The following is a 72,089-nucleotide window of genomic DNA, read 5'->3' on the forward strand; positions in this document are numbered from 1 at the left end:
AAAAGACAGAATGGTATGGACCTAACAGAAACAGAAGATATTAAGAAGAGGTGGCAAGAATACATGGAAGAACTGTACAAAAAAAAAAAAAAAAAGCATGACCTGGATAATCACGATGGTGTGATCACTCATCTAGAGCCAGACATCCTGCAATGTGAAGTCAAGTGGGCCTTAGAAAGCATCACTACAAACAACGCTAGTGGAGGTGATGGAATTCCAGTGGAGCTATTTCAAATCCTGAAAGATAATGCTGTCAAAGTGCTGCACTCAATATGCCAGCAAGTTTGGAAAACTCAGCAGTGGCCACAGGACTGGAAAAGGTCAGTTTTCATTCCAATCCCAAAGAAAGGCAATGCCAAACAATTATCAATTACACTCATCTCACACGCTAGTAAAGTAATGCTCAAAATTCTCCAAGGCAGGCTTCAGCAATACATGGACTGTGAAATCCCTGATGTTCAAGTTGGTTTTAGAAAAGGCAGAGGAACCAGAGATCAAATTGCCAACATACCCTGGATCATGGAAAAAGCTAGAGAGTTCCAGAAAAACATCATCTATTTCTGCTTTATTGACTATGCCAAAGCCTTTGACTGTGTGGATCACAATTAACTGTGGAAGATTCTGAGAGAGATGGGAATACCAGACCACCTGACCTGCCTCTTAAGAAATCTGTATGCAGGTCAGGAAGCAACAGTTAGAACTGGACATGGAACAACAGACTCGTTCCAAATAGGAAAAGGAGTATGTCAAGGCTGTATATTGTCACCCTGCTTATTTAACTTCTATGCAGAGTACATCATGAGAAACGCTGGACTGGAAGAAACACAAGCTGGAATCAAGATTGCCGGGAGAAATATCAATAACCTCAGATATGCAGATGACACCACCCTTAAGGCAGAAAGTGAAGAGGAACTCAAGAGCCTCTTGATGAAAGTGAAAGAGGAAAGTGAAAAAGTTGGCTTAAAGCTCAACATTCAGAAAATGAAGATCATGGCATCCGGTCCCATCACTTCATGGGAAATAGATGGGGAAACAGTGGAAACAGTGGCTGACTTTATTTTGGGGGGCTCCAAAATCACTGCAGATGGTGACTGCAGCCATGAAATTAAAAGACGCTTGCTCCTTGGAAGAAAAGTTATGACCAACCTAGATAGCATATTCAAAAGCAGAGACATTACTTTGCCGACTAAGGTCCATCTAGTCAAGGCTATGGTTTTTCCAGTGGTCATGTATGGATGTGAGAGTTGGACTGTGAAAAAGGCTGAGCACCCATGAATTGATGCTTTTGAACTGTGGTGTGGGAGAAGACTCTTGAGAGTCCCTTGGACTGCAAGGAGATCCAACCAGTCCATTCTGAAGGAGATCAACCCTGGGATTTCTTTAGAAGGAATGATGCTAAAGCTGAAACTCCAGTACTTTGGCCACCTCATGCGAAGAGTTGACTCATTGGAAAAGACTCTGATGCCTGGAGGGACTGGGGGCAGGAGGAGAAGGGGACGAACGAGGATGAGATGGCTGGATGGCATCACTGACTTGATGGAAGTGAGTCTGAGTGAACTCTGAATTGTAGTGATGGACAGGGAGGCCTGGCGTGCTGCGATTCATGGGGTCACAAAGAGTCGGACACGACTGAGCGACTGAACTGAAATGAACTGACATTTTAATTAATGACCTCCAACTTAAAACTTTCAAGAGTTGTCTCACATTTCTGTTTTTTTTTTTATTTTATTGAAATACAGTTGATTTACAGTGTGTTAATTTCATCTACACAGCAGATATATACACACACAAGGTAAGTCCCCTACATATGAACCTTCAAGCTGCAAACTTTCAAACATAGGAACATTCTACTACCCAGATATCACTGGATCTTTTTTTTCTTACTTTTATTTTGTATTAATGTATAGCCAATTAACAGTTTGTGATAGGTAAAAAGCAAAGGGACTCAGCCATATATGTACATGTATCCTTTCTTCCCCAAATTTCCCTCCCATCCAGGCTGCCTCGTGACATTGAGTAGAGTTCCATGTTTTGTACAGTAGGCCCTTGTTGATTATCCATTTAAATATGGCAGTGTATCACACATTTCTTAATTTGAAATTTGACATATTTGGTAGGTACATAAATGTTTCTTTCTCTAAGCACTTTTTAGTGCCATGCACAACAGTAGGACTTTTTTGGTGTTGTGCCCATATAATAATTCTGTCAGTTAGTATGTCTACCCTTTCCTGGTTTATCTCCTGTGTTTCATTTGGTTTATGCATAAATATATTTTGAACAGTCTCCTTTTTACCTAAGAATCATGTTTGTTGTTGTTGTTGTTTTAATAAATCTAATTTTCCTATGTTTCTGGTACCTGTGAAAACTGAAAAGTAAGTGTTAGTTGTTCAGTCATGTCTGACTCTGCAACCCCATGGACTGTATCTCACCAGGCTCCTCTGTCCATGGAATTCTCTAGACAAGAATACTGGAGTGGATAGTCATTCCCTTCTCCAGGGGATCTTCCCAACCAAGGGAGATCCTGCAATGCAGACAGGTCTCCTGCATTGCAGGCAGATTCTTTACTGTCTGAGCCACCTCTAAATACCGGGAATCATGTCATTCTGTCTTCTGTGGGTGCAGCTTTTAGGATGACCTTTATAACTTTTTCTGTTGCTTCCAGATATAGCAGTGAAGGCATCTCTCCCCTGTTATAAATCATAGTCAATAGTCTTAATTTCATTATTATATTAAGAGTTTCCCCTGCTATTTCTCATTAAGATGTTTTAAGAAACAACATATTATTTATAGGTCTTGTAAATCTCCAGGCTACTAAGCACAAAGATTTTTGTAAATTAGTACAGTGTTTTCCAAATATTCTAAGGTGTTGACTAAATTTTGAGTCGGTGGTGACTAGTTTGAGTTGTAGAATCTCTGCCAGGTAACCTGCTTCATGAGACTGCTGACTGCACGGTCACCTCACCCAGGCAGGAGCCCCAAAATCTGCAGAAAGCTATTTAGATCAACAAAGGGTGGCCTTGCCCAGAACCAACACTCTGAGCCAACACTCTGAGCAAGCCCTCACCAACTCGTTATCTAAAGCCTAAATTGAAGAAAGTGGGGAAAACCACTAGACCATTCAGGTATGACCTAAATCAAATTCCTTATGACTATACAGTGGAAGTGAGAAAGAGATTTAAGGAACTATATCCGATAGAGTGCCTCATGAACTATGGATGGAAGTTCATGACATAGTACAGGAGACAGGGATCAAGACCATCTCCAAGGAAAAGAAATGCAAAAAAGCAAAATGGTTGTCTAAGGAGGCCTTACAGATAGCTGTGAAAAGAAGAGAAGTGAAAAGCAAAGGAGAAAAGGGAAGATATACCCATTTGAATACAGAATTTCAAAGAATAGCAAGAAGAGATAAGAAAGCCTTCCTCAATGATCAATGCAAAGAAATAGAGGAAAACAACAGAATTGGAAAGACTAGAGCTCTATTCAAGAAAATTAGAGATACCAAGGGAACATTTCATGCAAAGATGGGCTCAATAAAGGACAGAAATGGTATGGACCTAACAAAAGCAAAAGATACTAAGAAGAGGTGGCAAAAATACACTTAAGAACTGTACAAAAATTATCTTCATGACCCAGATAATCAAGATGGTGTGATCACTCACCTAGAGCCAGACATCCTGGAATGTGAAGTCAAGTGGGCATTAGGAGGCATCACTACAAACAAAGCTAGTGGTGGTGATGGAATTCCAGTGGAGCTATTTCCAATCTTAAAAGATGATGCTGTGAAAGTGCTGCACTCAACATGTCAGTAAATTTGGAAAATTCAACCATGGCCACAGGACTGGAAAAGGTCAGTTTTCATTCCAATCCCAACGAAAGGCAATGCCAAAGAATTCTCCATTACACTTATCTCACACACTAGTAAAGTAATGCTCAAAATTCTCCTAGCCAGGCTTCAGCAATACATGAACCGTGAACAGCCAGATATTCAAGCTGGTTTTGGAAAAGGCAGAGGAACCAGAGATCAAATTACCAACATCTGCTGGATCATGGAAAAAGCAACAGAGTTCCAGAAAAACATCTATTTCTGCTTTATTGACTATGCCAAAGCCTTTGACTGTGTGGATCACAATAAACTGTGGAAAATTCTGAAAGAGGTAGGAATATCAGACCACCTGATCTGCCCCTTGAGAAACCTATATGCAGGTCAGGAAGCAACATCTAGAACTGGACATGGAACAACAGACTGGTTCCAAATAGGAAAAGGAGTACGTCAAGGCTGCATGTTGTTACCCTGCTTATTTAACTTATATGCAGAGTACATCATGAGAAATGCTGGGCTGGAGGAAGCACAAGCTGGAATCAAGATTGCTGCAAGAAATATCAATAATCTCAGATATGCAGATGATACTACCCTTGTGGCAGAAAGTGAAGAAGAACTAAAGAGCCTCTTGATGCAAGTGAAAGTGGAGAGTGAAAAAGTTGGCTTAAAGCTCAACATTCAGAAAACGAAGATCATGGCATCTGGTCCCATCACTTCATGGGAAATAGATGGGGAAACAGTGGAAACAGTGGCTGACTTTATTTTTATGGGCTCCAAAATCACTGCAGATGGTTTCTGCAGCCATGAAATTAAAAGACACTTACTCCTTAGAAGGGAAGTTATGCCCAACCTAGACAGCATATTAAAAAGCAGAGACATTATTTTGCCAACAAAGGTCTATCTAGTCAAGGCTATGGTTTTTCTAGTAGTCATGTATGGATATGAGAGTTGGACTATAAAGGAAGCTGAGCACTGAAGAATTGATGCTTTTGCATTGTGGTGTTGGAGAAGATTCTTGAGAGTCCCTTGGACTGCAAGGAAATCCAAGCAGGCCATCCTAAAGGAGATCAGTCCTGAATATTCATTGGTAGGACTGAGTTGAAGCTGAAACTCCAATACTTTGGCCACCTGATGTGAAGAGCTGACTCATTTGAAAAGACTCTGATGCTGGGAAAGACCGAGGGCAGGAGGAGAGGGGACGACAGAGGATGAGATGGCTGGATGGCATCACCAACTCGATGGACATGGATTTGAGTGAACTCCAGGAGTTGGTGATGGACAGGGAGGCCTGGAGTGCTGCAGTTCATGGGGTCACAAAGAGTCAGACACTACTGAGTGACTGAACTGAACTGAAACCTCTATAGCACAGTTGCCCTTCTGCAGGTTCTCATCACAAGCCCCCAACAGTACATGTGGACAGCTGAACTGAGTACTTACTGAGTAAAAAATCCTGGCACAGCTTCCACCATGTAAACAACTTCATTCTTAGATCAAGATAAGTGGATTGGAAATCATAACAAGCCACCACAGAACATGGGGCGACTGGAGTTCACAGGGAGTGATCCTCTGGCTCACTATATACATAAGATATATATATATATATATAAATAGATAACTATACATATATATATACACACACACACACACACACATATATATATATATATATATATATATATATATATAATAGATAGCTATGCATATAAAGTGGAAAAGTGGAAGTGTGCTCAGTTGTGTCCGACTCTTTGCGACCCCATGGAATTTTAGCCTACCAGGCTCCTCTGTCCATAGGATTTTCCAGGCAACAGTACTGGAGTGGTTTGCCATTTCCTTCTCCATATAAAGTAGATGACTAATAAGGACCCACTGTATAGCACAGGGAACTCTATTCAATACTTCTTAATGGCCTATATGGGAAAAGAATCTGAAAAGAATGGAGATGCATATATATGTAGCTGATTCACTTTGCTGTAGAGAAGAAACTGATAGTACATTTTAAATCAACTACACTCCAATAAAAATTAATTTAAAAAATAAATAAATAAAGGCAAAGGGTGACCCTGGTCTGGTGCCAGGGTGACAACAACCATCAGCAACCAGAGTTCCCAGGTAGAGTCCCATTCAGACTGTCTCCATCAAAACAGTTCCTTGACTCCTGAGTTTGGAAAGTAAGGTGAGGCTCTTGTGTCTGCTGAGGTCTGGGACCCTGGCAGGCCCAGATCTGTGAGTCCAGCCTGTATATTGCCCACAGGTGGCCCAGGAGGGCACCCAGTCCTGTGCACCTGCCCCGAGCTCTCTGGAACCTGCCTGGCCTGTCCAGTCCAGCTATGGTCTGTGGGGTCAGAAACCATGTGGTCACATCTGGGAGTCATCCTGAGGTGAGACCACCCACTGCTGTTGCACCCATCTCATCCTTATCTTGGGAGGCTAGACACAGGCAGAATCAAGCTCCCCATTGTCCTATACAATTTGGGGTCATGGTCTCCAGTAGGCAAGTCCTCAGATGAGCTCTTTAACATTCTTGTTTGGTTCCCTTAGTTGCTTCTGGTTCCCGTGACATCAGGAAGGTCCTGGAATGTGTGGTCAAGTCTTAGTTGTCACCATTTCTACTTTCTCCTGAGATTCCCTCTGTTGGTCTCTCTTCCCACCTCCTTGCTGGTGTCCAGCTGCATCCCCACTCTAGTACAATGAGTAGGAGGTTCAACAAGCCTCTTCTAGGGCACTGAGGTATAGTCCAGCCAAGCTCTTGTGAATGCATTTCCTTCCAGTGTGTGAATGCTAACTCGATTCAGTCACATCTGACTCTTTGAGACCCCATGGTCTATAGCCTGCCAGGTTTCTCTGTCCATGGGATTCTGCAGTGGGTTGCCATTTCCATCTCCATAATTCTAATCCCTACGTGACATTAATTCTTCTAGAATACTTTCTTTTGGTTGGGTGTTCTGCTTATGAAATATGTATTTTAAAACAGAATGATTGGAAGAAATCCAATTTTATTGCATAGAGTCATACAGTTTACTTTTTGAGTGGAATTTTTTTTTTTTCCTGCCTTCACTTTTATCTAATTTCTTCTAGAAAATCAGTATCATACAGTGGCCTTTAACACAGTATAAGGAAGAGTGTATTTTTATTTTTTTAATGAAAGTACTGAGGCTGAAAGTGTTTGTATAACAAATGGGGTTGACCATCACCCAGCAGAACAGATCTCTCTTTTTGTAAGAGATTTTATTTGATTACTCTAGTTTATTCATGGAGATAATGCAGAAGTGAGAGAAATTCTAGAATGTTGTGCTTTAGAGTGTCATCTACTTTCACTAGGAAGAATGCAAAATGTTTCCCACTATGTGCCCTGGAAGCTTCTGGGCTTCTCTGCTTCAGGACAGCCATGCCAGGGTAACACAGCACCGATGGTGAGTCCTGGAGCATGAAATGTCGCTGCAGTGGTCTCAGCAACTATGGATGTTCAACATTAGATGTTCTGAAACACCTGCCTCTGCAGTGTGCTTGGAATTTCTGGTGTTCTAGAACTATTTTCACATTCTTAAATGAAATTAATTTATCACACACATATTTAACAATCTTATTTTTAAAAGAGAGATGGAAACTGGGACCTCACTGTTTTAGTTTAAATTTTCCTAGTGACTAGAGAGGGTGAGAATTTTCATAGGATTATTAACCATGTGTTAGTCCTGCTGGAAACACTTGTCCATTTTTCAAATGCATTTATTGACTTTTTCTTGTCATTTTAAGAACTTTGAGGGAACTGGGTCCCAGCACAACAGGAAGTCTTCTTATAAGTAGAAGATATATTAGATAGAATAACAGCCCCACAGATGTCCAGGCCCTACACCCTGGAACCAGTGATAAGTTACGTGGTGACCCGGTGGACTGCAGCCTACCAGGCTCCTCTGTCCATGTGATTTCCAAAGCAAGAATATTGGAGTGGGTTGCCATTTTCTTCTCCACGGGATCTTCCTGACCCAGGGATCAAGCCTGTGTATCCTGCATTGCAGGGGAACTCTTTACCACTGAGCCACCTAGGAAGCCCCTGTAAGAGTTAGACTTGGGCAAATATTTCTATCTTTGAAGACGGATCAAGGAATGCAAGAGCCCTCTAAAAGCTGGGAAGGGCAAGAAAACTGATTCTCCCCTACACCTGCCCAAAGAGAAGCAGCCCAGTGAGACCCATGACATACTTCTGACTGCCAGAACTGTGAGATAATAAACTTATGTTGTTTTAAACCACTAAATTTATGTAATTTGTTACAACAGAGAAATGAAGCTAATATGGAGGATCTGGGTGTGCATGTGTGTGTGTGTTAAGTCACTTCAGTCATGTCTGACTCTTTACGACTCCATGAACTGTACCCCACCAAGCTCCTCTGTGGAATTCTCTGGGTAAGAATACTAGAGGGGATTGCCATGCCCTCCTCCAGGGGGTCTTCCTGACCCAGGGATCAGACTGAAGGAGAAGTTGGGCTCTGATGTGGTAATGACAAAGGCCTCAGCCAGTCCTACAGGGAACTCTGCTGCTAAGACAGCTGTGTGGAGCCTGACAAGCAGGGAAAGCCTTGACAGCCCTGTACAATTATTGGGAGCAGACACCCCTTGGGAGGTGCTACAGAAAAGTGTCACCCTGAACCATTCCCAGCTGCAGGGAGAATAAAGCTTCTGTCCTGAAGAGGAATCTCCTGCAACACCCACTGCACCATAACTAGGAAAATTTGACAGAAATGTCCCATTGCAAATTTTATGTCACCTTTGGGACTCAGAAGTCAATTACACTTCATAAAAGAAATATTAAACCACAAGTACTTAGCAGCTAGTCTGGCTTCCCTGGTGGCTCAGACAGTAAAGAACACACCCACAATGTAGGACACCTGGGTTCAGTCCCTGGGTTGGGAAGATCTCTTGGAGAAGGGCATGGTAACCCACTCCAATATTCTTGCCTGAAGAATCCCATGGACAGAGGAGCCTGGTGTGCTACAGTCCATGGAGTTGCAAAGAGTCAGACATGACTGAGGGACTAAGCACAGCACACAGCACATTTAGCAGCTGTGTCAGCTTGGACATGTTATTTTTCCTCTCTGTGCCTCCATTTCCTCCCATCTAAAATGAGGATAATAATACTACCTGCCTCTTAAAATTGCTTTGAGGAATAAAAAATATATTAATACCTTTAAGGCATTTAAAAAAAAATCTTGTCAGTTGGTAAATCCTCTTTACTATTTTCCTGGGCTACTTGGGCCTTTCAAAACAATGCTTCTAAACTTTCAAATGCTTATTCTTGTCAAATGTGTACATTGTGTTATGAGCACATGGGATTTTCCAGGCAAGAGTACTGGAGTGGGTTGCCATTGCCTTCTCCAAACACTACTTACTGCAAACTAACTCTCATATCTGGAGGTGAACCATACTTGTATGAGAGTTAGTAAACACTACTTACTGCAAACTAACTCTCATACAAGTATGGTTCACCTCCAGATATATAGAGGTTGAGATGAATGAAATAAGGAATTCCCCGGCACATCGTGATGCTAAAAAGGTCCCTTAGCAATGACCACCATTGATATTTACACAACTTCTGAAGCTAATTGTTAATCTCTGTATTCCACTATGCTGTCTTTGGAATTTCTGCCCAAAATGACAGTACCAATGGAAAGTAACCAGCTCCCAGTTCAGAACCTCAGTCTCTGCAGCTCCTGCTAACCGGCTCCTCACTCAGCCTCTCAGCATGCTCGTCTTGCAGTGAAATGCTCACCCGCCATTTTGAAAGAGAAATTTCAGATTGTTGTCCTTCTTTTGGTCCTGATGCTTCCCACCCATAGTGAGATGAAGAATTTATTGATAAAGTGAATCCAAACATTTTTTTCTTCCTCTAAGTTTTCCTTTTAGCTGAATGGAAGAAGAGAGAGAGAAAGTGGGCAGGTTATATTTAAGTAGCGATCGATCAAGTTTCAGAGAAGTACTTTTCATTGCTTAAAAGCTGCTCCAGGCAAGGGCTGAGAGCAAGTCAATTTCCTGGGATTTATGATGCCGTATAAAACCTATAGTTGCACATCATGGTTTAATAACTTAATTTTATTTCAGGAAGATATTGTGCATGGTTGGGGAGCTGAAGGCTCACCCCCATGATGAAACAGAAGGGTGGCCCTTCCTGGGAACCTGCCCCCTACAGCTGTATCATCTATCTCTGCCTAGCTGGAAATGAAAGCTGCCCTAGAAGAAATGAAACAAAATAGACTGATGATTATTTTTATCCCCCCCCCCACCATGTTTCACTCTCAACAACACTTGAATTAAAACATTTTCTATGCCTTCCATATCTTAATAAAAAGTTGATTCATTGATTATGTTGATATAGTCTCTTGATATACAGAATCTCTAAATTTGGGGGTCCAGCATCAATACTGGAGAAGGCAATGGCAACCCATTCCAGTACTCTTGCATGGAAGATCCCATGGATGGAGGAACCTGGTGGGCTGCAGTCCATGGGGTCGCAAAGAGTCGAACACGACTGAGCGACTTCACTTTCACTTTTCACTTTCATGTATTGGAGCAGAAAATGGCAACCCACTCCAGTGTTCTTGCCTGGAGAATCCCAGGGATGGGGGAGCCTGGTGGGCTGCCGTCTATGGGGTCCCACAGAGTCGAACACGACTGAAGCGACTTAGCAGCAGCAGCAGCAGTGCCAATATTCGTGTTTCAGTGGGTTGCTGAAGCTACATGACCATGAAGAATTCACTTGAACTTTCTGAGCTTTAGTTTCCTCCTCTGTGTCATCTGAGGAATAATCTCCTACCGGTCTTCCTCCCTGAGTTTGTTAGCGCAGTAATTCCCACAAATATTTCGTAGGTATAACTGAGCAGCACATACAAAAGACATCAACACCACCTCTAGTGGGCAGCTGCTGCAATGGCCCTTATGATACCTGCCTCGTTATATTCATGTTCTTATGTAATAGCCTCCCCTTGAGTGTAGACTGGACCTAGTGACCCACTTCTAACAAACAGAATAAGGTGGCTGTATTAGTTTCCTAGGGCTGCTGTAACAAAATGCCACAAATAATTGAGTTAAAACTATAGAAATTTATTCTTTCATATTTCTGGAGGCTGGGAGTTCTAAATCTAGGTGTCAGCAGGGCCACACTCTAAAGGCCTAGGGAAGGATGCTTCTTTGTCCCTCCCTATCTTCTAGTGGTTGCCAATAATCTTTGGCATTTCTAGGCTTTTATATGCTTCAGTCCAATCTCTGTCTCCATTGTAATAAAGGGCATAAAGAGCTTTTGTTGTTGTTATTCTGTGCTTTTCCCTTCTCTGCTTTTGTTTTCCTTATTTTTTTTATGAGCTATTTGAACTACACTTTGAACTTTATTTTCATTTATCTCCAGTATCATATAGTATATCTCTTTGTGTAGCTCTTTTCATAGTTGTTCTAGATGTTTCATTCTTTGTGTATAACTTACCAAAGTCTGTTGGTGTTAACAGTACTTTACTAGTTTTAGTGGAGGGTAGAAACTTTATCTCTCCTTCTGTCCCATCACTTTCCCCATTTATGATACAATTGTCTTAGACAATTTATCTGTATACAGTGATAATCACATTAACAGTGATACACTTTTGGCATTCATTATCAGTAATAATTTAGGAAACTAAAACAAAATAGGAAATCTATTGCATTTACCCAGTTTTGCTCTTGCCACATATCTGATGCTCTAGATTCCTTCTTTTATTGTTTCCTTTCTGTTTGCAGTACTTCCTTTATCCAATCTGTAAGGTTCAGTCTGTTAATGGCAATTTATTTTAGCTCTTTTCAGTTGTAAATGTCTTTATTTCCCCCTCATTCTTGCAGGGTAGTTTTATTGGATCTTAGAAATCACACTTGAGATATTGTGTCTCTTCCTTTGTCCTTGCTGGTTTCAGATGAGAAGTCCTCTGCAGTTCAATTTGTTTCTCTATGGATTCTTTCAAGATTTGTTTCATTGTCTTTAGTTTTAAGAAACTAAACTATGATTTGTTTGGTATAGATTTATTTTGATTTATCTTATTTGGGTTTTTCTCAGTTTTATGAATCTATAGGTTTATGGGTTTTGCCAGACTGGGACGTTACAGTCTTTATTTCTTTGAATATCTTTTCAGCTTCACTCTCTTTCTCTTCTTCTTCTGGAACTTCAGCAAAACAGACATTACATCTTCAGTAATAGTCTCATAGTTTTCTGAGGTTCTGTGCATTTTTTAAAAGTAGATAGCCCCAATAGAAATAATCTCTGTTGTTCTGTTTGGGCAATTTCTACTGTTTTACCTCCAAATTCACTGATTCATTCTTTCTGTCCAATTCATTTTGCTTTTGCTGTTATAAACATCCAGTGAAATTTTTTTTTTTTAATTTCTGCCATTGTAAATATTTTTTGTTGTTGTTTAGTCACTAAGTCATGTCCAACTCTTAGCAGTCCCATGGACAACAGCAGGCCAGGCTTCCCTGTCCTTCCCCATTTCCTAGAGTTTGCTCAAACTCATGTCCATTGAGTCAGTGACACCATCCAACTATCTCATCCTCTGTCACTCTCTTCTCCTCCTGCCCTCAGTCTTTCACAGCATCAAGATCTTTCCCAATGAGTCAACTCTTTGCATCCAGTAGCCAAGCTATTATACTATTATGCCATTCTAAATTTCCATTGGTTCTTTTTATATCTTCTATTTCTTTGCTGGGATTTTTCTATTTCTTAGCTGAGATTGTCTGCTTTTTCACTTGTTTCAAAATTGTTTAAATAGCTGGTTGAAGCATTTTTATGATGGCTTTGCAGTATTTCTTATGTCACTTGCGTGTTAAGTTTCTTGGTTATCTTTTTTTCATTCAGTTTGAGATCCTTTGACTGTGTGGATTACAACAAACTGTGGAAAATTCATCGAGAGATAGGAATACCAGACCACCTGACCTTCCTCTTGAGAAATCTGTATGCAGGTCAGGAAGCAACTAACTGGACATGGAACAATAGGCTGGTTCCAAGTTGGGAAAGGAGTATGTCAAGGCTATATATTGTCACCCTACTTATTTAACTTACATGCAGAGTACAATCATGTGAAATGCTGGGCTGAATGAAGCACAAGGTGTAATCAAGATTGCCAGGAGAAATATCAATAGCCTCAGATATGAACATGACATTACCCTTATGGCAGAAAGTAAAGAAGAAATAAAGAACTTCTTGAGGAGAGTGAAAGAGGAGAGTGAAAAAGTTGGCTTAAAATTCAACATTCAGAAAACTAAGATTGTGGCATCCAGTCCCATCACTTCATGACAAATGGATGGGGAAACAATGAGAAACTTTATTTTGTTGGGCTCCAAAGTAACCAGACAGTGACTGCAGCCATGAAATTAAAAGACACTTGCTCCTAGAAAGAAAAGCTATGACAAACATAGACAGTATATTAAAAAGCAGAGATATTCCTTTGCCAACAAAAGTCTATCTAGTCAAAGCTATGGTTTTTCCAGTAGTCATGTATGGATGTGAGAGTTGGACTATAAAGAAAGCTGAAAGCCAAAGAATTGATGCTTTTGAACTGTGGTGTTGGAGAAGACTCTTGAGAGTCCCTTGGACTGCAAGGAGATCCAACTAGTCCATCCTAAAGGAGATTATTCCTGGGTGTTCATTGGAAGGACTGATGCTGAAGCTCAAACTCCAATACTCTGGCCACCTGATGCGAAGAGCTGACATTTGAAAAGACTCTGATGCTGGGAAAGATTGGAGGCAGGAGGAGAGGGGATGACAGAGGATGAGATGGTTGGATGGCATTACTGACTCAATGGACATGAGTTTGAGCAAGCTCCAGGAGTTGGTGATGGACAGGGAAGCCTGGTATGCTGCAGTCCATGGGGCCACAAAGAGTCAGACACCACTGAGTGACTGACGTCTAACTCTTGAGTTTTTTTTTTTAATTTTAGGGATGGCAAGAGATTAAAATACAGACATTTTGGAGCATATATTATTTATAAATTAATTAATTTATTAATTGATTTAATAATATTTAATTTTATTAAAATAAAATTATTTTAAATTTTGTTTAAATCATGTTTCAGGCATTCTCCTTTTGAGTTGAGTCTGGTGGTAGGACTTCCCCACTAGTGCCAGGTGGGGGTTTATGTCTAGGTCCTCAATTTGACCTCCACTGACAGCTGGGGGATGAAGGATCACGTGATTCTGTTGATAATGTTGTGAGTTCAGGCACCCCACTTGGCCTCTACTGTACCACACATTCTCAAGGTGGGAGAGGTGCCTTGTTTCTCCCTGAAACCAAAAAGGTAGGGGTTGGCCTTGTTGCCACCGGGTGATTGTGAAAATCCTGACTGTCCACTAGGCCTCCCCTGATAACATCTCAACATGGGTTTATTGCAGCCTGGCAAGAGAGGAAGTCCAGGATTCCCACTTGGCTTTTTCTGGTACTCGGGAGTGGGGGAAAGTTTTCTCTGTAGTATTTGGCTAGAGTGGATCAGTTATTATATAAAAGTTTTCCATCTTGCTAGACTGTAACTTTCCTGGTTTCTTGGGTGATGAAAGCAAGACTTTCTTGGGGCCATTTTATCTGTGTTCATTGGTGTTTCTGAGATGCCAGCTACTTCAGTTACAAGTCTGGGATGTATGGGGCAAAGTAAAATTCAGGTAATTTGAGAGTGTCAGTTCCTAGGCAGGTTGATAAGAAGTCTGTGGGTCCCTGAGGAGAGAGGGGACTGGTGTTCTGGAGGAGGAGATAGGGGTCTGGAATTCTCAAGGCGGAGGAAAGGACAAACATTTTGTTTGTTTGTTTGTTCTACATTCCTTAGTCTTAGTCACATAAAACGGTTTTTTCTTTAAGCCCAGAACTGATGATTACACAACAAACAACTCAGTTTAAACTCTGTACTAGGGTTTATATAACAACAATGTATCCTGCCTGGGGACATTTTCTCCTTCCTGAAAACCTTCTGACTAATCCTGATATCTTAGCATGTATATTATGGGAGTGGGTCTGGTAGGATTTTCTATTGTTAAGTTCTAATCCTATTATCCTAAAATGTAAATTGTGGGAACTGGGTTTGGTAAAATTTTTACAACCTTGAGAAGTTATTTTGATTTATTGTAATAACTAATTTTAAAAGTATATAATTCCCTTTCTAAAGACTAGCAAGTGGGGCACTTTCTGCCCCCCTTCTGATGTCTATGTCAGAAGACTTCTCTCTATCCCTTTTCACTGTAATAAAACTTCTGCCACACAAGAGCTCTGAGTGGTCAAGCCTGGTCTCTGGTCCTGAAGCTAAATCTTCTTTGGAGATCATGAATCTGACATCATTCACTGTAAGCTATCAAATTCATCTTTATATTTTTCATGGGTCATGAGGTCCCTATCTGATATTCAATTTTCTCTCCACCTTTCAGAGTCTCCTTCTATTTTTTAAATATATAATATTCTGAGATTTTCATTGAACTCAGAATAAGGAAACAGGAAATTTACATATACTCAATCTTCTAGGAAACCAAAGTCCCTCCTTCCAAAATGTTTTTGTGCAAAACTAGTCCTGTTCAAATATAAAGATTTGTTCTTTACTATAAAGTATTTGAGATGATTTCAAATTTTTCAGCAAAATAGCACTCTCCCTCCATATATATATATTTATCTATATATATATATATATATATATAAATGTGAAAGTGAAATTTGCTCAGTCGTGCCTGACGTTTTGCAACCCCATGGACAGTAGGAAGTCAAGAAACACCTGGAGTAACATGCAAATTTGGCCTTGGAATACAGAATGAAGCAGGACAAAGGCTAATAGAGTTTTGCCAAGAGAACACACTGGTCATAACAAACACCCTCTTCCAACAACACAAGAGGAGACTCTACACATGGACATCATCAGAAGGTCAACACTGAAATCACATTGATTATATTCTTTGCAGCCAAAGACGGAGGAGCTCTATACAGTCAGCAAAAGCAAGACTGGGAGCTGACTGTGGCTCAGATCATGAACTCTTTATTACCAAATTCAGACTCAAATTGAAGAAAGTAGGGAAAACCGCTAGACCATTCAGGTATGACCTAAATCAAATCCCTTATGATTATACAGTGGAAGTGAGAAATAGATTTAAGGGCCTAGATCTGATAGGTAGAGTGCCTGATGAACTATGGAATGAGGTTCGTGACATTGTACAGGAGACAGGGATCAAGACCATCCCCATGGAAAAGAAATGCAAAAAAGCAAAATGGCTGTCTGCAGAGGCCTTAAAAATAGCTGTGAAAAGAAGAGAAATGAAAAGCAAAGAAGAAAAGGAAAGATATAAGCATCTGAATGCAGAGTTCCAAAGAATAGCAAGAAGAGATAAGAAAGTCTTCCTCAGCTATCAGTGCAAAGAAATAGAGAAAAACAACAGAATGGGAAAGACTAGAGATCTCTTCCAGAAAATTAGAGATACCAATGGAACATTTCATGCAAAGATGGGCTCGATATGGGCAGAAATGGTATGGACCTAAAAGAAACAGAAGATATAAGAAGAGGTGGCAAGAATGCACAGAAGAACTGTACAAAAGAGATCTTCACGACCCAGATAATCACGATGGCGTGATCACTCATCTAGAGCCAGACATCCTGGAATGTGAAGTCAAGCGGGCTTTAGAAAGCATCACTATGAACAAAGCTAGTGGAGGTGATGGAATTCCAGTGGAGCTATTTGAAATCCTGAAAGATGATGCTGTGAAAATGCTGCACTCAATATGCCAGCAAATTTGGAAAACTCAGCAGTGGCCACAGGACTGGGAAAGGTCAGTTTTCATTCCAATCCCACATCTCACACACTAGTAAAGTAGTGCTCAGAATTCTCCAAGCCAGGCTTCAGCAATATGTGAACCGTGAAATTCCAGATGTTCAAGCTGGTTTTAGAAAAGGCAGAGGAACCAGAGATTAAATTGCCAACATCAGCTGGATCATCAAAAAGCAAGAAAGTTCCAGAAAAACATATTTCTGCTTTATTGATATGCCAAAGCCTTTGAATCTGTGCATCACAATAAACTGTGGAAAATTTTGAAAGAGATGGAAAGACCAGACCACCTGACCTGCCTCTTGAGAAACCTATATTCAGGTCAGGAAGCAACAGTTAGAACTGGACATGGAACAACAGACTGGTTGCAAATAGGAAAAGGAGTACGTCAATGCTGCATACTGTCAGCCAGCTTATTTAACTTATATGCAGAGTACATCATGAGAAATGCTGTGCTGGAAGAAGCAGAATCTGGAATCAAGATTGCCGGGAGAAATATCAATAACCTTAGATATGTGGATGACAGCACCCTTATGGCAGAAAGTGAAGAGGAACTAAAAACCCTCTTGATGAAAGTGAAAGAGGAGAGTGAAAAAGTTGCATTAAAGCTTAACATTCAGAAAACTAAGATCATGGCATCTGGTCCCATCACTTTATGGCAAATAGATGGGGAAACAGTGTCAGACTTTAAAAATCACTGCAGATGGTGATTGCAGCCATGAAATTAAAAGACGCTTACTCCTTGGAAGGAAAGTTATGACCAACCTAGATAGCATCTGTAACAGTAAAATAATTAGCTTAATCAAAACTGAATATTTTACATTGAATTGGGGTACTTTACAAGCCCAAAATATGTGACCTTGGCTTGGTGGCAGAGAAAATAGAAGACCCATATATTGCAGCGGCAGAAAATTTGATCAAACCTCTGGCTCTCCACAACTCAGAAGGCAGGTCGAATTGTTGGTGAGCCCATGGCAATTCATGCCTGCTGGGTCACTTCAGTTGTGTCAACTCTTTATGACCCTATCAATTGTAGCCCATCAGGCTCCCTGTCCAGGAGATTTTCCAGGCAAGAATACTTGAGTGGGTTGCCATGCTCTCCTCCCGGTGATCTTCCTGACCCAGGGATTGAACCCACATCTCTTATGTCTCCTGCATTGGCAGATGGGTTCTTTAGCATTAGCATCACCCACCTGGGAAGCTCTGCTCTAAGTAAGGGTGTAGGAAATAAACTGTGCTGCTTTTACTTTCTGCTTTTAGCAAAATGCTATAAAGAAGGTATAAGCTCTGGGTAGAATTGGTATGTTTGCAAACAAAAATGAGAGGGAATAAAGAAGATTCAGAAATTTGGGGATTCAAACTTTTAGAATATGGGTTCTATGCCACCAAAAATTAAAGATAAGATTGAGAGAAGTTTGCTAAGGAATGTACTCCTTCAACTTATTTCTAAGGCAAAGATCAGATGTGTGCAGCTTACATCCATGCCCTGTGTTTCTGACAAACTCAAGGTTAAGAGAGAAGGACAGGGGGTGAGGAAGTAAAACAAAAAACCAAATCTGGGTTGGAACTATGCCTAGGAAAGAATTTTGTTCATGTTTTGAGGCACATAGAACTGACTAGAGACAAATAGATGAGAGATCCTCTAAGTTGTAAGATTTATGTTGCCAAAGAGATCATGAACCCAGCCCAAAGAGCAACCTTTCAATGTTGGAGCCTTAGAAGACCTCTTATTATGGTATTATTATGTCCCTTTTCCATCACTGGGTATCTAAAGGGCCTGAAAGGGAAGCAGATAGATTGTATTGTTAATCTACAGGTGGCTGGGATGCCGGGATCCCACACTCCAGATCTGATAGAGGGCACTGGGCATCCTTTCCTCCAGGGAGTTGGATATAGCAATGGCATAGCCCAGAGAAATTCTTTTTCCTAAAAGAAAATCACATTCACTTTGTCTTCAAAGGTGGAATGCTACCAGAGGGTAAACTGCCGCAGACTTCTGGCTATTCATCCAATTCATGCCTTTGTTTTCATGAGCCTGGATTAGACCAAATGCCCCATTTTCCCTTGAAGGGAGGACAGCCATGTGACCAAGTTCTAGCCAGTGGGATGCAAGCAACCACGATCTGCTAAAAAAAAAAAAAAAATTACCCATACTTGATGCCCCAAATTTGCATATTGATGGGAAGGAGCACAGTGGCCTTGGAAATTGTATATTGATGAAGAAAATGTAGGGAAGAAGCTTTGCTGTTGGGGGAAAGCTGCATGTTTATTGTGAGCACCTGTGTGGGGTTTCATATTGGCTACACATGAACTTCCATTGAGTTCAGCCACTAAGATCAGTGGTCTGCATGTTATAGCAGCTCATGCTACCTGATACCAACATAGATGTGCTGATAAGGAGAGTATGGAATAGTGTACACAGTAGGAACCTATTTTATAATTTTAGAAAGCACAGGTATGGAGATTCCTTTAAAAACTAGGAATAAATCTACCATGTGACCCAGCAATTCCACTGCTGGGCATATACCCTTGAGAAGACCACAACTCTAAAATATACACATATGCCTATATTCATTGCATCACTATTTACAATAGCCAGGACCTGGAAGCAACCTAAGTGTTCATCAGCAGATGAATGGATAAAGAAGATGCAGTACATTTATACCATGGAATATTACTCAACCATACAAAAGAACAAATTTAAGTCAGTTTTAGTGAGGTGGATGAACCTAGAGCATGTTATACAGAGTGAAGTAATTCAGAAAGAGAAAAACAAATATTATATATTAATGCATGTATATGGAATCTAGAAAAAAGTATTGATGAACCTATTTTCAGGGAAGGAAGCAGATGTAGAAAACAGATTTGTGGACACAATGGGGTAAAGAGAAAGTGGTATGAATGGAGAAAGTAGTATCTACATATATACACTAAAATGTGGAAAATAGCTGGTGAGAAGTAGCTATATAATACAGTGAGCCCAGCCTGGAGCTCTGTGATGACCTAGAGGGGAGGGATGGGAGGAAGGGAGGGAGACTCAAGAATGGTAGAATAGATGTATAATCATGGTTGATTCGCATTGTTGTATGGCAGAAACTGATGTAACATTGTAAAGCAATTTTCCTCCAATTAAAAAATAAACTTCTAAAAAAGCACAAGTGAAACAGGTCCAGCATTGCTGGGCTGGCTACTTCTGCACTTTTGCTTTCCTGCCCAGCCAGCGTCTACGATGACTGCCACTCTCCAGCCCTACCTGAGTGTGGAGCAGGCCATGCTGCAGGCTGCCCTCTACTTGGAGGATTTCTCCTCTCAGATAGTGGAACAACACAAGCCAGAAGTGGAAGTCAGAAGTAGCGAAGAGCTCATTCTACAACCCATGGCCATCAGCAGGGCTGAGAAGGAAAAGATTCTGATGGAATGCTCCATCAACTCTGTCAGGGTCAGCATTGCTGTGAAACAGGCTGATGAAACAGAGATGATTCTATGTCACAAGTTCATGCACCTCATCATGATGCGAACAGAGAACTTCTTTATCCTCTGAAGGAAACCAGTGGAGGGGTATGACATCAGCTTTCTGTTCACCAACTTCCACACAGAGCAGACATATAAACACAACTTTGTGGACTTTGTGATCCCCTTCATGGAAGAAATTGACAAGGAGATCAGTGAGTTGAAGCCGTTGGTCAATGCTTGTGAGCGCTTTGTGGCGGAGGAGTTCCTCAAGAATGTTTAAACTATCTGGCTGGATCTCATGGCCTTACCCCTCAGACTCCCCCATGTCTCTGCAAAGGCATCCTGGAGTTAACTTCCCAGAGTGCAGAGATGGCGGTAGCAGAGCAGAGCTGGGTTGGGGTGGGCATTAGATGCAGGAGGTGGGTGTTGTGCTTGCTCGCTGGGCCACAAAACAGCAGTGGACCTACTCTGAGGCCACATGTGCCTGGTCAGGCTTGCTTCTGATGGGCTGGGCCAGGACAGATCATTCTTCTTAACATCTTGAAACATAAAACTGTGCTTGTAGGAGACTGCAACCTTTTTGTCTTTTTTTTTTTTTTTTTTTTAAGAAACAAATGATCTCCATCTCCAGTGACTGTGACAGGTTGGTCCCAGTGATTGTACCTTATTGTTTGCTGTGGGTCTGCGAGGGCCTGGGGCCAGAAGGCGACTACTGTTCCTCCCCAGAGCCACCCCAGGTGGGAATGGAGGGAGGTTTCAGACTTGCGTTCCTCTCCCTCATCCTCCTGTCTCCTTGGGCCCAGTAGAAGTGGTAGGGACCCTCTGCCAGCTTCCTGAGCTTTGCCTGCAGTTGGCCACCCAGCACTGGCTGGGGACAAAGGCTGAACTGGTGACCTCCAGACATGCCTAGGAGCTGGGACCTAAAAGCTAGGCTGTCTTTGGCCCCAGGGGTTGCTTCTTGCCCTCCCAGCTGAGAGGGGGTGCTGATTCACCTTGTCTGTCAGAGCAGTGCCTGTGCTAGACGTGGAGAGGAGATTCCTCCAGAGCATCCCTACCAGGGCCTCCTGCCTGCTCTGGTTCCTCTGCTCCCATGGTCGCTGTATCTCTTCTTATTCTGGTGGATCCTCCCTCCCCTTATTAAAGTCTCTTTTTGCCCCTCCAGGGCTGCATGAATAATAATAACTTTTTAAAAAGCACAAGTATGTGAAAGATGTTTTCTGGAAGAAACTATGGACAGTGGGGACAGAGACTTCCTGTTATAAGTAGACAGGAGATCTTTATTTTTCCTTTTGTGATCTACATCAATTTGACATTTTAAATATGTACCTATACAGATTCCATAAAAGTTATAAAAATATGCTTCTTTCTGAGACATAATCTTTTGCATGTTTGAAACTTTTATAAGATAACATAAAAATTTAATTAAAAAAAATTTTTTAAGAAATATTGGGTATTATTTGTGCTGTTTCCAGAGAAATAAGGATTAATGGAAAAGATGCAAAGAGAAACTTGTGAACTCAGTGTGAATTTATTTCTTGGGAACAATATGTCTTGGGAACAAAAGTATTTTGCCCCACAAAAAGCTGTGTGCTGTCAGCCAAAGGGGAGGGATGCATATCAAGGAGCCTAAGAGGATTTCTCACACTGAGGAGGACATTAGACAAAGCGGTGGCTGGCAGCTTGTTTCATTGAATGGTAATAGTTACTGACAGCCTATTTCATAAACTGAGGAAGCTTTTCAAGATCTGAAGCAGAGTCCTGGGTGCCCCCGGCACCTGTGGTACCTCCCAATGGCCCCAAGAATAAAGGAATCTGTATTTGTGGCACCAGTAACCCTTAACCGTGCCCTGTCACTGTTCACAGACAAGCAGTTCTGTCATCCAAGTTCACAGCCTTCACCAGTTGGCAGCACGTGATGGTCTGTAAAGGGCCCAACTCGTGATTCTCATCAATGGTCATGACTGCAGGCTCTTCACTCTCAGCCACAGGTTCCCTAGCACCCTCCTCTTCTGCAGCCTTCAGGGGCATGGTACAGAGCAGGACACAAGAGCTGGCCTGGGAGGTTAGCACAGGAGGGCAGCCGGCACTGGATGGAGGGTGGCAGGGATGAGCTGTCCACATGGAAGCAGAATAAAGAGGACAGATTTGGATTCCCTTGACAGCATAGGCCACTTTAAGACAGTGATGGGGCAGAAAAACATTTAACCCTGGAATTGGGATAATAAAAGAAGAAATTCTGGATTGCCCTATAACTGGAACACTAATCGGTCACTAATTCCCAGGAAATGGGATTTACACACAGCCCTCAACTGTATAGCCTGCTTAATTTTTTGCATATAAGAATGATTTAATAGCCAGGACATGGAAGCAACCTAGATGTCCATCAGCAGATGAATGGATAAGAAAGCTGTGGTACATATACACAATGGAGTATTACTCAGCCATTAAAAAGAATACATTTGAATCAGTTCTAATGAGGTGGATGAAACTGGAGCCAATTATACAGTGTGAAGTAAGCCAGAAAGAAAAACACCAATATGGTATACTAACACATATATATGGAATTTAGAAAGATGGTAATGATAACCCTATATGTGAGACAGCAAAAGAGACACAGATGTATAGAACAGACTTTTGGACTCTGTGGGAGAGAGAGAGGATGGGATGGTTTGGAAGAATGGCATTGAAACATGTATAATATCTTGTAAGAAATGAATCGCCAGTCTATGTTTGATGCAGGATACAGGATGCTTGGGGCTGTTGCACTGGGATGACCCAAAGAGATGGTATAGGGAGGGAGGTGCGAGGAGGGTTCAGGATTGGGAACTCATGTACACCTGTGGTGGATTCATGTTGATGTATGGCAAAACCAATACAGTATTGTAAACTAAAATAAAGTAAAAGAAAAGAAAAAAGAAAAAAATAACGTATTGGGATAGTTTTCAATTTTTTTAAATAATAGCTGCAGATAATACAATATACTATATCAAAGTTAATTTCCTGATTTTGATCATTGTATTATGGTTACATAAGAGACTACTCTTGTTTTTATTAAATAAACACCAAAGTTTTTATGGATTAAAAAAAAAGAGTAGTGATATATGGATTAAACATAGCAATTTATTCATTCATTCCAAAAGCATTTTTAGGGGGTTGCTACCTCCTATGTACCAGGGATAACACTGTTGTTGTTGTTCAGTCACTAAATCATGTCTGATGCTTTACAACCCCATGAACTGCAGCATGCCAGGCTTCTCTGGTATAGTCCACCATCTGATGGCAGAGGAAGGAAGTAACTATCGCCAGTGACATCCAGAGTTCTGAGGTAGCCCTAAGGACTTGACTTCCTGTGTTACATAGCAACTTCTCACCAGCTATCTATTTTGCATGGTAGTGATATATGTCGATGCTACCTTCTACATTCATCCCACTCTTTCCTGCCTCCACTGTGTCCACAAATCCATGCTCTACATCTGCATATCCATTTCTTCCCTGCAAATGGGTTCATCAATACCATTTTTGTAGATTCCATATATATATACATTAATATGCAATATTTGTTTTTCTCTTTCTAACTTACCTCACTCTGTATAATAGGCTGTAGATTGAGGGTCCTGAAGGCTACACCCGATCTCACTGAATCCCAGTGTCAGTGACATGGGCTTCATGTATTAGAACCTCTCAAGGAATAACAGTGGGGTTTCTGGACACCACAGACCACATAACTATTGCACCTCATTTTTGAGGGCCATGATGGACACACCAGATAGTCAGGACCATACATAGGGGTACCTTCTGCTAGTATCTCCATGATGCACTGGATTCTGATTCAGTGCAGGAATCAAACTGATTCCTGAATCAATTTACAGGCTCACTGAGGAGACAAGACTAATTGAGATGAAGCAGCTAGAAGGAAAGTGCCTCAGAAAGCATAGAAATGACTGTAATAATGGTCCCATCTGGCTCTGAGTCAAAAATAGAGTGGCATGAAAGAATGAATGAGGGGACAATGACACGTAGAGCTGTGCATGATCCAGTTTTTCAATGACAGAAGCATGGTGGCAGCACGCCTGATATGAGCGATGTCGGGTACTGCATGCACATAGGGATCACTGTCAGTGAAGGACACTGGGTACCCCTCCTAATGCCTGGGACTTAAGAGAAGATATGTAGTGAAAGAAAAGGATCACCATCCTTGGGACTGCCTCAAATAACCAGCATCACAAACGTTCCATTATCTAGTGTCATTGTTGTTTGGGGAACTCTGGAAATTTGCCTCATCTTTACATTTTCATCTAAATATGTGGTAGGGTTAGACACAGGTGTACTTTCAATTAACGTGCAAGAGATCTTTTTTCACTTCCTTGTTTCAAGGACAGTGTTTGTTGGTTTTATTTGGAGACCATTGGGGAAAGTTTTAAAATGCTATCACATAACATAGAGACCGTTTCATAAGAAATTCCCCTCCTGTGGGAACTGTGTAAAAATTTAAAATAAAAGAACGTCTGACACCTCTTAATTAAATACAGCCCTTAGTTAGGTCATTATGCCAGCAGATGTATTTTGCAGCTGTTGAAGAAAGGAAACAAGCTTTTATGTTCCTCAGACAAGAGACAAGACTAACTGAGATGAAGATGTCAGAAAAAAAGTGCCCCAGAAAACACAGAATTGACTGTAAGTGAGGGAGAAGCATTTCCTCCTGGAGAGGCCGGTGTATGATTTGAACCCAACTGTCTTTTTTCTTTGTCTCTTCTCTTTTTCCTTTGACATGCCTGTCAATGGCCATTTGGGCCCTCGTGTCAAGTTATAGAATGCATATTAGGGAGAAATGCTTTCAAACCAGCAGTTCACATAAGGCAAATGATCTTTCTTCTGCTGCCTTCAATACTATTGAATTGTGATGTTTTCTACAAAATAACCCAGCATTCTACTGGGACTCCGGGTGAGTAGGAGCTGTCCGTCCACTCATGTTGCCAACAGCCAGCCTGCTCTACAGCTGCCATTGGCCTCCTGTCGTTTCCTGAGAGCAGGTGAGAGAGCTGAATGTGTGCATGACTGACCCTCCAGACACAAGTCTCCACCTGGGACAAGACAGGGGAGCATGCCCTTTGTTGCTTATTCATCACGGCAAGTGTCAATGCAGGGAGATGGCTTGTCAAACTAAGGAAGCATTTTGGCTCATTTTGTCATGTGGAGGATGTACCAAGCCACTCCAATTAGCACAAAACATCCTGACAGATCAGCCCTATTAGCACATTTATATGCTGTATTTGTCCCATTGTGCTCAAGAATCAATACTGCATCGATTCACTCTTAATTGTCCTCTAAAAGTTCCATGTGTGTCAGGCCTGTCTTTGTTCTTCAGATGACAGCTTCAGAGGACACAGGACCACTTGTTTCACCTTTCCTGGCACTTGGGCACTATGTGGCAGATGGTGTGCTTTAGTCGAAAGAACACTGGATGAGGGCTGGACAGACCTGAATTTGCATCATATTTTGAAAAGCTAATTCTGCTTTCCAAGTCTCCATTTCCTTATCTACAAAGTAGGAATACCACCACCTGACTCCCAGTGTTGCTAGGGTAATAAGCCAGTGAACAAACACAGAGCACTTTCACACAGTATGTCAGGGTTTTTCCACAATCAAGGAACACAACTTCTTGGTTTCTTGATAGATATATCCCCCATTTAGCTGGAGACATCACACAAAGTGACCAAGTCCAGAAAAAGGCATATGCCCCAATATGTGTGTTTTATTACTGTGTGAACACTGGGTTAGTCCTACTTCATTGTATGGTTCCTAAATTCACCTTTAGGATCACCTGGGAGATTTTACAAAGTATAATATCCCATCCCTAAAGAGACTCTGATCTACGAGGTCCAGGATGGGTAGTGAGCTTGACTGGAGGCTGTGTCCCTGCCTGAAACATAAAGCTACCTCAAGCCCTACAGGACTGAGCTTATGCTGTGACCTTCAGGTTCCCCTTTCCTTCCCAGCACAGTCCTGAGTACCAGACTCTGAGGCCTGATTGGGGTGGGCAGGGCTGTGCAAGGATGCAGAAAAAGGAGAAGAATAGAGAAGCCTCCGCCAATCTGAGTGACAGCCCTTATTAGTCTCCTGGGGGTCAGTCTCTTCAACTCAGGCCCATCTGCTTGCTGCTGCCAGATGGATCTTTCTGATACACAAAAATAATCACTTCCATCACCAGCTTAAAATTCCTCTCTGATTGTTGGCTTAATGATAGTGACAATAGGTAAGTTTACCTATTTCTCATCACAGAAGGGAAATGCAGAGCAGAGAGATGATCAGCCACACACAGCCAGAAAGTAGGACAGAACCACAAGAATTTCTCCTGGGCCCTTGCCATCGTGCTCTTCCTGGAGCACTATGGCTGAGCCCTGCTCAGGGGCCTGCCCCAGTCTGTCATTCCTGTCCCATCAGGGGCCACCTGCGCCCTCCACTGGTCACTTCCTCTCCCTGCCCTGAAGTCCAGACTGCCCTAGGGAGACTGGATGCCTCTTTTCTGTTCTCTAAAGTAATGGATTCTATACTTCAGGGGAGGCTTCCTTGACTCCTTCTCCCTACTGGACACTCCCCAGTGATAGAGAAAATTGCCCAGACTTGGTACTAGCCTAGCATAGGGGATGTTTTCTCTTGAAGAATGAGTGAGTGAATGAAAGGCCTATGGATGCCAGCAGTACAGAAGGAGGGAGATGGGGATCATCAGAGCACAGAAACTCCTAGTCATGGCAAGCTGCTGCTGCTGCTGCTGCTGCTGCTACTAAGTCACTTCAGTCTTGTCCGACTCTGTGCAACCCCATAGACGGCAGCCCACCAGGCTCGCCTAGCCCTGGGATTCACCAGGCAAGAACACTGGAGTTAGCTGCCATTTCTTTCTCCAGCCATGGCAAGAGCTAATGGGAAATCTGTGCCTCTCAACCTTTCCTAGGCACCATCTTCAGTATTATTTTTTTAAAAAAATAAAAGGCATTTATTTCATTGCAAAGAAATTCCACCAAGTAACACTGTGCCAGAAATATCTGAGAGTGAGTTATGATCCTAACACATATACTTTGCTGGATTTTGTTTGCAGGAAAGCTTGACATACAAATGAAAGAAAATCCTATGTGGTCAATTTTTCACCAATAATTTTATTTGACCAGCAGGTAAACATAGGCTGCATTAGACATCTCTATGAGACTGCCTTTAAAATTGTCAAAATCATCTTCTCTGTGATATTTACTACCCATCCTGCAATAGTTTGTTGTTCAATATATAACAGTAGTAACAGCAAACATAAGCAAACAATAAGCAAAAATTTTAAAGTAACCTCTAGAATGTGAGAAAATGTCTGCAAATGATCTGATAGAAGTGTATATCCAAAATACATCTTAAAATTCATACAGTTCAAAGACAAAAAAAAATTAAACAACCCGATTTTAAACCCGATTTTAAAATGAACACCTATGGCTGATTCATATCAGTGTATGGGAAAAACCATACGTTCAGTTCAGTTCAGTTCAGTTCAGTCTCACTGAGCAGTGTCCGACTCACTGTGACCCCATGAATCGCAGCACACCAGGCCTCCCTGTCCAACACCAACTCCCGGAGTTCACTCAAACTCACGTCTACGTGTCTGTGATGCCATCCAGCCATCTCATTCTCTGTCATTCCCTTCTCCTCCTGGCCCCAATCCCTCCCAGCATCAGAGTCTTTTCCAATGAGTCAACTCTTTGAATGAGGTGGCCAAAGTACTGGAGTTTCAGTTTTAGCATCATTCCTTCCAATGAACACCCAGGACTGAACTCCTTTAGGATGGACTTGTTGAATTTTCTTGCAGTCCAATGGACTCAAGAGTCTTCTCCAACACCACAGTTCAAAAGCATCAATTCTTCGGCACTCAGCTTTCTTCACAGTCCAACTCTCACACCCATACATGACCACTGAAAAAACCATAGTCTTGACTAGATGGATCGTTGTTGGCAAAGTAATGTCTCTGCATTTGAATATGCTATCTAGGTTGGTCATAACTTTCCTTCCAAGGAGTAGAGTCTTTTAATTTCATGGCTGCAATTACCATCTGCAGTGATTTTAAAATCTGACACTGTTTCCCCATCCATTTGCCATGAAATGATGGGACCAGATGCCATGATCTTAGTTTTCTGAATGTTGAGCTTTAAGCCAACTTTTTCACTCTCCACTTTCACTTTCATCAAGAGGCTTTCTAGTTCCTCTTCACTTTCTGCCATGAGGATAGTGTCATCTGCATATCTTAGGTTATTGCTCTTTCTCCTGGCAATCTTGATTCCAGTTTCTGCTTCTTCCAATTCAGCGTTTCTCATGATGTACTCTGCATATAAGTTAAATAAACAGGGTGACAATATACAGCCTTGACATACTCCTTTTCATATTTGGAACCAATCTGTTGTTCCATGTCCAGTTCTAATTGTTGCTTCCTGACTTGCATATTGGTTTCTCAGAGACAGGTCAGGTGGTCTGGTATTCCCATCTCTTTCAGGATTTTCCACAGTTTATTGTGATCCACACAGTCCAAGGCTTTGGCATAGTCAATAAAGCAGAAATTGATGTTTTTCTGGAACTCTCTTGATTTTTCCATGATCCAGCATATGTTGGCAATTTGATTTCTTGTTCCTCTGCCTTTTCTAAAACAAGCTTGAACATCTGGAAGTACATGGTTCGCGTATTGCTGAAGCCTGCATTAGAGAATTTTGAGCATTACTTTACTAGCATGTGAGACGAGTGCAATTGTGTGGTAGTTTGAGCATTCTTTGGCATTGCCTTTCTTTGGAATTGGAATGAAAACTAACCTTTTCCAGTCCTGTGGCCACTGCTGAGTTTTCCAAATTTCCTGGCATATTGATTGCAGCATTTTCACAGCATCATCTTTCAGGATTTCAAATAGCTCCACTGGAATTCCATCACCTCCACTAGCTTTGTTCATAGTGATGTTCTCTAAGGCCCACTTGACTTCACATTCCAGGATGTCTGGCTCTAGGTGGGTGATCACACCATCGTGATTATCTTAGTCATGAATCTCTTTTGTACAGTTCTTCTGTGTATTCTTGCCACCTCTTTTTAATATCTTCTGCTTCTGTTAGGCCCATACCATTTCTGTCCTCTATTGAGCCCATCTTTGCATGAAATGTTCCCTTGGTATTTCTAATTTTCTTGAAGAGATCTCTAGTCTTTCCTATTTGATCATTTTCCTCTATTTCTTTGCATTGACCACTGAGGAAGGCTTTCTTGTCTCTCCTTGCTATTCTTTGGATCTCTGCATTCAGATGCTTATATCTCTCGTTTTCTCCTTTGCATTTCACTTCTCTTCTTTTTACAGCTATTTGTAAGACCTCCTTAGACAGCCATTTTGCTTCTTTGCATTTCCTTTCCCTGGAGATGGTCTTGATCCCTGTCTCCTGTACAGTGTCACAAACCTCTGTCCATAGTTTTCACACACTCTGTCTATCAGATTTAATTCCTTGAATCTATTTCTCACTTCCACTGTATAATCATAAGGGATTTGATTTAGGTCATACCCAAATGGTCTAGTGGTTTTCCCCAGTTTCTTCAATTTAAGTCTGAATTTGGCAATAAGGAGTTCATGATCTGAGCCACAGTCAGCTCCCAGTCTTGTTTTTGTTGACTGTATAGAGCTTCTCCATCTTTGGCTGCAGAGAATATAATCAATCTGATTTCAGTGTTGACCATCTAGTGATGTCCATGTGTAGACTCTTCTCTTGTGCTGTTGGAAGAGGGTGTTTGCTATGACCAGTGCATTTTCTTGGCAAAACTCTGTTAGCCTTTGCCCTGCCTCACTCCGTACTCCAAGGCCAAATTTACCTGTTACTCCAGGTGTTTCTTGACTTCCTACTTTTGCATTCCAGTCCCCTATAATGAAAAGGACATCTTTTTTAGGTGTTAGTTCTAAAAGGTCTTGTTGGTCTTCATAGAACCACTCAACTTCAGCTTCTTCAGTCTTACTGGTTTGGGCACAGGCTTGGATTACCGTGATTTTGAATGGTTTGCCTTGGAAACGAACAGAGATCATTCTGTTGTTTTTGAGACTGCACCCAAGTACTGCATTTCAGACTCTTTTGTTGACCCTGATGGCTACTCCATTTCTTCTAAGGGATTCCTGCCCACAGTAGTAGATATAATGGTCATCTGAGTTAAATTCACCCGTTCCAGTCCATTTTAGTTCACTGATTGCTAGAATGTCGACGTGAACTCTTGCCATCTCTTGTTTGAACACTTCCAATTTGCCTCGATTCGTGGACTTGACATTCCAGGTTCCTATGCAATATTGCTCTTTACAGTATCGGATCTTGCTTCTATCTCCAGTCACATCCACAACTCGGTATTGTTTTTGCTTTGGCTCCATCCCTTCTTTCTGGAGTTATTTCTCCACTGATCTCCAGTAGCATATTGGGCACCACCGACCCTGGGACTTCCCCTTTCAGTATCCTATCATTTTGCCTTTAAATACTGTTCATGGGGTTCTCAAGGCAAGAATACTGAAGTGGCTTGCCATTCCCTTCTCCAGTGGTAGCCTCCAATTAAAATAAATTAATTTTTAACAGATGAACAGAAGACTTAAATAAGCATTTTTCCAGAGAAGACATACAAATTGGTCAGAAGATATATGAAAAGATGTTCAGCACCACTAATAATCAGAGAAATGCAAATAGAAACCACAATGCAATGTTACCTCTCACTTACTGGGAAGACTGTATTCAAAAAGGCAAGAGACAAGTATTGGCAAGATGACATATAACTCGTGAACTCTTGATAGGAATATAAATTATTATAACTACTATGTAAAACAGTATGGCAATTTCTCAAAAAATTCTGAGAATTGCCATACGTTTCAGCAGTCTCACTTTTTGATATATTGCTGTTCAGTCACTAAGTCGTGTCCAACCCTTTGCTATCCCATGAACTGCAACACACCAGGCTTCCCTGTCCTTCACCTTCTCCCACACTGTGCTCAAATTCATGGAAAATGTCCATTGAGTCTGTGATGTTATCTAACCTTCTCATCCTTACCTGACCCCTTCTCCTTTTGCCATCAATCTTTCCCAGCATCAGGGTCTCTTCCAATGAGTCAGCTCTTCACATCAGGTGTTCAAAGTATTGGAGCTTCAGCTTCAGCATCAACCTTTCCAAAGCATATTTAGAATAGATTTCCTTTAGGATTGACTGGTTTGATTTCTTTGTTGTCCAAGGGACTCTCAGGAGTCTTCTCCAGCACCACCATTCAAAAGCATCAATTCTTCATCCCTCAGCCTTCTATATGATCCAACTCTCACATCTGTACATGACTACTGGAAAAACCATAGATTTGACAACACTCTCTTTGTTGGCAAAGTGATGTCTCTGGTTTTTAACATGCTGTCTAGGTTTGTCATAGCTTTCCTTCTAAGAAGCAAGCATCTTTTAATTTTATGGCTGCAGTCACTGTCCACAGTGATTTTGGATCCCCAGGAAATAAATCTGCCACTGTTTCCATATTTTCCCCATCTATTTGCCATGAAGTGATGTGACTGAGTGCCATGATCTTAGTTTTTTGAATGTTGAGTTTTAAGCCAGGTTTTTAACTCTCCTCTTTCAACCCCATCAAGAGGCTCTTTAGTTCCACTTCATTTTATGCCATCACAGTGGTATTATCTGCATATTAAAAGTTTTTGATATGTCTCCCAGCAATCTTGATTCCAGCTTGTTGATTCATTCAGCCCAGCATTTTGCATAATGTACTTTACATATAAGTTAAATAGCAGGGTGACAATAAAAAACCTTGACATACTCCTTCCCCAATTTTGAACTAGTCTGTTGTTCCATGTACAGTTCTAACTATTGCTTCTTGACCTGCATACTGATTTCTCAGGAAGCAGGTAAGGTGGTCTGGTATTCCAATCTCTTTAGGAATTCTCCACAGTTTCTTGTGATCCACAAAGTCAAACGCTTTAGCATAGTCAATAAAGCAGAAGTAGATGGTTTTTTGGAATCTCCTTGCTTTTTCTATGATCCAGTGGGAGTTGACAATTTGATCTCTGGTTCCTCTGCCTCATCTAAATCTCGCTTGTACATATGGAAGTTATCAGTTCATGTACTGTTGAAGCCTAGCTTGAAGGATTTTGAGTATTACCTTGCTAGCATGTGAAATGAGTGCAATTGTACACTAGTTTGAACATTCTTTACCATTTCCTTTCTTTGGGACTGGAATGAAAACTAACGTTTTCCAGTGTAGTGGTCATTACTGAGTTTTCCAAATTTGCCAGAATATTGAGTGCAACACTTTAACAGCATCATCTTTTAGGATTTGAATAACTCAGTTGGAATTCCATCACCTCCAGTAGCTTTGTTCATAGTGATGCTTCCCAAGTCCCACCTGACCTCACACTCTTGGATGTCTGGCTCCAAGTGAGTGATCATACCATCATGGCTATCTGGGTCATTAAGATCTTTTTTGTATAGTTCTTCTGTGTATTCTTGCCAGCTCTTCTTAATCTCTTCTGCTTCTGTTAGGTTCTTGCCACTTCTGTCCTTTATTATGCCCATCTTGGCATGAAACATTCCTTTGGTACCTCAGATTTTCTCAAAGAGATCTCGTCTTTCCCATTCTGTTGTTTTTCTCTATTTCTTTGTGTTGCTCACTTAAGAAGGCTTTCTTATCTCTCCTTGCCATTCTCTGGATCTATGCTTTCAGATAGGTATATCTTTCACTTTCTCTTTTGCCTTCTGCTTCCCTTCTTTTCTCAGCTATTTGTAAGACCTCCTCAGACAACCACTTTGACTTCTTGAATTTGTTTTTCTTGGGGATGGTTTTGGTCACCTCCTCCAATAATGAATCCATAGTTCTTCAGGCACACTGTCTGCTATTTCTAATCCCTTGAATCATCACCTCTACTCTACAATCATAAGGGATTTGATTTATGTCACAACTGAATGGCCTAGAGGTTTTCCCTACTTTCTTCAGTTTAAACTTTAATTTTGCAGTAAGGCGCTCATGATCTGAGTCACAGTCAGCTCCAAGTCTTGTTTTTGCTGACTATGTAATGCCGGGAGCAAGCACGAGGAATCCTGCCTATGGCAAAGGTCATGAGGAAGAGACCCAACAGGCAAAGGCAAGTTGGATCTCAAGGGAACCTCCCCAGACCTACTCGAACATCTAACCCCAAACCAGAATCTGTCTGCCTTACTATATTATGCCTTTTACCAACTCCTCTGACATTAACAGGGGGCTGTCCCCCCACCACTCTTTTCTGGAAAAAGTTAATTAGAACTTTTAGATAATAAGTCTCCTGGGCATAATAAGAGTGTTTCAATCCAAAAACCCCTCTGATGGCTTTCTAGCCTGCCTGACAGGTTTATCCGGACTCTTACAGCTACGCATGTGATTGTTTACAGCCTCCCAACTGTGAGAGGCACAGGAAACTTAAAACATCCTAGGAATGTAGGGGCTTCCAAGGAGTCAAAATCATTAGAATAGGACTAATTAAGGGTTTCATTGTTGAGCCAATACTTGCCACCAAGTTTTCATATCTTTTATTCGTTGATATAGTTGGTATGTAGAAAAAACAGGTAGTAGCCCTGGTATTAGCAACATTAGATCTTTGAGTTAAGTACTTTCATTGTTATAACCCACTGCACCTTTGTTCTATAGGAATGTAACTTTATTTAGTACTTTGAGGGTGATGCAGATTAAAGAGAAAACACTTCAAGGGAAAATGAGTTTTCTGGTTGATAGACATTTATCTAAGAAAAGAGCCATAAAAATGTTAACAGGCCTCTTGGCCAGAAGATAATGTAAATCACCTGAGACCTTTTGTATACGGGAAGGTATGCAAAAAAGAAAGCCTGGTCTGAATAAGGGTCAGGACTGCTGCCCCTGCATAACTCTGCATATTCCATTATTTATGTACAACTTGGGGTATATAAGCTGCCTTTGAAAATAAAGCTGTGGGTCTTGCACCAATGCTTGGCTCCCCCATATCGTTCTTTTCTTATTCTCCCTTTTCAGGCTGAATTCCCATCTGGAGCATAGAGGCTCGCCATGTCTACTTATTTGCCTGGGCTTCTAAGACCCACGCAAGAGGGAGCCCAAGGTGGGGCACCTTCCACTATTTAAGTGGGCACCTGTGGCCTAAGTAGATGGTGCAAGTTCCTTGTCTTGGGACATTATTGGCTTTCTATGTAAACCAAGGAATGTCAGCCTCTTTTCTCCTCTATTTTATCCTCTACATTATTCTTTCCTAATCTCTCTGTATATCTCCAAATAAATAAGTCTCTCCTCACCGACACTGTCTCCCCTTCAAATTCCCTGGATCCACTGGGGCTGGACCCCGGCAAGGTAAACTGTCTTCATCTTCAGCTGCAAAGAATATCAGTTCAGTTCAGTCACTCAGCTGTGTCTTACTCTTTGTGATCCCATGAACCGAAGCACACCAGGCCTCCCTGTCATCAACAACTCCCAGATTTTACTGAAACTCATGTCCATTGAGTCACTGATGCCATCCAAATCTCAGCCTCTGTTATCCCCTTCTCCTCCTGCCTTCAGTCTTCATCAAGGTTTTTTCCAATGAGTCAGGTCTTCGCATCAGGTGGCCAAAGTATTGGAGTTTCAGCTTCAATATCAGTCCTTCCAATGAATATTTGGGGCTGATTTCCTTTAGGATGAACTGGTTGGATGTCCTTGCTGTGCAAGGGACTCTCAAAAGTATTCTCCAACACCATAGTTCACGAGCATCAATTCTTTAATGTTCAGTTTTCTTTATAGTCCAACTCTCACATCCATACATGACTAATGAAAAAACCATAGCTTTGACTAGATGGACCTTTGTTGGCATCTGATTTCAGGTGGTCAGTATTGACCATCTGGTGATGTCCATGTGTAGAGTCATCTTTTGTGTTGTTGGAAGAGGCTGTTTGCTATGACCAGTGCGTCCTCTTTGCAAAATACTGTTAGCCTTTGCCCTGCTTCATTTTGTATTCCAAGGCCAGACTTACCTGTTACTTCAGGTATCTCCTAAATTTCCACTTTTGTATTCCAATCCCCTGAGATGAAATGGACATCTTTTTTTGGTGTTAATTCTAGAAGGTCTTGTAGGTCTTCATAGGACCATTCAACTTCAGTTTCTTTGGCATTAGAGGTTGGGACATAGACTTGGATTGCTCTGATATTGAATGGTTTGGCCTGGAAACAAACCAAGATCATTCTGTCATTTTTGAGATTCCACTCAAGTACTCAAGTACTGCATTTCAGACTCGTTTGTTAACTATGAGGGTTACTCCATTTCTTCTAAGGGACTGTTTTCCACAGTAGTAGATACAATGGTCATCTGAATTAAGTTTGTCCGTTCTCATCCATTTTAGTTCATAGATTTCTAAAATGTTGATGTTCACTCTTGCCATGTGTGCTTGACCATGTCCAATTTACATTGATTCATGGACCTCACATTTCAGGTTCCTATCCAATATTGTTCTTTACAGCATCAGACTTTAGTTTCATCACCAGGCACATCCACAACTGAGTATCATTTTTGCTTTGAGCCAGCCTCTTCATTCTTTCTGGAGTTATTTCTCCACTCTTCCCCAGTAGCATGTTGACCATCTACTGAGCTGGAGGTCTCATCTGCCAATGTCATATCTTTTTGCCTTTCATACTGTTCATGGGGTTCTTGAGGCAAGAATACTGAAGTTGTTTGCCATTCCCTTTTCCATTTGGGTATGTATCCAAAGGAAGTAAAAACCCTCTCAAATATATTCACACTCATGTTTAATGAAGCATTATTCACAATAGCCAAGACATAGAAACATCCTACTTATCCACTGGTAAATGAATGGATAAAGAAAATGTGGTGTGTGTGTGAGCACAAAGAACTGATGCTTTTGATTGTGGTGCTGGAGAAGACTCTTGAGCATCCTTTGGACTGCAAGAAGATCAAACCAGTCAGTCCTAAAGGAAGTCAACTCAGTGGACATGGATTTGAGCAAACTCCAGGAGAGAGTGGTGTGCTGCAATCCATGGGTTTGCAAAGAGTCACACATGACTTAGTGACTAAACAACAACAACATATATATATATATATATTCTACCCTGTGTAAAGGAGGAATACTATATTTTGTAACAATGTGTGTGTATGGATCTTGAATGTATTATACTAAGTGAAATAAGGCAGGCAAAGACTTTATGCTCTCATTGATATGTATGTGTCTAAAAATGTTTGATGTCATGGAAAAGAAGAGTATAATTGTGGCTTTCAGGGCCTGAGAGATAGGGAAAATATAGTGACATTGGTCAAAGGGTAAAAACTTCTAGATATAGAATGAATTTATTCTGGTAATAAAATGAATATACAGCATCATATATATAATTAACAATACAGTATTATATACTTGAACTTCCCAGGTGGCACTAGTGGTAAAGAACCTGTTTGCCAATGTGGGAGATATAAGAGATGCAGGTTCAATCTCTGGGTTGGTAAGACCCCCTGAAGGAGGGCGTGGCAACCCACTCCAGTATTCTTGCCTGGAGAATCCCAAGAACAGAGAAGCCTGGCAGGCTACAGTCCATAAGACCACAGAGAGTTGGACACGACTGAAGTGACTTAACATGCATTATATACTTGAAATGTTGAAAGTATAGATCTTTAATGTCATCACCACAAAAATATGGCAAGTATGTGATGGAATAAGGTGTTAACTTACCTTGTTGTGGTAATTATTTTACCAGATCTAAATACATGAAATTGCCACAGTTTACACCTTATGCTTACACATGTGTCAATATAATATTACAATAATTTGGGAAAAAAATCTGTTTCTCTGGACTTGAGGGAGCTAGCTATATTTAACTGCTTAAGATAAAGACATTATGCTTTTTATTTTTCTTCTAGTTATCAAAGGTATTCTAGAAGAAAATCATATATAGAAGAGCCTCTTTACTAATACTGTGTTTATATTTTAATACAAAATGTGATCTGAGTAAGTAATATCCTGATTAAAGTCATTCAGAAATGCTACTATTAGTTGTCTTGGGTCTCATTCATAATAAGCAGGTGCTGTACAAGGATGTACCAAAAATGTTATGAAAATCATTCACCAGGTGTATAAGATAATTACATGTTTGAAAACTTAAGAGGAAAACAAATGTTCCTTACACATGTAAGACTAGGTTATTTACAAAGTCTTACGAGCAGCTTACTAGGGAATCAACTATGCATTTATGCATCAGCAATAATTTCTAATGTCAAATTTGAATTAGACCTCCTGGAAATAAGAAATAGAGATGGTATAAATTTGAAAAATCCTTTAAAAAAATCGATGGCCTATACACAGGGCTTCCCAGGTAGTGCTAGTGATAAAGAATCTGCCTGTCAATGCAGGAGATATAAGAGACACTTGTTTGATCCCTGAGTTGGGAAGATCCAGGCAAGAAGTGGCAACCCACTCCAGGATTCTTGCTGGGACAATCTATGAACAGATGATCTTGGTGGGCTACAGTCCACAGGGTCACAAAGAGTCAGACACAACTGAAGCAACTGAATATACACAGGGGAAAAGTAATCTTTGTAAACTTAACTCTGAGGAATCATCGACACTGGACTTACCAGAAAAATATATAAATCATCTGTTTTAAATATGTTCAAAGAACTATAGGAAACCATATGTTAAAAATTAAAGTATGACAGTGATGTTTCACCAAATAGAGAATATTAATAAAGAGAAAGAATTTAATAATAAAAAAAAAAGAACCACATACAAACTCTGACATTGAAAAGTACAGTAACTGAAATGAAAAGTTGATGAGGAGGGCCAAACAGCAGATTTTAATAGACAAAAGAAAGAATTAGAGAATTTAGAGACAAGTCCTTTGGTATAAAATCTGAAGAATTGAAAGGAAGTCAAGAAAAATCATGAGCCTCAAGGACCTGTGAAACATAATCAAGAATATCAGCAAATGTATATTGGGAGTCACAAAAGAAAAGGAAAGAAACAGGCAAAATATTTGAAAAAGTAACAATCAGAAACTCTCCAAATGTAATGAAAAACATTAAATCAAGAAAGTTAATGGAATCAACATAGAATAAATTCGAGGATATCCATAACTTATATATATTACTATCAAAATTCAGTTCAGTTCAGTCCTTCAGTCGTGTCCAACTCTTTGCAACCCCATGGACTACAGCATGCCAGGCTTCCCTGTCCATCACCATTGGAGCTTGCTCAAAATCATGTCCATTGAGTCGGTGATGCCCTCCAACCATCTCATACTATCAAATTGTGGGACATTAAAGTCAAAGAGAATCTTGAAAGCAGAAGGAGACAAATAATTTAGGTACAAGGACTCCTGAATAAGAGAAACAAATGATTTTTCATCAGAAATCATGAAAGTCAGAAGGCAATGAAGTGAGATATTCAATGTAATTAAAGAAAAAGACTGCCAATTAAGAATTCTATATGCTTATGGTGTTAGGAAGTGTTCTAACTTCATTCTTTTTCACATAGCTGTCCAGTTTTCCCAGTACCACTTATTGAACAGACTCTCTTTTCTCCATTGTATATTCTTGCCTCCTTTGCCAAACATAAGGTACCCATAGATAGGGGGGTTATCTCCAGGATTTCTATCTTGTTCCATTGGTCTCTATGTCTATGTTTGAGCTAATACCAGACTTTCTTGATTAATGTAGCTTTATAGTATAGTCTAAAATCAGGAAGTCTCATTCCTCCCGCTCCATTTTTCTTTCTCAAGATTGTTTTGTCTATTCAGAGTCTTTTGTGTTTCATACAAATTAAATTTTTTGTTATAATTTTGTGAAAGTGCCATTGGTAAGTTGATAGTGATTGCATTGAATCTGTGTATTGCTTTAGGTAGTACAGTCATTTTCACTTTATTGATTTTTCCAATCCAAGAACATCCTCAGAATGAGAGAAAATAATTGCAAATGAGGCAAGTGACAAAGGATTGTACTCCAAAATATATAAGCAGCTCATGCAGCTTAATAGCAGAAAAACAAGCTACCCAATAAAAAGGGAGGGGGGCAGAAGACCTAAAAAGACATTTCTCCAAAGAAGACATAGAGATGGCCAACAGGCACATGGAAAGATGCTCAACATCACACATTATTAGACAAATGCAAATCACTGATCAGAATGGCCATCAAAAAATCTACAAAAAATAAATGCTGGAGAGGATGTGAAAAGGGAACCCACTTGCACTGTTGATGGGGATGTAAACTGATACAACCACTATGGAGAACAGTGTGAAAGTGAAAGTCGCTTGGTTTTGTCCGACTCTTTGTGACTCCATGGGCTATACAGTCCATGGAATTCTCCAGGCTAGAATACTGGAGTGGGTAGCCTTTCCCTTCTCCAGGGGATCATTTCAGACATAGGGAAAACAGTATGGAGATTCCTTTAAAAACTAGGAATAAAACCACCATATGACCCAGCAACCCTATTACTGGGCATATACCCTGAGAAAACCATAATTCAAAAAGACACCTGTACCCCCATGTTCAATGCAGCACTGTTTACAATAGCTAGGACATGGAAGCAACCTAGATGTCCATTGACAGATGAATGGATAAAGAAGTTGTGGTACATATATACAATGGAATATAAACCATAGAAAGGAATGAATTTGAGTCCACTGGAATGAAGTGCATGAACCTATGCAGAGTCAATTAAGTCAGAAAGAGAAAAACAAATATCATATATTAACACACACTCACACATATATATGTAATCTAGAAATATGGTACTAATTAACCTATTTTCAGGGCAAGAATACAGACACAGATGTAGAGAATGGACTTGAGGACACAGCAGGGGAATGAGAAGGTGGAACAAATTAAGAGAGTAAGATTGATATATATATACACTACCATGTGTAAAATATTAATAAATAGCTAGTGGGAAGCTTCTACATAACACAGAGAGCTCAGCCTGGTGCTCTGTGATGCCCTAGAGGGGTGAGATGGGAGGAAGGCTCAAGAGTGAGGGGATATATATATAAAGTCTTTATATATATACTTAGAGCTGATTTACATTGTTGTATGCAAAAATGAACAGAACATTGTAAAGTAATTGTCTCCAATTAAAAATAAATTTCAAAATATAGAAAGAAAAAGAAATAAGAAAGAAAATTCAGGCTAATAAAAATAACCAGTACCATCATGCTGCTGCTGCTGCTGCCAAGTTGCTTCAGTCGTGTCTGACTCTGTGTAACCCCATAGAGGGCAGCCCATCAGGCTCCCCCGTCCCTGGGATTCTCCAGGCAAGAACACTGGAGTGGGTTGCCCTTTCCTTCTCCAGTGCATGAAAGTGAAAAGTGAAAGTGAAGTCGCTCAGTCGTGTCTGACTCTTCGCGACCCCATGGACTGCAGCCTACCAGGCTCCTCCATCCATGGGATTTTCCAGGCAAGAGTACTGGAGTGGGGTGCCATCGCTTCTCTGAGCACCATCATGACATAACTACAAATTTTGTTTATGGCCTTTCTTCCTCTTTCAGACACTTATTAAGCATTAATCCACATCTGTCCTGTGTATTTCCATCCACTGCTTTTCAGGAAATTAAGTCTTTCTCATATGGTTCTAGGAGGTTCCTTAGAGCCATTACCTCTGAATCAGATCAACTGTCAGCACCACAGGAAAGGGAGTTCCAACATTCAGGTTGTCAACTTCCAGTTGAACACCTGGGTCCTGAGTCATCACCCTGATGTGCTCATACGTCATAGTCTATAAACAGAAATATCTCTGGCCAAATACACCATGGGAAATGCAACTTTCAGGTCAATCCCACCTACATTACTTCTCTCCCATCATATACACTATGATTCTCCTATCACTATATGTTTCAGTTCAGTTCAGTTCACTGGCTCAGTCATGTCCAACTCTTTGTGACTCCATGGATTGCAGCATACCAGGCTTATTTGTCCATCACCAGCTCCTGAAGTTTGCTCAAATTCATGTTCATCGAGTCAGTAATGCCATCCAACCATCAAATCCTCTGTCGTCCGCTTCTCCTCCTGCCTCCAATCTTTCAATATTGGTAGCATTGGGGTCTTTTCTAATGAATCAGTTCTTCGCATCAGATGGCCAAAGTATTGGAGTTTCAGTTTCAGCATCAGTCCTTCCAATGAATATTCAGGGCTGTTTTCCTTTAGAATGGACAGGTTTGATCTCCTTGCAGTCTAAGGCACTCTCAAGAGTCTTCTCCAACATCACAGTTTAAAAGCATCAATTCTTTAGTGCCCCACTTTCTTTATAGCCCTACTCTCACATCCATACATAACTGCTGGCAAAACCATAGCTTTGACTAGACACACCTTTTTCAGCAAAGTAATGTCCCTGCTTTTTAATAGGCTGTCTATGTTGGTCATAACTTTTCTTCACTATATGCTTCAGTTCAGTTCAGTTCAGTTGCTCACTCGTGTCCGACTCTGTGACCCCATGAACCACAGCACGCCAGGCCTCCCTGTCCATCACCAACTCCCGGAGTTTACCCTGCCTCATGTCCGTCAAGTCGGTGATGCCATTCAGCCATCTCATCCTCTGTTGTCCCCTTCTCCTCTTGCCCTCAATCCCTCCAAGCATCAGAGTCTTTTCCAATGAGTCAACCCTTCATGTGAGGTGGCCAAAGTATTGGAGTTTCAATATCACTCCTACCAATGAACACCCAGGACTGATCTCCTTTAGCATGAACTGGTTGGATCTCTATGCAGTCCAAGGGACTCTCAAGAGTCTTCTCCAACTCCAAAAGCATCAATTCTTTGGTGCTCAGCTTTCTTCACAGTCCAAATCTCACATCCATACATGACCACTGGAAAAACCATAGCCTTGACTAGATGGACCTTTGTTGGCAAAGTAATGTCTCTGCTTTTGAATATGCTGTCTAGGTTGGTCATAACTTTCCTTCCAAGGAGTAAGCGTCTTTTAATTTCATGGCTGCAATCACCATCTGCAGTGATTTTGGAGCACAAAAACATAAAGTCTGACACTGTTTCCACTGTTTCCCCATCTATTTGTCATGAAGTGATGGGACCAGATACCATGATCTTAGTTTTCTGAATGTTGAGCTTTAAACCAACTTTTTCACTCCCCTCTTTCACTTTCAACAAGAGGCTTTTTAGTTCCTCTTCACCATAAGGGTGGTGTCATCTGCATATCTTAGGTTATTGATATTTCTCCCGGAAATCTTGATATAAGCATCTGAATGCAGAGTTCCAAAGAAGAGCAAGGAGAGATAAGAAAGCCTTCTTCAGTGATCAATGCAAACAAATAGAGAAAAACAACAGAATGGGAACGACTAGAGATCTCTTCAAGAAAATTAGAGATACCAAGGGAGCATTTCATATAAAGATGGGCTCGATAAAGGACAGAAATGGTATGGACCTAACAGAAGCAGAAGATTTTAAGAAGTGGCAAGAATACACAGAACTCTACAAAAAAGATCTTCACAACCTAGATAATCACAATGGTGTGATCACTCACCTAGAGCCAGACATCCTGGAATGTGAAGTCAAGTGGGCCTTTGAAAGCATCACTATGAACAAAGCTAGTGGAGGTGATGGAATTCCAGTTGAGCTCTTTCAAATCCTGAAAACTGATACTGTGAAAATGCTGCACTCAATATGTCAGCAAATTTGGAAAACTCAGCAGTGGCCACAGGACTGGAAAAGCCCAGTGTTCATTCCAATCCCAAAGAAAGGCAATGCCAAAGAATGCTCAAACTACCACACAATTGCACTCGTCTCACATGCTAGTAAAGTAATGCTCAAAATTCTCTAATGCAGGCTTCAGCAATACGCGAACCATGTACTTCCAGATGTTCAAGCTTGTTTTAGAAAAGGCAGAGGAACAAGAAATCAAATTGCCAACATATGCTGGATCATGGAAAAATCAAGAGAGTTCCAGAAAAACATCAATTTCTGCTTTATTGACTATGCCAAAGCCTTTGACTGTGTGGATCACAATAAACTGTGGAAAATTCTGAAAGAGATGGGAATACCAGACCACCTGACCTGCCTCTTGAGAAACCTACATGCAGGTCAGGAAGAAACAGAACTGGACATGGAGCAGACTGGTTCCAAATAGGAAAAGGAGGACATCAAGGCTGTATTTTGTCACCCTGTTTATTTAACTTATATGAAGAGTGCATCATGAGAAACGCTGGGTTGGAAGAAGCACAAGCTGGAATCACTATATGCTTAGGTGAGTACAACTCATTTTCCTTGATAATCTCTCAAATAAGATTCAGAATTATCTCTCCTGAATAAATCTAAGGAAAGTTCCATAAGGAGCCCCTCATTTCAATATGTCCATCCACAGAGATCATGGGCTTGAGAGGGCCTGAAGGAGGAGGAGAGAATGAGAAGTCTTGAGTGAGTAACCCACCAAATAATTACTCATCCAACTGCATGAGTTAAAACAGATTAGTTCACCTCCTCATCTGAAAAATTGGGCTGGAGAGGGTGGTCCAGAATAATGGGGCCTGTGTGGTTTGAAAAGTTTATTTAATGTTCCTCTGAAGGCAATACCAATTGCCTCCAAAATAAATTGCACCAATAAATACCAATTGCCTTGTAAATAAAATTACAAGACAATCCTAACAGATACACAGAGAAAGCATGAATAAAAAGAGGAGAAATATTGGTCTAGATTATTTCTAAGACCTCTTACAGGGCAAACTTTCTTTGAGCCTAGCACCAGGGCAGGTTCTAGAATGGAGGATAACAGAGATGGCCTTCATGCTGCCCTTTGCTGAAGGCCTGCCATACTGGACTTGAGACCAGATGTGTACAAGTATGAGCCTAAGTCCTAGTAAAATCTCTACAAGGCATGTGTCACCAATGCCCTTTTACTGGGAAAGTGAAAAGTGCAAGTATTAGTCATTAAGTAGTGTCCAACTCTTTGCAATTCCATTGACTGTAGCCTGCCAGGCCCCTCCATCCATGGAATTCTCCAGACAGGAATTCTGGAGTTGTTGCCATTTCCTTTTCCAGAGGATTTTCCTGACCCAGGGATCGAACCCAGATCTCCCACATCACAGGCAGATTTTTAATTGTCTGAGCCACTATGGGGGTGCATTACATTTCAGTGATTCAATAACAGCAAGTGGCAGTCCCAGGGTTTGAAGACTGACCTGTCCCACTCTAAGGTCTCAATTTTTCTCTTCTATCAGCTCCCCCCCATCAGCAATATAAGACACATGGACTAAGTTGGGTAAGGTGGACCCTTCCCAACAATTGAACACCATGGCTAATAATCTTTGTCATTCATGCTATTTCACTTTCTGCTTCATGGATTTTTTTAAATTACACAAGCCAATATACAGGTGGGAACTGAAACCCAGAAAAGTTAAAAGTCACTTGGCTGTTTTACAACAGATTGGAAGTTGAGACATTGGTCTTAGAGCAACTTCTGGATAGTTGTGGATGAACCAATACATTCAGCAGGCTCACTGGGAGCTGAATTTATAGACTTTCTCACTCACAGCTTCTTTCCTGGCCCCAGAATTTTTCTGTGGGGTAAGCAACATGATCAAGCTGGGGAACAGGAGAAATTACAAGACACTTATGTCTGCTGGCCATCCCAGTCCCCTGCAAGGGGCAGAGCAGTTGCTCCTCTGGACTTAAAACACCTTTGTGCTTCTAAAATCAAAGGATCACAAGCAGAGACATTAGGTTACTTACTGCTTTTAATTCAGACAGGAGAAATTTCACCATGAACATCACATCCCTTTCAGGCATGCCTGAACCTTGGTTTTTAGTTACATCATCTGACACGGGTTGCCATGGCAAAGACGGTTCTAATTTTTAAAAGGTGACAGGAGCTTCTGTTTGGCATCCAAGAGAGCAGAACGGTCTGGGGAGTTTACACCCACTGAGGGATGTCTTTACACCTCCTACTAGACCCTGGACACTTGGATATTAAAGCAATGAGAAGCCAGAATAAGCTCAGTAGCAGGAAACAGGTACTACCTGAAGAAAATGGATTTTTAAGGGGAATCTGTTAAGTTGTTTTGTGTTTTAACAAGACACAACAGGTATAGAGGTTGAAAGTTAAATAGCACTACAGGACAAAAGATGCATGATAAGGGCCCTGGCTTACTCCTTCTCACCTCAAAGAGCCCATTGCTCAGAGGCACTGCTTCAGCCTCCACACCTGACACCTGCTCCTGAGTGGGATGCACTCACCTACATCCCACAGTGTGTCTGAGCTGCTGCTCCTTCAAGTTCAGGCCTTTCCTATTGAATTCCTGCCTTTTGTACCTTCTCCTGACCTACACAGACTCATCACCTTCTCAGCCCAACATTATGATTGCATCACACTTTTTGTTGAAATAAGCATTTTTTTTATCAGATTCAAGAGTATACAATGATTACATTTTACTTCTGTATAACTTTTTGGGTTTTGTTTTGTTTTGTTTTGAGTTAACAAGTCCCTGTTTGTTTGTTTGTTTGTTTAGTTTTCTATATGCCTTTCCCTAGCTTGGGTTCTTCAATATCAGATGCTCCCAAAATGTATTAGTTCATTTGTTTCTCTTGGAATGATTTCTGTGGAGTTCTCTGTGCTCCTGCTATGACCTTCACAGTTCCTCTCACCATTGCTGGGGACTCCCTTCACTTCCCTAAGTGCATGAGGTCCCGTTTTTCCTGGATTCTATGCATTCCATTTTCTCAAGTAACTCCCTCATTTTCTTGGGGCATATCTTCCAGATAGGTTCTTGAAAAAGGATATCAAGGAGGTAAGTTTTCTAAAATCATAAATGACCACAAACATCTTCCTTTTGGAGGAATCTAAATCTCCATTCAAGAGGCAAATGGATAACCATGATATATTTATATAATGGAGTAATATACAGTAGTGACATAGATGAGATTCACCTACATTAACATGGATATAACTTACAATAATAATGTTGAAAAATAAGAGCAAACTGTAAAAGACTACATAGTGCCATGCTGTCATATTGCACTCAAACCCAGTCACCTCACTATTTATAGATTCTGCCTTTGCCAGTTTACTGGTAACCCTCTTAATCAATACCTTCAGAGTTTTTGCAGACATGTGCAGATTGGAGAAAATTTTGTGTAGTCTTCACACATCTCTTCAGCTGAAATCAAGTAAAATGATGCCTTCCTGTTAGAGCTTTCATACCAAGATGAACAAAGGGTGGAGATGGAAGGGGAGAGTGCAGTGCTAGCAGCCCAGCTCCAGCTGAATGGGCTTGAATCCTGATTCTGGCACCTACTAGTGGGAAAACCTCAGGAAAGTCACTTAGCACTTCTGAACCTTGTTTTCTCTTTTTAAATAAAGAAAGCAGAATGAGTTATTTTAGGATTTAAGATCACAGTCTATGCAACATATATAAATATTTCCCCTTGGAGAAATGTTTCACACACACACATACGTACACACTTTGCCCAGGCATGGAATTCCCAACGAGAAAGGCATTTATTACAAAAATGCAAAGTCACTGTCCCATGATCGTCTAACTTCAATGGTGCTATCAGTAGTGCTATCTTATCTGATACTTTACCTAGTAAGTACCTAGTTCTTTAAATCTAGGAACTTGTTCATTCAATTCTGGATGTTTTTCTTTATTATTCTTTAAATAAGTTCTTCCATTTGGGATAATGGTTCTCTCTGTAGAACAGTCAGGCCAATCCTGACCTGGCCAATCCACTGGGTAACTGTCTGCATTTCCTCTTAGATTTGTCCCTCTTCCCATAAAGAAATTTTCCCCATCATACTTTTATATAAATAAAAAGCTGATTAAGTAGAAAGATTTATTATTTTCATGGCAAGAAGGCAAAATATTAGAAGCTTAAATCTATAAATACAATAAAATCACAAAATTTCTGTTTGTGTGTGTTTGTGTATGTGTCAAGCTTATCTTAAAATGCATAGGATTATAAAGTGACAGGATAATTTTGGAGAAGAAATGGAGATACACTCCCTAACAATTATCAAAGCCATTATAAAGCTACGGTAATTAAGGTAGAATGGAATATTAGCATAAAAATAGACAAATTAACCAATGAAATAGAAATGAGAACTCAGAAACAGGACTTGAAAAATTACACAAGAGCTTTAGAAATCAGAGGGGAAAAGATGAACTTTTCAATAAAGGATGCAGGGGCTCTCAAAGTGGCAAAATTATAGCAATAATAATAATAATAACAACAAAAATACTTATTTGCTTTCACCATTAACAAAATTAACTAAAAGTAGATTAAAAATCTAAATGTGAAGAACAATAATTTTAATTTTTTTTGAAGAAATGATAAGAGATACACTTATGATCTGGGCTTCCCTGGCAAGTCAGTGGTAAAGAATCTGCCTGCCAATGAAAGAGACACAATAGACATGGGTTCGATCCTTGGGTCAGGAAGATTCTCTGGAGGAGGAAATGGCAACCCACTCAGTATTCTTGTCTGAAAAATTCCAGGACAGAAGAGCCTGGTAGGCTACAGTCCATGGGGCCACAAAGAGTCAGACACAACTAAGCAACTGAGCGCACACAGATACACACACTTATGATCTAGAAATAGAAAAGAATTTCTAATACAAGACAGAAAATTAACCAACAATAAAGAAAAGAAAAGTAATAAATTTGGCTTCATTGAAACAAAAAATCTAAAAAAAGAACAAAAGTTATCCTGTAAAAGGTTAAGGTACAAGCCACATGTTGGAGTTTGATAATGAAGTGTAAAGATAGAAGAAATGCATTTACCAGCATGACCATCTGTCCTGGTCAACCTGGAACAGTTCTGATGTACATCAATTGCCCTAGTGTAATTGTTATTAACCATGTTTTCAATCTGAGGAGGCCTTAAAAATAGCTGAGAAAAGAAGTGAAAGGCAAGAGAGAAAAGGAGATATATATCTATCTGAATGGACAGTTTCAAAGAATAGCAAGGAGTGATAAGAAAGCCTTCCTAAGTGATCAATGCAAAGAAATAGAGAAAAACAATAGAATGGGAAAGACTCGAGATCTCTTCAAGGAAATTAGAAATACCAAGGGAACATTTCACACAAAGATGGGCACAATAAAAGACAAACAGTATGGACCTAAAAGAAGCAAAAGATATTAAGAAGAGGTGGCAAGGACACACAGAAGAACTATACAAAAAAGATCTTAATGAATCAGATAACCATGATGGTGTGATCACTCACCTGGAACTAGACATCCTGGAGTGTGAGGTCAGGTGGGCCTTGGGAAGCATCATTGTGAACAAAGCTACTGGAGGTGATGGAATTCCAACTGAGCTATTTCAAACCCTAAAAGATGATGCTGTTAAAGTGCTGCACTCAATATGCCAACAATTTTGGAAAATTCAACAGTGGCCACAGGATACAAAAAAATCAGTTTTCAATCAAATCCCAAAGAAAGGCAATGCCAACAAATGCTCAAAGTAGTGCACATTGCATTCATTTCACATGTTAGCAAAACAATGCTCAAAATTCTCCTAGCCAGGCTTTAACAGTATGTGAACTGAGAAATTCCAGATGTTCAAGCTGGATTTAGAAAAGGCAGTGGAACCAGATATCAAATTGCCAACATCCGATGAATCATAGAAAAAGCAGCAGAATTCCAGAAAAACATCTACTACTGTTTCATTGACTGTGCTAAAGCCTTTGACTGTGTGGATCACAACAAACTGTGGGAAAATGTTAAAGAGATGAAAATACCGGATGACCACACCTGCCTCCTGAGAAACCTGTATGCAGGTCAGGAAACAACAGTCAGAATTGGACATAGAACAACAGACTGGTTTCAAATTGAGAAAGGACTACGTTAAGGCTGTATATTGTCACCCTGCTTATTTAACTTATATGCAAACCACATCATGTGAAATGTTGGGCTGGATGAAGAACAAGCTGGAATCAACATTGGTAGGAAAAAAACAATAACCTCAAATAAGTAGACGACACCCCCTTATGGCAGAAAGTGAAAAGGAGCTCAAGAACCTCTTGATGAAAGTGAAAGAGGAGAGTGAAAAAGCTGTCTTAAAACTCAACATTCAAAAAACTAAGATTATGGCATCTGGTCCCATCACTTCATGGCAAATAGATTGGGAAACAATGGAAACAGTGCCAGACTTTATTTTCTTGGGCTCCAAAATCACTGCAGATGGTGACAGCAGCTATGAAATTAAAAGACACTTAATCCTTGGAAGAAAAGCTATGACAAACTTAGACTGCATATTAAAAAGCAGAGACATTACTTTTCAGACAAAGGTCCATATAGTCAAAGCTATGGATTTTCCAGTAGTCATGTATGGATGTGAGAGTTGGGTCATATAGAATGTTGAGTACCTAAGAACTGATGCTTTTGAACTGTGGTGTTGAAGAAGACTCTTAAGAGTCCCTTGGACTACAAGGAAATCCAACCAGTCCATCCTAAAGGAAATCAGTCATGAATATTCATTGGAAGGACTGATGCTGAAGCTGAAATTCCAATACTTTGGCCATCTGACATGAAGAACTGATAAAGACTCTGATGCTGGGAAAGACTGAAGGCAATACAAGAGGAGGACGACAGAGGATGCGATGATTGGATGGCATCACCAACTCGATGGACACGAGTTTGAGCGTGCTCTGGGATGCACAGAGTCGGACATAACTGTGTGACTGAACTGAACATCACTCTCCGAAGATACCTTAGTTCAGTTCAGTCGCTCAGTCGTGTCTGACTCTTTGCAACCCCATAGATGCAGCACACCAGGCTTTCCTGTCCTTCCCCAACTCCCAAAGCTTACTCAAACTCATCTCCATTGAATCAGTGGTGCCATCCAATCATCTCATCCTCTGTCGTCCCCTTCTCCTCCTGCCTTCAATCTTTCCCAGCATCAGAGTCTTTTCAAATGAGTCAGTTATTTGCATCAGATGGCCAAAGTATTGGAGCTTCAGTATCAGTCCTTCCAATGAATATTCAGGACTGATTTCCTTTAGGATGGACTGGTTGGATCTCCTTGATGTCCAAGGGACTCTCAAGAGTCTTCCCCAACACCACAGTTCAAAAGCATCAATTCTTCGGTGCTAAGTTTTTGTTTTTGTTTTTGTTTTTTTAATAGGCCAATTCTCACATCCATACATGACAACTGGAAAAATCATAGCTTTGACTAGATGGACATTTTTTGGCAAAATAATGTCTCTGCTTCTGTGTAGGTTGATCATAGCTTTTCTTCCAAGGAGCAAACATCATTTAATTTCATGGCTGCAGTCACCATCTGCCATGATTTGGGAGGCTCCCCCCCAAAAAAAATAATAAATTCCGTAACTGTTTCCATTGTTTCCCCTTCTACTTGCCATGAAGTGATGGGACCGGATGCCATGATCTTAGTTTTCTCAATGTTGAGTCTTAATCCAATTTCTTCACTCTCCTCTTTCACTTTCATCAAGAGGCTCTTTAGTTATTATTCATTTTCTGATGTAAGTGTGGTGTCATCTGCATATCTGAGATTATTGATATTTCTCCTGGCAATCTTGATTCCACCTTATGCTTCATCCAGTCCAGCATTTCTCATGATGTACCCTGCATGTAAGTTAAATAAGCAGGGTGACAATATACAGCCTAGATGTACTCCTTAGCTGGTATGATATATGATCACTCTGTGCATGCATGCCAAGTCGCTTCAGTTGTGTCTGACTCTTTGCGACCCTATGGACTGTAGCCAGTCAGGCTCAGCCCATGGGATTCTCCAGACAAGAATACTGGAGTGGGTTGCCATGCCACCATCTTCCTGACCCAGGGATCAGACCCACATCTTTTCTGTCTCCTGCATTGGCAGGCAGGGTCTTTACCACTAGTGTCACCTGGGAAGCCCACATAACCACTCTACATATAAAAAATGGATTACTATCATATAGTAATTACAGAACCCTTACAAATACATAAAAATTCCAAAATAGACAATAAGAAAGAAATCACAGATAACAAAGAAAAATGAGCAAAGGCTAGGATTAAGCAATTTGTGTGGAAAAAATAAAAATCCTCAATGGCCATAAATTCATGAAAAGATGTTCAACTTCACTAGTAAACAGGAAAACACAAATAAAAACCATAACCATCACTCTGGCAACAGTTTAAAGTCTGAAAATGCCAAGAGTTGGAAGGATATGGTAAAACAAGGAAGCTCATGGTCTGAAAGTGTGAATGTGAAATGACTCAACCTCCTTGTTGGGCAACTTTGTATTACCTGGTTAAAGTGGATGCACTTGGACCAGCAACTTGACTTCTTGAAACTTTTATTCATGTCCACACAGAGGCATGGGCAGGATGAGAAAAAAAAAAAATGAAATCATCTAAATGAGCAAGTAAGTTAAACCATGTTCCAGGGAAAATAATACAATATTCAAAAATAAATTATCTAGTTCTAATACATCAATAGTAGTGATGGGAAAAAATAAGTTGTGTAAAGACATAGAAAGTATTGTACAGGTGATATAGAGCTAAAAACATGCAAAGCAATTCTACTCATTGTTTAGATACAGCTTATAAAGAGTTGCTACTCACTGAATACATAAACAGTAACCTACAGGAATGGATGAGAATGAGAAATACAAGGACCATGATAGCCATATTTCTGGAGATAGAAACAGAAGAATGGGAAGGAAAGGGTTCATGGAGCACTTTAACACTACCAATAGGCTGTTCTTTCTTTTGAGAAAATAAGATATGTAGTAAATACAATGAAACCTTGAGGCTGAACAAAGCTATGTGGTATACACATGAATATTCTATAGAATTCTCTATACTTGCCTGTATATGTGAAATATTTCATAATAGAAGCTTTTGATAGTAAAATAAGTAAATAACAATTGGTGGGTCTGGGAATTTGTTTACTTGCCAATACCTAGTTTCTAGCAGGAAGAATAGGCTCTTCTCTCCTGATCCTATGTAGGAGCCCACAGGAAGCCAGCCAGCTTTGTCTCATCATCTCAGGCAAGACACTAGACCCATGAAGGATAAGAGATGAGAATTACTTCTGTTGTGGGGGGAGGGGATTCTTTCATATCTCCCTGTTCTTGTAAGACCACCCTACCTGGAAGTTCTGTTCCCTTTTCCTTGAGTAGCTGAGCATGTTTAGCAGCAAAATGATTTTATCTCAGAAGCAGAGATAGCCACAACCAACTCAAAGTGTAGATTTCCCTTCCCTGGAGATTTCTGTGCAAGCTGAAATATATTTTCTAGGGAGAACAGAGAATCAGACAAGGTTGGGACTGTGCCCCAGGGCTGGCAGTCATGCCTTCCTCTGGATCTCTCTGAGCTTCTATCTTTAGGGAGGTGTGTGAGGCCTGGGGCCAGGAAACTGGGTCGTCCCATGGCCACATTTTCCTGTGCAGAGCTGCACCCTCCCAAGAGTGGCCTTAAAGGTGGTGTGTCCCAACACTTCCTCCTACGGCTTTTTACTCATCACCAAACTTCCTCCGCTGCAAATGTCTTCAGTTTAGTTCAGTTCAGTCACTCAGTAGTGTCCGACTCTTTGCGACTCCATGAACCACAGCATGCCAGGCCTCCCTGTCCATCACCAACTCCCGGAGTTCACTCAGACTCATGTCCATCGAGTCCATGATGCCATCTAGCCATCTCATCCTCTGTTGTCCCCTTCTCCTCCTGCCTTCAATCTTTCCCAGCATCAGGATCTTTTCAAATGAGTCAGCTCTTCACATCAAGTGGCCAAAGTATTGGAGTTTCAGCTTCAACATCAGTCCTTCCAATGAACACTCAGGAATAATCTCCTTTAGGATGGACTGGGTGGATCTCCTTGCAGTCCAAGGGACTCTCAAGAGTCTTCTCCAACACCACAGTTCAAAAGCATCAATTCTTCAGAGCTCAGCTTTCTGTATAGTCCAACTCTCACATCCATACATGACCACTGGAAAAACCATAGCCTTGATTAGACGGACATTTGTTGACAAAGTAATTTCTCTGCTTCTAAATATGCTGTCTAAGTTGGTCATAACTTTCCTTCCAAGGAGTAAGTGTCTTTTAATTTCATAGCTGCCATCACCATCTGAAGTGATTTTGGAGCCCCCCAAAATAAAGTCAGCCACTGTTTTCACTGTTTCCTCACCTATTTGTCATGAAGTGATGGGACCAGATGCCATGATCTTAGTTTTCTGAATGTTGAGTTTTAAGCTAATTTTTTCCCTCTCCTCTTTCACTTTCATCAAGAGGGTCTTTAGTTCTTCTTCACTTTCTGCCATAAGGGTGGTGTCATCTACATATCTAAGGTTATTGACATTTCTCCCAGCAGTGTTGATTTCAGCAAATCTCTTATGCTGATAATAAATGTGGCATGGTAAACAGAGAGTAACAGTTGTAGTTGAATATGTGTCAAATCCCTGCTTTAGTATTTTAAAAAGAAGCTCTCAAAGTCCAAGTCAAGCCCCTCAAGTCCACTGAAACTTGGATTTTCCTCTCCATGGGACAGGAGGAACAAAGCTTACCTGTGGATTTCCTGTACATGCTGGAAACAATATATGTAAAATATTGGCCTGCAGTATGAGCTCAAATGGATTCGGATTTGGATTCAGGTGTTCTTCCTCTTACCCCTTTTCCACTACTGACCAGACCAGGCATCTGGCTTCCTGGTGGTATTAATGATAGATTCATATAGGATGTCTTCACCACTGCCTCTTCTACAGATTGGGGGCTTTGGAGAATGATATAAGAGTGCTTCCCAGGGCCTGCCCCCCACCCAAGTCTGCAGCCCCAGAACCAACACCAGAGGCTGAGTGTAAAACTGAGTGAGGGAAAGGGTTACTGAGTGAGGGACTGAGAGACAGAATGAATAAGGGATTGGGAAAGAGAGTGGATAAGAGATTGAGAGAGACAAAGTAAGGGAGAAAGAGAGGTCTTTCTTGGCCCCTTGAAGGACAGCAAAGATAACTAAGTCCACATGGGGTGTCCAGACCCTCAGAATTGAGACTACAGTCCACAGAGGAACCAACAGATGAGGTGAGGGCACTCCAGGAAAATGAAGTTAATTTCATTGAACCCTGAGTGGAACCTATAGTGTCAGTCCCGAATGTGTGCCTCCAAAGGTATTAGAGTTGGACCTGAGGGCCTGATCGTGGGCCTTCTCCACTAGCCAAGAACCCCTCCTTGGGGCCTAAGAGAAAGGGAGGAAGTTCTCACAGGCAAAGATGGGAGGGCTGAGCCCCTTTCAGCAGGTAAAGGAAGTGAAGGAGACATTGATCTATACCCAGGGCTGGATTGTGTATTTTTGATCCATTTCACAGATGCAAAGGCAGTGGTTCAGGGAGATTAAGTAACTAACCAAGGCTATGCATGCAGCCAGTAAGACATCAAGGTTAAGGCTCATACAAAGATCATGCTCCCTACATTCAATAGGCTGTAGAAGAGGAAAAGACCCCCGGGTGGGGATAACTCTGGAAGGAATCAGAGAGATGAGCCACTGTCAGCTGCTTGAGTGAACAAATCGATTCTCTTATGCAGTACAACCTTGCCTTGCTCTCAGGTAGGCTCTTTAGCTGGAATATGTATGGGTAGCAAGTGTAAACATTCTAAAAACCAATTAATAGCTACTATTGCAGAATGCCAGATGAGAAGAGGGGCATTGAAGACATTTTACACTTGATGCTTACACAAGCCCTAGCAGGTACTGCCCATTCCATATTACACACAAGGGCACCAAGGCTCAGCGGGTATGTGGCATGTCCAAGATCACACAGCTGGCAAGCAGGGCTTGAACTCAGGCTGCACACCGCCAGAGACTTTTCATGTCCCAGCATCCCATGCCACCTCTCTACATGTTAGCTTCACCTTATGTCCACAAATAATTCACAATAGAAGTGATCTTCAAGAAAGTCCACAAGAAACCCACAGCCAGGAACCAGGTCAGCCCTCACCCCAAAGAAAATCTGCATGGGAGAATTTCTTGATGGTCCCGTGCTTAGGACTTGGTGCTTTCACTGCCAGAGCCAGAATCAATCCCTGGTTGGGGGACTAAGATCCTGCAAGCCATGTAGCACAGCCAAAAAGAAAGAAAACCTGTATGGGAAACCATAGGAAAATCTGCTGAAGACACAAACTCCTCGCCCTGTGGCAACTGGAGCCATGTCCTTCTACAGCAGCTCTCAACTCTCCAGAGCCTCTGAAGCAGCCAGATTCTTCCAGCTCCCACTTGCCCAGCTCATTACTCACTTTTATGCCAAGCCCCAGAGCCTCTCCCTCTGTTTGAGAAAATGCCCACAGTGTGAGCCCTGGAGGAAGACTTCGGCCCCTCCTTAGAAGCTCATAGCCACAGCCTGACTTCCCCAGGCTCCTAGGTAGCCAGAGAGATGGATCAGAGCTGGAAGCTTGCAGACACCTTATCCACACTCTGTCCTGGGGGCCTGGCCCTGTGCCAGGTAGAAACTGTACTGTGCTGGGCCCAGGTGGGCTGCAGGTGGACCAGGGGCCTGGTTGCAGCCTTCCTTCCTCACTCCTACTCAGGAATGATGGCCAGGAACCATTTAATAAAATGCTTTTCTGCTTCCAATCAGCCAGAGTTGGTCTCTGGTGCTTTCAGCTAAAAATCTTCCTTCACACACTCATTTATTCATTCACTCACCAAATATCCATTGGTCCCCTGGGATCCACAGGCTCCTGAGTAATCTTCTCCACTCACTGCTGGGTGACTGCAGATGAGCAATTTGGTTTTTGTGCTCAATTTCCTTACCTATAAAATAAGAATAATTATCACCAGTAGCTCATAGGACTGCTCTAAGATTTAAATGAGTTACCATATGCCTGATGCACGGTAGGCTGTATGTGTTAATACTAGTTAATGTTATTGTTATCATAATCATAATTGTCATTATTTTTATTATAGCCACAAGTACCACTAAGGGCCAGGCACACATGTGGACTTTGGAAAGTAAGTTCCACCAGAGCCTTAATCCCAGGAAGCAGAAAATCTGACTGTGAAACAAGCAGGACATGTGACCACAATGGGATATGGTCAGTGTTGGGGAAGGGAAAGAACAGAGGGAATTGCTCCACGGAGAGGTCAGATTTGCATCTGAGGGGATCTACCCCAACAGAGGACCAAAAATTTTTCCCTCACTGACTAGTCTAAGATGAACCAATACCACCCTGTCTTTTTCTGTATTCTTTCAAAATACAAACATATAGGGGGCAGGGAAGGAGGGTAGAGGTGGAGGAAGGGTGTCTCTTAATGTCCTCCCTTCTGAGAAGAGGACACACAGCAGCTGCTGTCAAGGGCAAGCTGTGAGAACATCTCCAAGAGACAGACAAGGGAGGTGGAGAATAGTGGGAATCCCCAGCAAACTCCTGACTTTGCTGAGGGGGTTGTCATACTGGGCCACCTGCCTACCAGCCCTGGACCAAAACCTGACCCTGAGTTTTGATCAGAGATGAAGCCCCACAGCCACCCGGGCAGGGACTCAGCAGAACAGAATGAAAAACTCACTTGGGGAGGTGTACCTTCTACTAGTCATCACTGAGCACCCCCACCCCCTGCCATGTTGTCAGCATCACCCCAGGGCACACGGGGAAGGACGCTGTCTTAAGGGGCTGTGGGATAGGAGAAAACAGCTCTCCAAGGGGCCCAGATCGTGGAGAGGAGCAGTTTGTTTCTCTGTTTTTATCTTGTTTTATTGGGTCCAGGGGTTTCTCCCCTCACTGTCTTCTTTCTTCTTATCCTCCCCTAGGTCTCCAGGACCCTCACAATGCCCCCAGGTGGCCTGCAGTCCCCTCTATCATAGCCCTTCCAAATGGACATCTGCCAAAATACCTCCCTGAAGCAGCCAGTAATCTGTGCCACCTCTTTCCCCTCTACACAATGGCAGACCTTCAGGGTCCACCACCTACCACCAACAGGAGCAAGTTCCAGTGGGCTAGACCTGCAGGCAGGGCCTTCCATGTCCCCCAGCCCCACCCCTTCCACACACACACCTCTGCCACTTTTCCACCCTCCTCATCATGGGCCATAGGAAATCCTGGGATTGGAAGCTTTTCACAAGCTGGTCCTGGCTTCCTCATCCAACTCATTCATGCCCTTTCTCCAAGACCCAGCTCAGGAGCCAGGCCCCTCAATGGGTTGGATGAGGAAGCCAGGTCCATCTTGAGATAAGCTTACAACCCCAGGATTTCCTATGGCCCATGATGAGGAGGGTGGAAAGGTGAGAGAGGTGTGTGCATTGAAGGGGTGGGGCTGGGGGACATGGAAGGTCCTGCTTGCAGGGCCAGCCCATTGGAACTTGCTCCTATTGGTGGTAGGTGGCGGGCCCTGAAGATCTGCCATCGTGTAGAGGAGAAAGAGGTGGGGGTAGAATTTTTCTCTGTTTTCTCCCTCTTATACCTCCTCTCTTTTGTGTCCAAAGCACTCTTTTCTTACCACATTCCAGGTAGAACCTAGTGGGCCACACTCAATAAAACTTTTAAATGTAACAAAAATAATCCAAATGCATTGCTTATTTCTCACTGAGAAATGATGATTTCACTGGACATTGAACAAACATCCAGGACATAACCATAAACCACACGACAGAAACAGAAAAAAAAAAAAAAACCTTTCCTTACTTCTTTCCCATAAATTCTTCCCCCTCCCAGCCTTGTCATCTTGCTTCTTCTTTTTCCTACATTGCCCTTCGCAGTCCAATTCATCTTAGCCTTCAGCAACCTCCACTCCTCACCCAGCAGCCTCAGCAGCTCTCCAGAGCATGAACGTGCATCCACGCCCACACATTCTGCAAACCAAATATCCCCCTTATTCCAATACTCTGTGTCCTTGAGACTGTATGGTGAAGGTTCAAAAGGGGTTTGAGTGGAGAGGGAGATGCATGCCCCAGAATTCCCTTGGTTCCGGATTTGCTCCGCAAGTGGGAGAAATGTGGTTTTCGTCAACAAGGCAGTCATTTTCACTAGGGTCTATTTTGATAAGAAAATAAGATGTGTGTCCAAATGGTCACATTTTTTTAATGATTTATGTTAATCAGTTCTCCTACGGCTGTGAGCTCGGCTGAGGCAGGGTCCTTCTTTCCTTTCCCTGCACACTCAGAACCATGTGGAGGTAGGTGGTGCAGGATCCAACCCCGAGTCCCACACACCAACCCCAGCATCAAGTCCCTGTCCCACCGCCACTGTGATCGTCCTCGTCACTACTGCAGTTTCTGGTCACAGTAAATATGCCCTGAACTAAAGGAAACAGTGGTTGGGCTGTGGGCATTTGTTAACCTAGTGCCTTGAATGGAGGAAGGAGTATCTCTCAGAAACTTCCATATTCATGACTTTGATGTTGTTTGTTCTGCCAATAGTGCAGCCCAGACACACACAAAAAAGGGGAGAGGGTAATTCACACCTTCCTCAAGAGTCAATCTTGAATCTTTATTTATGCAAAGCCTTGCCTGGGGGATCATCAGACCTAGCCCACTTGGGGACCCAGCTTTAACTCCAACTTCCCAGGCAATGAACATTCCCAGGGGAGGTGAGTGAACAGGCCCAGAGGCCATGGTCTCCCAGCAGGCAGACAGCAGGTGCCCCAGAGAGGTCCTTGGAGGAATATGAATAATGATAAAGCCCAAAGAAAAGCCTAGTGATGTCCCTCTGTGACAACAGCCTGCAACGCCTGTCACACACACTACTCATCAAACAAGTATCTCCCCTGTGCCTCGTGTGAAAGGCCTCCCACGACACATTGCTTTTATTCTAGAGTGTGCCTGGGGAGTGTGACAGGTGGCAAGATCTAAGAATATCCTCATCTGCCTTCTAAAATGAGATGGAAAGGGGCCCAGCAGGGGAGTCCTGTGCTGAAATATTATTATTATCAATTACAGTGACACTTTCTGACAGTACAGTGCTTTGTGTTATTTCAAAGCCTGATAACGTCTGCTCTTTTGTTTGGCCCTCACCAGGTCACTTTGCAAAACAAGGGCTGTGATCCTCTACCTCTGGCGAAAGAGAGGACTGGATTTGGACTTGGACTGCAGAGGCTGGGATGAGGCCACATGGAGGCAGTGGCTTCAATAGTCTGGGTCTGCCTGATGCCCTCATGACATGCGGCAGAGCCTATGGTCCAGGGAGTAAGAAGAGCAGGAGGGAGGGAACTGACGCCCAGTGCTTGAGCGCTCCCAGCTTTGCTTGGCTGCTGTTTAAGATGAGGAGTTTGCCTCACTGCTCTGCATACAGTCACCACGTTCCTCCTGGCATAAGGAACATACACACTAGTGTGTCCTGAATTGTGAGAGTCTGTAAGAGCTTACATGTGGTGAAAATGTGTTCCAAGAACCTTTAAAATATTTATGTCATTTGATCCAGTTATTACACTTCTGAGAATGCATCCATAACAGTGGAAAGAGAGCAGCCTTGAACTTCACATGTATCAGGGTTCACATCCTGACTCCATATTCACTCACTTGTCATATGGAAATATTACCTGCCTTCCTTTCATCTCCAACTCCCTCGATTGTGAATCAAGAGTCACAAGTCCAATGGACAGTGCTGAAACACAATGGTCACTCCATACTGACCAATGTTATGAATACAGAAAAACCACATTCACAAAGCTGCTTTCACAGGTGTTTTTAAAGAGTAGAAAAATCAGAAACAATTAAATGGTCAAAAATAGGGAGATTCATCCCAGAAATTTAGAGCTTAATTAAATGTGAATCTTTAGTAGATGCCACAAACATGGTGAACTTCCAAGGCCAAGGAGCCTGACCTACTGGCCAGAATTCGAAACCTGGGACACAACCAAGGGACAGAAAGGCCTCTGAGCAGAGGTGAGGGTGAAGAGACACAGCTGAGTTGTTCATATATTTTATGATCTGATTACAGTGAAAAATAAGAAGCAAGCCCAGCTCTCTACAAGCAGAGTGCCCAACATCAGCACATATTTCCTGGGTTTATTAATGAAATCTCTGCCATTTCCTTCTCCAATGTATGAAAGTGAAAAGTGAAAGTGAAGCCACTCAGTCGTGTCTGACCATCAGCGACCCCATGGACTGCAGCCTTCCAGGCTCCTCCATCCATAGGATTTTCCAGGCAAGAGTACTGGAGTGGGGTGCCACTGTCTTCTCCGCATTACTAGTAGCTGTATTCAAATAATCCAAGATAAATTTTCAGACTGCCATTTTACACCTCAAGCTTCTGCTAAGGTCTGTTAAGTAGCATTTTTTTAATACATTTATTAACCAATGTTAACACATTAAATGAGTCTATATATTGCTAGTCAGAGCAGCTTACAAAATGCCAGAATGCATCGAAGAACTGGACAGCCACAATGAATAACTACAATGTGCATAGTGGCTAAGCTCAACACCTTGATATAGCTTTATGATTTGAAGAAAATTTTTAATAATGATTCCTAAACAATCAATTGTAATTTTACCTAAAACTTTTACAAAACCAGGCCACAATCTCTTTTTTTTAATTTTGTTTTTTTTTTAAACACAGTTTTCACGCTGTAGTAACTTGGAAATGTGCAACCGTGTCAACGGAGACAAAAAAGCCAAAGTAACACGAGTCTTACTTTCATGCAGCTATCGGTAAATATTACACACTCTGGAATGATTTCACACCACAAATAGTTCCACAATAACTTGCTCTCATAGGGGTGGATCGAAGTTTTAAAACTTGGAAAACAATCAGAGAAGGTAAGTGTTCTCAGTTACGTCATCTGGACCAGACCACGGCACTGTGGGCGACGTTGACAAGTCACACAGCAACGAGGAGGGACCGAGAATGCCACGTGCCTGCATAGTTCAGGGACGGTGTTGACGTGTGGCTACCAGACAGGTCCTCCAAGCCACTGGGCACCACTGGGCAGTAGCTTGTCGATTAACTTGTGTCACCACCATCTGCAACAGCATCAGGACTGGGTGGGTGATTATTTCACAGAAGACGGGGTACATTTCTGTCTTTAGAGTGACCCTGACAAACCTGGAGAAAACTTTTTGAAAGGTTTTTTCTCCTGATTCTCTCATTTACATTATGTGTAATTGCTTTAATAAATATCAAAGGTGTAAATAAATATTTACAAATTATTTCTCTAACCTTAAAAATAACTAAATGATAAATGGGAATTTGACTTGGTCTAAGATCAGTCTTTGAAAAAACATAAGTTGTGAGGGTTTTGTTTTTTTTTTTAATTAAGGTTTCCTGGCTGTATTTTATATATCTATGTATAAAAAAATTATTTAACTATCGATCCATTCCTATTGGTAATGCTTCTTAATCCAGACATTCCGCAAAATACAGACTTTTTACAAATCACGGCATCTTTAATACAAGAAAATTAACATGCATTATTCTTCATTCTGTGTACAGTGATGGAGTTCATTAGTAGGTAATGATCCATTACTACAAACATAACAGCTTCTGTGAAACTTAAGTGCTTTCTTTCCTTTCAGTATTAACTTACCATAGAAGAGGTGACACCAGATAGTAGGCAATCAGATGACCCTTGGGGAGGGAAGGGAAGCATTAAAGAAATCTGTATGCCTCATCTATAATTTTATGTATGGATAAAGGTAGTTTTTGGCTTTTTATTTTTGTTGTTTATCTTGTTACAAGCACTCATGTTAGGACAAAGATGAAATGTGCAAACTTTAAAATTTAAATATTCATTTTTCTCTAAGATCCAGCTCAGTAAAAGATTACCCCAGTTCCCTGCAATTTTAAACTACAAGATCAAAGCTAATAATTTGTTATAAAAGTTATATATTGAAAAGAAATAATGAAAAACACAATTGGGAAATATTTAAGAAAAAATATGCAGGACTAGCACCTGCTGTGTCAACCCTGTTCCCTAAATTCAATCATATACCCACTGGCATAACCAATAGATAATGCCTTTAAACAGTAAAGTAAGCTGAACAAAACCAGCTCAACAAGGTTAAGAAATAAATTTCACATCAAGGTAGTATGTTTTATTTCTGAAACAGTTCTGTAGTTCTTACATTTAGATCTATTTTAAATGTTTCTTTGTTAAACTCACTTGTAATTCACCTGTTTTTTAAAGATCTGTTGTTTAAAGGTTAAAATCTCTGTAAAACCTAAAAATGTTTTAAAATTTGCTGAAAATGCAACAAACTCTCAATTAAAATTTATTTAAAATAATACCCTCCACTGATGTTACTTTTACCCCCTGAAAAACTCCAGAGGAGCGTTAACAAAAGATTTAAACTACTGTGCAAAATTTCTTCACGAAAAGTGTTTAAAGGCTGGTGCAAAATGGGAAGCAAATTCTAAACAATTTTGGCTTCTTGAAACGAAAACCACTGTGTCTGAGAGGAATAGTCGTCAGTGATTCTCCAGGAAGAGCCAGCCTTCATCTTTTCTGGCGACAGGTGCGCTTGTGCTCCGCGTGCCAGTACTCCTGCTGGCACTTGATGGAGCAGTACGATGTGTTCCAGCAGCAGTGGTACATGGCCTCCTCCTCACAGTTGTAGCACCACTGCTTCTTCTTGGTCTGAGAAATTAGTTGTTTGTGCTGTGTTGCTAGCTTCTTGATCTCCTCTACAAATTCTTCTTTACACTTTTCATTTACTTGCTTACATTTTCTGTCCATCTCACCCTGCATATTGGCTACAGCTTTATTTACAGCTTGTCTTTTTTCTTCTTCCATTTCAGAACGCAGCTTTTCTAGAGCTTCTCGTACAACTCTTTCAGTTTCTTGCTTGTGATCAGACTTCATTCGGTCTTTAAAGTCATTGAAAATTTTGGTGTACTTGTCATGGCACATGCTTTGACACACTCCATCACTGGTGACCTGGGTGCTTCGATGCAGCATTCTTGGGGAAGAGGCACTTAACTTCTTGGTCTGAGTTGACACAGAAACTTTTTCGATTGGCTGAGGCATTGTTGGGATTTCCTGGCTGGAACTTACAGCTTCCGTTTCAGGCTCTGGTTTTTCTTTTTTGGGGTTCCACACTTTGATTACGTCGTCCTTTCTTTGCTCTTGGTTCTTGGGTGACCTTTAGCTGCTCATTGCTGGTGGAGGAGATGCTGGACTCTGCCTCCTCCTCCCCTCGGTCCTCATTCTCGGACTTCCAAAACCTCCCTTCGCGGAGGAAGTGCTGGTGTAGCTCCAGTTCGTCACAGGCCTTCTTCCACCCCATACTGCGCTTAACATGCAGCCGGTGAACATTGACTGTGATGTCCTGTATGTTCTCAGAAGGAATCCAGGCCCGCTGGTGATGGTGACCGAAGAAGCGGACGTCGACCTGGTTGTCCTCTTTCTGCATGACTTTGGCCGACCAGAATCCAAAGCCTTTCATCTTAGCCCAGACCAGCTCATGATTAGGTATACAAGGATAGCAGAACCAGTTGTCAGGACGAGCATTTGATAAATAGAAGCAATTCTTACAAAGCTGCAGTTCATCCAGCTCATGACAGGTGTCTTTATAGAGCATCCGAGCTATGTCCGCTTGCTCACTGTCTGCTCCATAGAAAATGACTGTGTTGTGGAGAAGCAACTGAGCGTCAGCTTTGAACTCTTCATAACTTCGGTATTTCCCTTCGTTCACTTTCTCCTGTATGGCAGGGACATCCACCGCCGAGTGCACCAGCCGCCGGTACATGGGGTGTTTGTTGTCCTTCTCATTTTTATTAAGGTCAATAGCCCTCTCCTTCATGCGGGAGACGATGGACCTGAGGTGCGTGTTCATCTCTTGCTTGTTGGTGTTTTTCTTCTTGATGCTCCTGCAAACTGAGCACTGCCAGTGACTACTGCTGTCTCTAAGCCTGTACTCATCAGACAAACACTTGGAATGATACACACGAAAACACAGGTCACATATCAACACCTCTCCAGGCAAATGGCATTCAAAACAATACCAGTCATGATTTTCTGTTTCCCAGTCCTTGGCTGGGGTTGCTGTCCTGAAGAAAGGCTGCATGCTGTAGGCAATTTCGTCGCCTGGTAACCAATATCCTTCCTGTTCAATACCAGCTTTGGAGCCTTTGCAGCCAACTGTCAGCGTCTCCACAATGAGACCATCTTTCACAGCCAAGCCCAACTGACGAGTGGTCTCCTTTGGATGCATACCGTGGACTCGAGACATGTACTTTGTAATACGGTCAATGTTGGCAATTTGCTTCTGATTCCGTATAATCTCAATGGCTGCCCAAAGATGCTGGATAGCTTTTGTGTCCGCCTGCCGTCTTTTTGTTAAGCGTGCCATGACCTGTTTACTCCTTTAGGAGGTCTCCTCGCCGAGCGGCGGGCTGGGCCCGGGCGCGGAGTTGTGGCGCTGCCGCAGGGAAAGTTCGCGTCCTGCGGGGCCGCGGAGCCGCTCACACGGCGGGCTGAGCGGGGCGGCCGCCCGCCGGTTGTTAAGTAGCATTTACAATGAACATGCACAGAGCTTTTCCACCAGCAGCTGAAAGGCGATAGGGATAAGTCTTGTGTAAACATCTCCCTTTCAAGGATAGAATGCCAGGTCTCTGCTCCCATGAGAAAGGTCACTCAAACATAAGCCCTTAGGGACAGTTAATTGCTCCTGGCCACTGGGATGGTAGAAATATCCAAGGATACCACTCCTGCTCCAGGGGGGCCCGTGGTCAGTCATGCCCAGGCTGTGGCGTGCAGCACCCCATGAACACGTGTGGGAGAGTGAAGCTGGGGACTCCAGCTGTGGCACGTGCACAGAGGACCTTGAAGGCTCAGCTACAGTGTTTGTGAGGCAGCCATTTACTTGCTTTATTATTCTGTAACACTTTCAAAAAAAAATTTTTAATAAACACTTTCAGTAGCAATAAGCTCAAAGGAAATCATATTCAAATTTACTGAAAATTAAGTACTGAATTTCTCCTTCTGAAGGAAGTTGGTAATAGATATGCACATTAATTTGCACAAAATGTCAACATTTACCATGAGAACCCTGGAAACTCAAAGCCCCAAACTTAAAAGAAAGGGATCAACTTTTAATCCAAAGTTCAAAGTCTTGTGTGTGTGTGTTTTAACACTGCCATGTGATGATGACTAAACCCCATGACTGCAGGATGTACTGCTCTATCTGTGATGCATGACTTTTCTTTTTTTTAATGTTAAGTATAACTGTATTTTTATATAGCTGGTTTCTTTGTTTTTATTTAATTTTCATATTAAAGTATACTTGATTTGCAAGTATACTATCGTATTAGTTTCAAGTAGTACAACACAGAAATTCAGAATATGTATATTCCCTTCAGATTCTCTTCCCTTGTAAATTATTATTAAAACAAGAAATTGAGTATAATTCCCTGTGCTATACAGTAGGTCCTTATTGGCTATCTATTTTATATATGGTAGTTGTTATTTAGTGCTCAGTAGTGTCTGACTCTTTGTGACCCCATGGTCTGTCCATGGAATTTTCTAGACAAGAATACTGGAGTGGGTTGTCATTCCCTTCTCCAGGGGATCTTCCCAACCCAGAGATTGAACCCCGGTCTCATACATTGCAGGCAGACTCTTTACCATCTGTGCTACTAGTGAAGCCCATATTTAGTAGTGTGTACATGCAAATCCCAAACTCTTAATTAGCATGACTTAATTTTTACATCCACAGATATCTTCTAGAAAGTATTTCTTTTGTTTTAATGAAGTGATTGATGTGTAGTTACAAAACGTAAAGTGATAGTTGACTTCATCAGCAAAAAAGAACATCACCCACAATGAAATGATGCCGGGTTTACACACTGCCCTTAGATGCCTCAAGTAGAAATTATTTCATTTCAATAATGGTTTTATTTTCTCATCAATCTAGGGAATCAACATCAAGCTTTTGTAAGTTCACTCATCAAAGGTGAAACATTTGACATTATTATGACTGTTATTATAAATCAGTTTAAAGGTTCAATGCTGAAAATGAAATAATTGTTTTGCAATGACTATATGATTAAAAAATTTTAGTAGCACACAGTATGTGGTACAAAAACAATATTCTTACTAAATTTTAAAAAGTGTAGTGGAATATATTTGGAATAAATTGTAGCCTACATATAATTGATAATTGCATTCCAGAAAGCTGCACTATTTTATTCAAATAGAAAGCATAGTTTTCACATTTAAAATACTTTTGTACATACATAGAGAGATGGATTTCAAAATGATTATAATAAAACTGACATGGAAAACAAAAAAATCACCAGATTACTCCTCTACTTTCTCTTTGTGGTCTATTATCAAGCTGATATTAGAAGTATTTGAAACTTCAAAGAACTACTTTGTGAACCAGCATAAATGGCTGAGTGATACTACACCTTTCTTCAAATGAGTCCATGAAAGTTTAGTTGCATTTAGATCAAAAGTATTCAAAGAAATACACACACATACATACACACAAATTTGCTTTGAGTCTTTTATCAAATTTTAATTATTGGAAACAGGAATCCATTGAAATGTGTTCCTTCAAACATGAGCTTAACAAAATAAGCAATTAAAAGCTCAAGTTCTATATGAGGTTTTATATAAAATGATAAATTGTACTCTATAATAGCTTCCCTGCTGGCTCAGAGGTTAAACCATCTGCCTGGAATGCGGGAGACCTGGGTTTGATCCCTGGGTCGGGAAGATCCCCTGGAGAAGGAAATGGCAACCCACTCCAGTACTCTTGCCTGGAGAATCCCATGGAGGGAGGAGCCTGGAAGGCTATAGTCCATGGGGTCACAAAGTGTCGGACATGACTGAGCAACTTCACTTTCACTTTCACTTTCAATATTTCAACTGTTTTTATTACATAAAAGCATTTTATTACTCTAAATTGTAATAAAATAAAATCAAGAAAGCCCATGATTTCACAGCATCTAAATTTAGCAAAATCTTCAAAAAATCATACAGATAACATAATAATAAGTTTTGTCATATAAAAAGTTTCTTTAAAGAAAGTGCTCATAGAGGAAGTTATGAGATAATTCCTACTGACATATTTGGGCTGACATATTTTTCCATAAAACACAATTTTGAAAAAATTGCATGTAATTTTGTGGACAAAAAAAGAAAATTACCACACTGAAAATTACATTCTTCAGAACAATACTAAGAACAATGTACTAGAAAAAGTAAATGGCTAAAAACTAGATGAACAGCAGTCAAATTCTAAAATCAAATTTAAGGTAAAGTCAAGCAAGAATTTATAACAATTGATTTTTCATCAAAAAGTTCTTTTAAAGAATATATCCAAAAAAGAGGGAATATATGTACATGTGTGGCTGATTCACATTGCTGTACAGCAGAGACTGACACAGCAGTATAAACCAACTGTACTACAATTTTTTTTAAATGTATTTTTTCCACTTTATTTTAAATTATGTTTAGATAAGATGTCCATGTCTAAACAACTATTATGCAATGCAACAACTACTCCATACTGTCACTTTATGATATTGGTTGTAGGATAAGCATAATTCTACTGTACATTAGGTATTCTGAGGCATCCATTATTTACATGGCTATTAAATCTATTGTCGGTCTCTAAATGGCCAAATTGCTCCCCCAGTCACAATGGCTTAGTTTCTGACTCAGTGCCTAGAAGCACAGAGGTATTTCTCATTGCTTACTGTCTACTTAGTGTGTACTATGTGCCAGGAGCCACATAAATAACCTGACAAATGTTAGATCTCAGTTATCACAGTTTCCAATTTAGAAACAAGGGAAATGAAACTCAGAAGGCTTAAATTCTTATTCCAGGACCTCACGAGCAGAAAATGGGCTCCATTTATCATGACCTGTGAAGTCCCCGTGATATTGTACTGTCCCTCATCCCTGGAACACAAAACCTTTAAAGCCTACTTAAATTTACAGTGTCTCCTACCATTCATTTCTTTCTTTTTCATGTTTTCCTTTTTTTAATCTTAACTACTTTGTCTGGTGGCTCAGAGGTTAAAGCGTCTGCCTGGAATGCTGGAGACTTGGGTTCAGTCCTTGGGCTTGGAAGATCCCCTGGAGAAGGAAATGGCAACCCACTCCAATGTTATTGCCTGGAGAATCCCATGGAAGGAGGAGCCTGGTGGGCTACAGTCTATGGGGTCGCAAAGTGTCGGACAGGACTGAGCGACTTCACTTTCTTTCTTTCATGAAGTCCCCGTGATACTGTACTGTCCCTCATCCCTAGAACACAAAACCTTTAAATCCCACTTAAATTTATAGTGTCTCCTACCATTCATTTATTTATTTTTCATGGTTTTCTTTTTTTAATCTTAACTCTTTTGTTATAAATTATTTTTGCCAAAATGAAAAATATTAGTTTTTGCTTTTCTGATCTTACATACATAGTCCTCCTTGAAAGTGGGGGTTTTGCCTTCTTCAATACAGCTGTGAACAGGAGAGATCATAGGCCACTGTACATTATAAACACTGGCCAACACATTGCTGCTGCTAAGTCGCTTCAGTAGTGTCTGACTCTGTGCAACCCCATAGACGGCAGCCCACCAGGCTCCCCCGTCCCTGGGATTCTCCAGGCAAGAACACTGGAGTGGGTTGCCATTTCCTTCTCCAATGCATGAAAGTGAAAAGTGAAAGGGAAGTCGCTCAGTCGTGTCCGACCCTTAGCATGGACTGCAGCCTACCAGGCTCCTCCATCCATGGGATTTTCCAGGCAAGAGTACTAGAGTGGGGTGCCCCTGCCTTCTCTGGCCAACACATTACTCAGTGAAATTTTGTTGCACAAACACCAACATAAAGTGTAGGTGGTATTATCAAGATATATAGAAAAGAAAGAAACAGCTATGAACTGAATTTCTCAAGTCTTCATTGATGAATGGAGCTTATTATTTGTCCATGTGGTCAGTCTCCCTCAGAGGCTGGAAATTTACCTTCTGACAACTGGGAATCACCAATTGATATCTGCAACCACTAGAAACATTCTGAGATTCTTTAAGTATGCACAGTTCCTCTAGGGAAGAGTAAGGAATGAAGAAAATAACCTAACTTTTTAAAAATTAATTTTATTTGCATATATTTGCTTTGCAATGTTGTGTTGTGTGAATCAAAGTGAATCAGATAAATGTTTACATATATCTGTTGGAGAAGTGTGTAATTTCTCCAGTTCTGTCTCACCACAGCAAAAATGTGAAGTGACAGACCAGTGTTACAGCTCTGGTATAGCTGTTTAAATGGAGTACTAGTGTTACAGCTCAGTTTTATTTGGCAAGCAAAGGACAATACATCCTTGAGGTGTGAGGGAAGGCTGACCCAAAAGAAGCAAAGAGAAAAGAGAAAAGCTCAATTTTGGCTCCTCTTTTTATGTTTTTTGTCTTCCCCCTGACCCTGCCCTATGTAAATTGGGCTAACCAGGAGGGCTGTTTGTTTCACCTGAAGTTCTCATTCCAGTCCTCAGATCTTCCTATTTTCATGGGCTTTATTCTGCTTTGTCTTTTAGCCACTGCCATTCTGGACTCCTTTTTCCTATTCTAACTACCTAACATTCCCCACTCAAGAGGCCCAATTCTTTCAGAATAGCAGTGTTGAGGTCTCTCTGGCTACTCCTGCTGAGCTGGGACAGCAAGGGGCATTTGGCCCCCTCTTCTTACTATTCTCAAGCCTCAGAGTCCTTATAGTGGTGTCCATCTAAGGGTGAGTGATATTTTCTGTGGTTGCGTGTAGTTTTATATATCCTTGTTGAATTGGCACTGCATGTTGTAGCTTGTTGACCTGGGCAGAGACAAAATGTGTTAGACAACTGATAATACATGAAGTAATCAATATGGTGATAACAGATATTAGTAGGGGCATTAGCTAACTCCAAATTCCCCCTCGCCAGGAGAAGGATCCCCTAAAGAGAGATTGTAGCCACCCCGAGAAATCTCCAGCTTGTTCTTTAAAATCCAATGGGATCTGAATGTTTTTCTTGAAGACTGAGATTTTCTTTAACTTAACTGGAGGTATTGACTCAGAAACAGCATGTCTCATTCAAGATGGCTCAAATCCCTCCTTGTTCAGGGATCAGAAGATCTATCTCCTGTTTGTTTTGCAGTACAACCCCTGCAAAGTTGTGTTGGCTCTTTAGAGCTATCCTGAGAAATCTTACCCCCAGAAACTTAATTTTGGGGGTGTTCATTAGAATGGCACTCATTTGTAGTCCTGTATAGGTATCTGAGAGCTCCCAGGGGCTCACAGGTGTACTGAGTGTACTCTTCTGTTTTCTTCCACAGCTTGACTCGTGAGTGGTGAATCCAGGAATAGTGTCCTGGTACCTTGACTGCTGTGGGTGTAGAAAATATTACAGGGTAGGGGCCCTTCCATGTGGGCTGGAGTTGAGCCTTTTGGGACCCATCTTTCCCTACTTTAATTAGGACTTGAGTCCATGGAGTATATAGTGGTGGCTCTTTAGAATCTTTCGGGTCCTGGTTGACATCCCACAAGTGTATATCTTGTTGGAATTGACAAATGGCCATGGCATAAGACTGGACGGTCTGAGCTTTTGGATCTAGGAAGAGGTCATTGTCATAAACAAAAGGTCTCCCATATAGCATCTCATAAGGACCAAGACCAACCTCTTCCTTAGGGGCAATACAGGTGTGGAGGAGAGCTATTAGTAAAGCTCCTTCCATCCCAGGAAGGTCTCCTGGGTTATCTTTTTTATTGGTGATTTTAAGAATTGGTTGGCTCTTTCTACTTTTCCTGGAGACTGAGGCCTACATGCACAATGGAGATAATAAGGAATGCCCAATGCTTTAGAGACCTCTTGGGTGGCCTTAGAAGTAAGTGATGCCCCATTGTCACTTTGTAATGACCTGGGCAGACCAAATCTCAGAATGAGTTCGTGGAGCAGTTTTTTACCACCTTCTCAGCCCTTTCAGTACAGGTGGGAAGGCCTTCAATCCATCCTGTGAATGTATCTATCATGACTAATAGGTATTTATACCCTTGAGAAACTGGCTTCTGGGTGAAGTCCATCTGTCAACCCTTTCCTAGGTAGGTCCCATGCCATTGGACAGACTGGGCCAGCTGGGGCATTGAGCTCCTTGGAGGTTGTTTAATTGCAAGTGGGACAAGAAAAGACAACTTGCCTTATAGTCGTTTGGAGGCTTGTTCCTCTGAAGGACCTTTCTAGTAATCTTTGGAGGGCCTTCTCCCCTAAATGAGTGGTGGCATAAAAGGAGTTAACCTACTTCCATTGGAGGTTCCCAGGTAGAAAAAGGAGTCCCTCCTTTCAGAATAACCCCTATGATCTTCTCGAAAGCCATCACTCTTAGCTTTAAGAGTCTCCTCTTCAGTATATGAAGGAATTTCTGGCAAATTAGTCTGTGAAACTAAGGTTTCAGTAATGAAACCTATTAAATCATTGTTCTCTAATGTTAGTCACCGCTGCCTGATTGGCTGCTTGGTTCCCTCATGCCACTTCTGTACTCCCTTTTTGGTGTCCTTTACAATAGGAGACTGAAATCTCAGACGGCAGATAGACTGCCTCCAAGAACCTAAGGATTTGATCACCAAATTTGATTGGGGACCCTCGGGTGGTCAAGTGGCCTCTTTCTTTCCAAATAGCAGCATGTACATGTAGCACCAGAAAGACATATTTGGAGTCAGTGTAAGTGGCTACTCTTTTTCCTTTGCCCAGCTCTGAAGCTCGAGTCAGGGCTATGAGCTCAGCCAATTGGGCTGAAGTAACTTGTGGCAAAAGTTTAGTCTTTATGGTCTCAAAATTGGAGACTAGTGCATATCCAGCTCTTCTTTTTCCATCCAAGACAAAGCTGCTTCCATCAGTGTACCAGATTTCCTCAGGATTGGTCAGAGGATCTTCTGACAATCCCTTTTTGGGTTTTGTCCAGTGGTCCAAGGTTTCTAGGCAAGAGTGAAAGGGGAGAGAGCCCTCGGGGGTAGGCAGGAGGGTGGTTCAGTTAAGAACCTCACAAGGGGATATAGCCATGCCTGAATTTTCCATCAGCACTGTTTGATATCTGAGGATTCTTTGATCAGACAACCATAAATGGCCTCTCCCATTCAGGAGTTGTTTCACTAGATGGCTGGCAAAAATAGTTAGTTTGCCCCCAAGAGAGAGTTTTAAAGCATCTTCTATCAGGACTTCAATAGCTGCAAGATTTCAAAG

General features: G+C 41.3%; 1 protein-coding gene and 1 pseudogene across 1 annotated transcript; one reads left to right on the forward strand and one right to left on the reverse strand.

The window, feature by feature from the left end:
* The first annotated feature begins 19,833 nt into the window (after window positions 1-19,833).
* LOC120854066 lies at window positions 19,834-20,337 on the forward strand (annotated as a pseudogene).
* A 39,900-nt stretch (window positions 20,338-60,237) lies between these two features.
* LOC120854067 (zinc finger MYND domain-containing protein 11-like) lies at window positions 60,238-64,308 on the reverse strand. Its single transcript, XM_040227876.1, is given in 3 exon segments — window positions 60,238-62,983; window positions 62,985-63,923; window positions 63,969-64,308. Coding segments are annotated over 3 exon segments (1,809 nt in total). The 5' UTR covers window positions 64,245-64,308; the 3' UTR covers window positions 60,238-62,389.
* Window positions 64,309-72,089: the final 7,781 nt, after the last annotated feature.

The sequence above is a fragment of the Oryx dammah genome, unplaced genomic scaffold, assembly GCF_014754425.2.
Source record: "Oryx dammah isolate SB20612 unplaced genomic scaffold, SCBI_Odam_1.1 HiC_scaffold_27, whole genome shotgun sequence".
NCBI classification, from domain to species: domain Eukaryota; kingdom Metazoa; phylum Chordata; class Mammalia; order Artiodactyla; family Bovidae; genus Oryx; species Oryx dammah.